Source organism: Buteo buteo, chromosome 10 (genome assembly GCF_964188355.1).
Source record: "Buteo buteo chromosome 10, bButBut1.hap1.1, whole genome shotgun sequence".
NCBI lineage: Eukaryota > Metazoa > Chordata > Aves > Accipitriformes > Accipitridae > Buteo > Buteo buteo.
In genome coordinates this window covers 26,720,523-26,791,943 of record NC_134180.1, presented here as the reverse complement: position 1 = coordinate 26,791,943, position 71,421 = coordinate 26,720,523, and the positions used below count along the sequence as shown (strand labels likewise).

Genomic DNA, 71,421 nt, shown 5'->3' with positions numbered 1-71,421 from the left:
ACTTCCACAGAGATCGTGAAAGTCTTGCTGTTGACTTACATCTTGCCGTTGATAATATCCTGCTTCACCTCCAGTTGTTATTCCAGCAGAAGAGAGGTCTCTCGTGCTCCTGTGTCACATCTGTAGGCCCTTCTGGCTGTTCACGCATGTCCCTTGTGAAGCTGTCCCAGGCACTGATTTATCAGAGGTGCAGTAAAATGCTTCATCTTACCTTAAAATTCCTAAAGACAGAAAACAAATTCATAAGCTTTTGTTTGCAGGTGTCAACATGCAAACCTGCCTGTGCAGGTGGGAGATCTCAGTCCTCTCCATTGGCTGCAATCAGGGTTTTCAAAGTCCTGCATCAGCATTTTTCAAGCCTGTACACACTTGAATCAGAACAGGAAGAAAACATCCATACAACCCAAGTGAATGGACTGGGAAAAAAATCTTGAAAGAGCAAAGTGGAGATCCAGCAAATGTGTGCATCTGATCCATTCTGGCTTTTCCATGCACTACAGACACTGTCTTGGAGTAGTTCTAAAAATGTTTGCACCACATTGAGCAAAGACACATCTGTGGTGTCCGAACCAGGTGACTTCTGGCAACCTGGCATCCCGAGGTCCATGTACTACTGCACTGGGATACACGCAGCACTACAGTGGCAGATTTTGGATTAGCTTTGAGACAAACTGCAAACTATAATCCAGCCACGGACTTGCTCCTGAGAACACGACAAGTTTGTCCATGGGTATGGTGACTTGTAGCTCTTTTTCAAATGATCCAGCTGTGGGAAAGGAAAATGTAAGGGTCTCACACTGACGTGAGCTCAATGATTTAGGGGTTTTGCTGTACTTAATGGCTCTGCTAATTGGGTTGAGTGGAAAGACCATGTCCCCTCAGCTTCTGCTCCTCCTGTTCTCTCCAGGCCTAAAAGGAGGAGGTGAGGGCATAGCCCACCTCTGGTGTGAAGGCAAGTAAAAAGGGGAGGAGAGCTCTCTCTTGCTTGTGTCTCCCCTGGCCCTGGCACCAGCAGGTGTGGAGCTTGCCTTGTCCTTCCCCCTCCCCAAACCCAGCAAACCAGCCAGTAGTTCTGAGACACATTCTGCTTGCCCAGATTTAGGAATTCCACACAGGAATAGGTAACACAAAAAGAGTGTAACAGGGCTGAGTTTAAGGGTTCTTCAGCTTCCCCCCACTGCCTTCAGTGTCTCAGATTGGGACTTCATCCCAGATCATTACATGCTCAGCCAGGCATAGCAGAGATCAGCTCTTCCTTCCTGTTCATGCAGCCCTGGGCAAACTGGTTGTACTTTGTTCCGAAGAATAAATGGCAACCAGCATCACGGTCAGCTCATTTCCATCGTCATTGCTGATCTCGACCTGTCAGCCGCTTTTGCCGCTTCTTATTTGTTGGCAAAGACACTCAAGCCAAAGGTCCTTTGGGAGACGCAAAGACAATAGAAGGAAACATTTGCCTGGTGTCTGATGTTACCACAAAGGGCTGGCCAGTGCACGTAAAAATATTGGACTTATGATGGAAAATTTAATGGGAAAATTGCAGGGATGAGACCTGTGCTTCTAAGGACCTATCTGCTCCCTGATGCATGCTCCAATTTTGGCTGGAAACAGCCTTTCTCAGCAAACTCCCACCCCTAAAGCTGAAAGGCTTTTGGGCTCAGGTAGGGCAGGGTACTAGTCGCAGCAGCTTCCCAAGTCATTCCCTGTTTTCTATTCCCACTCCCATCGTGTCATCCAGATTTCCGAAAAGGGACAGCTGTTCCCATCTGACTAGTCCTGATGTGGAGTACAACTTAAACTCAAGACACCAACTATCCAATCCCAATCCTTCCTGGAGTTCTTTCTTGGTGCATTTTGGCTCTCCCCTCTCGTACCAGAAAACACCCTAGTTCAGGCACAAGCTGTGACTGTTCTGTGCAGCTGCTGCTTGTTATCGCGTCAGACCCTTTTGTATCAAAAGAGATCCTGTCTATATGTGAAATGAAACCTAGTTATAAAAGAAGAGAAAAATCTGGATTCCCTGGGGTTGTGGTTGAGGCTGTGGGACTCTCTTAAACCCTGGGAGATTAATTTCTAGTTCTGCAAACAAGTTCTGAGTGGGAAATGTTGCCTGCTGGAGCCAGCTCCTCCCACTGCAACTAATGTGTTGAGACTCAGTGTGTGTGAAGGTTGCATCTCTGGAAAGTATTGTGATGGACCACTGACAGCGCAGGAAACCAACAAAACACCGCATGGTCAGCAGGTATACATTGGAGAAGTCAGACTGTCTTCAGTGGATTTACTGTTGATTTAGTAACATTTCATTGTTATTTTATATCTATTCAGGTTTACTGATCCAGGCAAAGGGGTTTGCAATGGAAGGAACTGCAGATCAGGAGGACAATGTATGTGAGTACCAGCAGAGCTCATGTCACAGCAGCACCACACACAGGGTTACATAGTTTGGAAGTGTGGGTACCTGTCTCTCACTCTCTTGCACTAACTTGAATTTGTTTTGCAGAGGAGCACATACAGGAAAGGTCTGCATGGCTGTTTTTGAAGAGGAAAGAGAGAAGAACATGTTGATAGCAGAAGGACAAAGGCACAAATACACTAGAAAAGGTATGCAAGGAGAATTTAAAGATGGGTTCAACAACAGATATTCAGATGTGAAGAAGAAATTCTGCAGTAAGCACAGGTAAGACAAGCTGTTCTACGTAGGGAAAATCTAAGAAAAAAATGGGAGTTGAGAGTAACAGCAGAGGAAGAGACAGGTTTTCTTCCAGAGATTTGGAACTAAAGCAAGGAAAAACCCATGGATATAGAGCTGTCAGTCTCCTCCAGGCCAGCAGCACCACAAAATGGCATTTGGAAACTAGACAGATACCAGAAGCTTTCTCAAATACTGGGAATCAGGAAAGAGATGGTCACAAAGCTAATTTCAAATGTATCCAGGATGCTGTTCAAATGGACAGTGAGGATACAGAGCTGGAAATTTGGAGTGCAAATATATGGATAACAGGACAACACAGTGTGCAAAAAGCACCTAAAAGAACACTGCAAACAGGCTTAAAAAAGATGTGGTAATGTACTGATCTCAGGGTCCAGAGGTGTCACTACAAAATAATGAAGTGCTGTCGCACTTTTGCTGACTCGAGAACACACATGCAAATTATTCCAGGCTGTATTAACAAGCATGTGTGGACCTGGGACTACAGCAATGCATAACACATGCCAAGCTAGCAGCCAAATGTGGGGTCAAGAGTGGCAGGGGGTGCAGGCACAATAAGCTATGAGACCTTCTTGCTGTAAAAAGATGAGCAAAATTGGGAAGCACAAGAAAAACTGTTAGCATTTTGCTGAGTTCTCAGATCTGAGCCTGCTAAATTAATGTTTTAAGTAAAATAACAAGATTTTATAATATGTTTCCAACTAGTCATTTGACAGCTTTCCACAGATGGTCTGAAGTATGTATGAAAATATAATACAAGTGGAAAATTCCTTGTCTAACTTTACAGCATCCTTATGTGCTCTCTCACGTGCACACCTTTTACGTGTCCTGCAGCAACAGTCTAAATGTAATAACTTCATGACCACTAGCGGTGTTGAGGTGATGAGACTAGCCTGGAGAAGTTGAAGAAGAAAGCCAGCAAGAAAGAGTGATGTTCCCAGTAGGAGATCAGAGTGTGGAAATGCAAGGGACTTGCAAGGAAAAGTGAGGGGATCAGTGAAGGTGGTGTTAGCAGCATTCAGTTTATCTAGGAGAAGGTAGAGGTTGGCTGAGATGCAAGATGGAGAGACACCCATCAGGAGTGGGGGCCAGCACAGCTGTAGGTGCTAGCTGAAGCCCTCTAGGCAGATGAGATGGTCTCCAGAAGGTGCCCCAGGAGACATCTGCATCCTTCACGTGGGAGGAAGGAGAGGGCAGGGGTGCTGGAGACTCCCAGGTGGGGAGGGCATGGTACAGATGGTAGCAAGGAAGGATGAATGGAGTGCTTGGGGTGAGGATGGAGGGAGGACACTGGGGTCCTGGTCCAAGGTGCTGTGTGGAAGGGGAGAAGGTGGCAGAGAGGAAAAGCGATTCTGAGAGACAGGAGGGAATCTATGACTTCAAAGGGAATTTGCAGTCAATGGCATCAAAAGCAGCTAGACAGCCAGGGGGATGGGGATGGAGGAGCGAGAAGCTGTGAAAAATGATGGTGCAAGCACTGGAATAAAGGTATAGACCAGGGTTGTTAGGCTGACGGTAGCTGTGGTGCTGGCTGGAATTTCCCATTCAGAGGACAAGGAAGGAAGGTGGGTCAGGGTGGGATTTGGGGACAGTGAGAGATTATAACATGCTTACCTTGTAGGGCTTGATGAAGGAGCCTGGAGGAAAGTGAGGATTCGGAGAGGTAAAGGATGGAATAAGGCTTAGAGGTACAAGCTATTAGGAGGTGGGAGGAGTTTCTGTGGTATTTGGATAGACCAGAGCTGAGAATGAGAAATGCTGTTGACTGTATAAGAGCCAGGGAGAGTGCAGGAGAGAGGAAAACCTGGCTCAGACCTGGGAGAATCAGGCACTGCCCTGCACCGGGGTAGAATAAAGAGAAGGACTGTGTGAAGGAGTAGCCTGAGGTGGTGGGCAGGGGTTGTAAGGGGAAGGAAACTTCTTCCTACTAGTGAGTAGTAGGGAGGCGAAGAGGAAGAAAAGGGTACAGCAGTGCAACAAGGCTTTCTGTGGCTGAGGAGTGCAAGAGAAAAGGGGATGGGAGTCGGAGAGCAGAGCTGGTGTGAAGGTGGAAAGGATGGAGAGATGGAAATGTTCCAAGGTGGGAGGGAGAGGGAGAGACAAATGAATAGGCAAATTATAACTAATGCAATAATTGGCTGCTACAGCAGTAATCTGATTGTCCCCCCCAAAAAAGAGGATGAGGCAGGGAGTTCGTGGGCGAGGGGGAGGCATGATCAGGCTGGCAGAGCAGGCAGGCGGAGGAGCAGAGGTGAGCCGAGCCCCCGCCTGGGTGCAGAGGCAGCGCAGCGGGGAGCAGCAGGCAGCAGATGCTGGGGCTGCAGTTCCTATGGCAACATACGCAGGCGAATGCAACAAGTGTGCAAACGTGGCAGCCTTAGCAGGGGACAGCTCGGCGCGTTTCCATGTCACGCTCCTCAGGGTGGGAGCAGAGCCGTGCACCCTCCCTGGGTACCAGGGCTGCAGGCTGCTGCCCCTGCGAAAACTGGCACAAGTTACTGGCACGTTTTGAGGCCGGGCCCCCTCACTGCTGACAAATGCATTTCTTGGGCTCTTTCTCCTCTATCCTAGGCATCCCGAAGCCCAGCAGAGCGAGAGCTGCTGAGCATCTTGGCAGCAGTGAGGGGCACGTGTGCCGCATGGCGAGGAGGCAGCTCTGCAGTGCGTGGCCTCTGGAGGGGATGATGGCAGAGTGAGCATCCCTCCCTCCGGTCCCTCATGCCCATGCACCACGGGGCCGGGCGCTGGCATCTCCAGTGCCCGGGCTCAGCCTGGCCTGCTGCAGCTGGCACGTACCTCCCGGCACCTATGTTGTGGAGGTGCCTTCCAACGAGGCTGTCATAGCACGGGGCCGGTCTGCTTACAGCAGGCAGAAATAGTACACGTTTTTCACAGGCTGCGGCCTTATTCCTCACTCCTCAGTAATTTTGGGCAGAATTTTCCCTTCCTGTCCTATTGTATCCCCTGTAATTAACCAGTGCTTTGGGTGTGCAGCTACTCCGCAGCGTTATGCTAATGTCCTACGCTAAACAGCTGCAGCCAGAGCACAGAGACAGGTTTTTCTGTCCGAAGAAGCAGTGTTTCTTAAAGCACTGGCGCTCCCAACGGAAAGGACGTCATCCCTGGGGGTGCTGAGAAGGGATGCTGCTCCTTTTGCCTTCAAGAGGCGTGCTGGCAGAGGAGATGGCTGGCAGGAGGAGGCCAGCCCAGCCAGGCCATGTTGTCCAGGCTGCTCCCCACCACCCCAGAGCAGCCTTGCTCCTGCCCGAGTTGCGTCCCCCCTCCAAAGCAATGCTGGGGGTTTCGGCTGGTTTACAGCCGTATTTCGAAGTGCAGCTGCATCCAACAGTAGAGGGAGCTCTGGGAGAGGAAGAAGAGCAGGCGAAGCCCGGCAGGAGCAGCTCTGGGGAAGGAGAGAGGCAGGCAGGGGTTTGGCAGAGGGAACTGCAGGCAGCTCTGCTGCATCAGGTAGAGAGCTTTTAAACAGCATGAGGGGATGAGGAGAAAAGGGGCCTGAGAGAGGGAGAAGCGGTTGGAAAGCAACCACCATGGAAACGAAATGCCAGAAGAACTTTAGGTATAAAAAGACATGAGAGAGGCAAGCAGAAGTGTCTGGGTGCTCTTTCTCTTGTAAGATTTAAGACCTAGGCTAACTTCAGGGTTTCTGGTGCTAAATGGAGGGTATCTTAGTTACTCAGGGAGTGTTTTCTGTGTATTTAAATGTTAAAAACGTCTGGCTACATTTTTTTTCCCCCAAGGAGAATGCTCCTTGTTGAGCCTTGTTCTCAAGTCTAATTAATTTCAGAAAGTTTCAGCGACATTTTGAGAAACTCTAGTGCCATAAATTCACACCAGGATCAAAGCAAAGCAGTGAATATGCCTTCGTAGCTGCGTAAATGCATCCGTTGTTGGAAGGTGATGGCCATTTCTGCCACACATGGGATGACAGCAATACCAACCAGCCACATCACAGCACCTGCAAAGCCAGAGCCTGGATATGGCTCGCCACAGAGATCTGAACAGGAAAATAAATATCCTGGTCTTTCCATCCCTCGTTCCCTGTGGTCCCGCGTGCAGCACAAGAGCAGGCATGATTCATTCTACAGTCTCTGGGCAACTCAAGGGAAAACCACCTGCTAATTTCAGTTTCTGTTAGAACGTATAATTAACCTGACAAAGCAAAACGTTATTTTGGGTTAAGGCGTGACCAGACCTTCCTTCTCCCACTACCCGTTTCTGTATGGTGATAAAAGAAGTCAGAGGTGTTTGGGGCTGGGGGACATATACATTCAGTTGTTTTGTGGTGACTATACAGTGTTGGCAGTGAATTCACTGCTGTGTAATACATAGAAATATCGCCAGTGCTTTCTCCAATTAATTTACATTCAAGGTAAACACAGAGAAGACAGAATGATTTGGAGGTAACAGTACCCTGCTTCCCTGCCACTGCACATATGTGCAATACTCCTCCCTTGTATATATGTCTTTGGAGCAGGAGATAAAGCAGGTTTTAAATATACATACATAGCGGCTGTGGATAGGAATCACAGGAATACTTGGGATCTTCAAAGTCCGTCATGTTGGAGTGGATAGTGTGATGCTAAACTGACAGTGGATATCTAATTGTAGAACTAGAATACTTTTGTTTATTGTCATTGTGTTTGAAAAAGCTTTGGGAAGAGGATTACAGAGGTGGAGTTGTATCATGTTGTTGCTATGTTTTCCCTTGGGTAGAGTCTCTAGAATGGAGCAATTGATTTTGTTTGATCTATAATATGTACCCATAACCAGCAGAAGCTGTTGCAGTTAAAGAGAAAAGATTAATCTAGCCATTTCAAGCAAAATCAACTTCTCTTAGGCAAGCCTGGGTTCTGCAGGCTCCCATGCACAAACACAGCAGCTCTGTTGTAGTTGTTGAGGTGGGAAAAGAGCTCCAAGTCCCTCTAGGTCCCTAATTAAGGATCCCCATTTTAAAATAAGCTTTCTCTACTCTCCTTCTACAGAATGACTAGTGGTTTCTTTGCTCCATAGGAAAATAGGAAGACAGAGAGAAGATGCAGCATGTAAGAAATAAATGGTATATTATTCCCTTACCCCCTTTTTTCTGCTGTTTTTGGCTGGTCTTCCTCCACTATTTTTTTAATGGTCCAGCTGGGCGAGCCCTTCACTTCAGCCATTTGAATGACTGGAGATCAGTCATTTGCAGGCTCTGAGCATTTTGTACCCACATATGTTCTTTCTTTTTCCTCCTGCTGCTCAGAAAGCTCTGCCCAGCTGTGCACCTCGTTATGCCCTTGTGGCTAGGCTATTTTAAGAAAACTTATTCTAAAGGAATAACAAAATCAGCAAGCTCTAACTATTGTAACTGTGGGATTGGGGAAGTAAAGGTTAAGTGCTAGCACAAGGATAGCTAAGCACTCTGAAGATAACTGGCTTGGCATTTCTTTAAAGACCACCATTTTCCTAGATCCAGGTAGGGCACTTAGGTTTGTGTCATGCCAGTTGCACACAGAGCCACAGCCATTTCACTGAGAAAGCCAATTGAGATCTGAAGAGGGAAGAAGGGTTTTCAGACATGATTTGAAGAAAGAAATAACAGACTGAAATGTCCCAGTGGGAGGCAAGGAAATCATTCCGGCGAGCTGGGCTGGACAAGCTGTGACAGCTGAAAGCTTCTTATGGTCTTACCCTGCTAATTCTGGTTATGACAGGTTTTTAATTTTTATTTCCTATTCAGCCTCCACGCTTAATATTTAGTATTTGTGGAAACCAGAGTGAGCAGAAGAGGTAGAGATCATAGAAGCAGTAAAGTGCAAAATTAAGAAAATAGGAAGAGCTAAGTACATGAAATGGACTAATTCAGTCACAGACTAACACCCCCCCCCCCAGCCCTCTGCCTCTAAAGGTCTGAAGGTACTCAACACCTCAGTGGTGGTACCTCGCCTGCTGCTGAGTTGGGATCTGAGTATGAAGATGCCATGTTACCAGGCACTACATTTGACTGACACAGGCTCTATCTCAGGCTGACCAAGCAATGCACAACCTTATTCCTGCTTCTGCCAAACTAAAGCCCTGCTCTGGTGAGCAGCCAGGGTGAAGGGCAGGTGAAGCAGCACAGCTTCCTGCTGTGCCTCCCTCCCACCACAGATGATGCTGTGTGTTTTGTGAATTTAGAGTCCTTTATTGATAAGCACAGAATAAAACAGATTGGCCATCTGTTGGTATATCCACTGGATGAAAAGTGAAAACTAGATCTTCTGTGTAATCAGAAGGAGCCAGCAGAAGTTGTGACATCGTTCCTGCCATCACGAAATACTTTGCTGAGCTGCAGTGTGACAACGCGCTGCTTACCATGCACACGCCATCATGGCTGCTCCTCTTGTTGTTTCAAAATACAGAATGCTCTCTCATGAACACATTGTGGAGTTCTGGATGTAATTAGAAGGGGGAAGAAACTGCTTTTTATCTAAAACAGTCGTTCTGACGTTGTAAGATAGAGAGACTCCTCCTCTTTTCAGCACAAAGACAAGATAAGGAGAGAGTGACTTTTTCCAACCAGGAAGTTCAGAAGCTGGGAAAGAGTCACAGCTCTGGAGCAGAATAGGCTGGCTTGCAAGGCCTCCAAAGGTCTCCGTGCTTTTAACATAGAGGCTGCTGTGCCAGGTGTTTGAAGACAAGCACAATAGTGAAGTATCTTCAGAAAAAGTGGTAACATGGGTCTGAATAATTACTTGAGATGGAGTTATAAAGTAGCAAGGAAAATTGGTTGGCAGGAATTAAAAAAAAAAGATGGAATTAAAAATGAACCTAGCATGGTAGGGACAAAGTTTTCCAATGCTTTTTATAGTGGGAAAACATGCTGCTTTGGTTCTCTTAGGTATCTTTGGGATTGTCAGTAAAGCTGCAGCTAAAGGAGAATTGTCTGACATAATTTAGTTAGACTTTCCGAAAGCTTTGACATTGTGTCCCAGTCACAGGGCACACTGAGCTGCAGCAGCCTTGCAGTGCAGAAGCGCAGCCCTCGGGTGACAGGCTTCCCTCTCCTCTCTGGAAGAGCAGAGCCCCTGAGCCCCTCACCCCTGGGCTGGCTCTCCACACAACAGCCTCTCCGCAGACAGCTGCGGGCACAAGCAAAGCAGGCCACTGCCAACATCATCTGACTGCAGGGCAATGAAACAGCTGCCAACACATTGCCTAATTTTGCCTGGAAAGTCAGCCTCACGGCCGCTGCGGGAGGCCACGGGGAGCAGAGGTGGCACTAATGGCTGGGTGGGTGGCAAGCGGCAGATTGGGGCTGATAAGCATCACTGCATCTCCAACCCCATCTTCCTGCCCGCATGTCCTGGATGAGCACCACAGGCTGAACCATTCAGCACTTAGAAACCTTTTTCCTTGGGAATAGGTGGCCAGTATCCAAGTGGAGTGACTCATATGCATCCTCCTCCTTATTTAAACTGGAGTCTTCCCCTTCAAGCTTTGCCTGTGGCTTGAAGCCAAATTGCCATGTTTCTGGAGAGGGGAAAGCCAGTTCACTGCCCGTATCTCTCTTCTATGTTGCCACCTGCACTTCTTCCCAAGTAACTACCTAATCTACCTCTTAATATTCCCCTTTATCTTAAATTTGCTCGGGAGAAAAAGTTGTCAGCCCACTCAAAACCAGGACTGAAATATCTCCCAGTATGTATTTTCCTCACTGTTCTCCGAGGAACTGCTGGCACTTGCTCTTTTTGGCACCACCTCTCCCATATGTTCACCTTCTGCTGATGTCCCTCCTGCACCTGGCTCCCTTGGACTGAGCTTGGACACCCGCTGGACAATGTCAAGCAGGCATATCTGAGATGCGCAGGATGGCCATTTGAGTGAAAGAAGGAAAGAACTGGAAAACATCTCAGAATAAATCGTCAGCTTTTCAACCTCACCAAAACCATAACTCTATATTGGAGGACTGATATTTTCTAAAAATTTGTAATGGTATGAGAATGGGGATAATACTAAGGTGGAAGAATCTGACATTTTTAGGCTAGTCAAGGTTAGGGAATTTGAAAAATTTAAACTAAAATGCATTTGTAAAAACAAACAGGATTAATTTATCCTGTGAGGCATATGGCTGCATCGCTACTGCCTGTTAATGTAATCACCAATTCAGTCCTCTGAGCCACAGATCAAAATAACAATATTAGTTTATTTTAATTGTAAAGGGCCAATGTCAAAACTGTGCAAGTGGAAGGAAGCCATTTTTCCTCCACTGTCTCTGTTTTTCTGGCATCTCTTTTATCACATGAAGTGACTTGGAGCTGGCCAATTTGTGCTTCAGCTGAAACAATCCTATAAACTATAGCAGGATAACAGAAGAGCTCAGATGTGTATTTGCTCCAAACCAAGCCCTTTCAGGTTTTTAACTCCCATCCTTTCCCTTCCATCCTACCTCAGCATGTCCCAGGTGGCCAGAGCCAGAAACAGCAATCTAGAAAGAGCTGCCCAAAAGCCCTGAGACTTGAGCCCACAGAAGACCAAACCTGAGACAGTGGGAGAGGTCTCTGCTAGAGAAGCTTGAAAGGAAGGGACGTAAAGAGTTTTAACTTAAAGAAAATTTGAGTTACCTTTAAATACATATCACAACAAAGGGAAAAAAACCAAACCGAGCAACTCAGCATATGTTCTGTAGGAGGTAAGTCTTTCACACTTGCGTTTGCCCCATCAGAAAGGGACTCTAATTGGATCTGGATCTACCCAGTTCCAGGTGTCTTCTGCCTTGGGTCCCCAGAGCTATTCGCTTGTTTTGCTGGTGCACCTCAGCTTGGCACGGTGTCTTGATTACCAAGTGAATGTGGATTCAGCTAGCTCTGACCAGCTCTGGCATTTGAAAAAAATCCTTTTTCTTCCGCTTGAATTTCTCTGCCAGCTGCCTGCAAGTCAGGATTTCCCAGCCAGCAGCTCTTGTTATTATGTTTTCACTTGCCTTGATGTTTACCAGATTGGACTGTGTTTATCTCTATTAACCTTCTATCACTGCAGAGCCCCAGAATTACACACCCTATGTGGCTTGCGCACTGGGTCAGAACAAAAATAAATAAAGAGATAATAAATTCACCTTACTGAGGAAACAGTGAGGTCTAAAATGATGGCCAAAATAACACGTGTTGATGATATCAGGGAAGAAAATAACTAAAAGGCCAAATGAAGGTATTAAAAATCAAAGCTTAAAATAATTGACAGCTCATTAGACTAAATCTGAACTCTGCTAAAATTCTCCACCAGATGAAAACTGGTACGAAAATAGTGCTGAACAGCTGAGAGCAGGACAAGCTGGCCTGATTTCCTCTGGTCTCAGAAGCTGAATTGCTGCGAAGAAGTGCTTTCATTTGTAACCTCAGATACATCTTGCAGTCATTTAGACCAGAAGGTCTGATTAAAAATGCATCTAAAAATATAAAGGGGAGATTCTCAATTTTTAAAGGGCCATAAAGCTATTCTGAACAAGCACCTAAGGATCATTTCCCATCTCTTCCAGTTCCTAGAAATCATGGGGATGAAGCAAATTTGGAAGACGATGAGCCAGTTGTTTTTTTTTTCAATTCCATTCTTGATCAAGTTTAATATAGTTTCAAAAGTAATAGGTGTTACATCCAGTTCTAGTTTAAAAAGAAACCACAGGTCTGGTCACTTGTCAGATCAGGGTTCAACAAAGACTTGAGGATATTGGTGCCGTTTCAGTTAAAGGAGGAAAAAAAAGTCTGTAATGGATTTTGGGGTGAGGATCAGGTCCAGTTCGGCTCCTTCCTCAACGTGCTGCGTCCAGTCTCTGGAGGGATCAGTCCCTGCGGTCCAAACGGCTGCCACCCCCCACCCGAGCTAAAGCTGCCTTTGACTTTCTGGTTCCCTCAAGGGCTCGACAGATGCAAGAAAACTAACTCCCTCCCCCTTTCCCCGATAACATTTTAATAACTAAAACACGTCGTTGGAACTTGTCGCTATTTTATTTACCTGACGTACTACCTGCACAACGAGAACAAACCACTGGCTCCGCTACCAGACGTTTCGCTTTTATTGCTGCCGCTGGGACGAGCACCCCGGTGCAGTCTTTGCTGCGCCCTGCAGACACCCCTCGGCGCCCCAGCCCCCCGCGGGGGGATTTGCTGGAGTCACGCTTAACAGTCCCCCCGCCCCCGGCCGCTGCCGCTGCGCCCCAAAGCCGGAGGCCGGCGGGCGGGCACGCTGCGCGGCGGCCCGCAGGCACCTGAGCGCGGCGGCGGCTGCGCGGGGGGCGAGCGAGCTGGCGGGCGGGCGGGACCGCCCCGGCCCGGCCCGGCCCGGCCCTCACATGCGCGGCGCCGCGGGAGCCATTGGCCGCCGCCGGGCCGCGGGCGGCGCTCTCGGCCGCGGGGCCGGCCCTCGCCGCCGCCGCCGGCAGCCGGTGCTGTCCGTGCGCTGAGCCATGCGGGTGTGCGCCGCATGCGGAGAGCGCGCTGCAGGGCGCTGCTAGGAGCCGAGCCCGCCCGCCCGGCCGGTCGGGCCTCCCTCTTCCCCGCCCGCCGCCCGCATGGCAGCGCCGCGGGAGTGACCGTCCCGGAGAAGGTCTGCGTCCTCCGCGGCACGCTCGGCTCGGCCCGGCCCGGCCCGGCTCGGCTCGGCTCGGCCCGGCCCGGCCCGGCCGGGCGGTTCTCGGGGTCCCCCCAGCCCGCGGGGCCGTCCCTGAGGTGAGGCGAGCGCGCGGCCGGCGGGAGGCGGTTGGGCAGGCGGCGGAGGGGCCGCGGGGGAGGGGGCGGCACCGGCACCCCCCGCCTCTCCCTCCCTGCGCTTTCCGTCGGCTTGCCTTCGCCCCCCCCTTTTTTTTTTTTTCTTTTTTTCCTGCCTTCAAAACGGCCTGGATTGGCTTGCCGGTATCGCTGCCGGCGCCGGTGCGGCGCGGGGGCACCTCAAGCCCCCGGCAGAGCTGCCGGTGGGACCCCCTCGCCGCCCTGTTTTCGCCGGGGGGTGCGCGTCCCGGCGGGACGTGCCCGCGAGCGGCGGCGACAGCGGGGCCGGCCCCGGCTGCGGGTCTGGGAGTATAACGTGCTACTGGGAAATGCGGCTGGAAAAAGCGAGCCCCCTTCCGAGGTCGGTGGTATTAAATCCATGTGGGGACCGCCAGCTGTGCGTCTTTTGTATGGGGTCAACTGTGCCTGGTGGTGCACCGCACGCAGATTAAAGGGGCCCAAACCAGTCAATAAAACACATCTCCAGGACAAAACCAGCCCTTGTCAGAGAATCATCTGTGGCTTCTGGAGGCACGTCTCCTCCCTTCCCCCAGCTCCCCGGTACGTGGCAATACCGACTCCTGCTCGAGGATCCCTGAGCCTGGCACAGCAGCTCCTCTGTCTTGCAACCTCCATTTCCCCCCTCCCCGTCGCCGTCCCCGTTACAAGTGCTGCCACTGCTGTTAAACAAACACGAATTCAGGCGCAGAAAGCTTGTGACTTGCCCAGCATCCTTCAGGGAAGCTGGCCTGCGGTCACTGGGGGGATGCAGGCTGTGCATTTACAACACACCAGCAGCCCGTGGCAGTTTCTCCTCTGGATGCTCCCAGTGTGTAAGAGCCATGAGGTAGGTTACTCAGACTTGAAAATGGAGGACGGTAGTGGTAACCAGCCTGTCGTTTGGTGGAATAAGTCTCAGCAGTACTTCCTGTAATGGTGGTGCTGAAAGTGATGTTTTACTTGGCTTAGTCGCTGGTGCAGAGAGCGAAACATCTTCAATGCTAGCTTTGGAGTACCTTCTACTCATAAGCATTATCAGTTACAGCTTTTGGTTGTGTTTTTTTTTTTTAGGTAGTGAAGTATTTTGGTTTTTTTCAGCATTATCGCTGTCAGCCGTAATAGGAAAGGTTCATCTTTTATGCCTCTAAAACTGAAGGTGGGGAATGGCTGTCCCCCCTTGTATGGGAAAGAGGGCTTTAGGGTACGACAAATTTGCAGGAACAGCAGGGAGATTTTGATCCCACTGGTCTGAGCTATCAAAAAAGCACTCTCATCCCAGATGGGGTAGCTAAGTCCCTTTCTCTGTGTCTTGTTTTCTTTTTTTTTTTTCTTTTCCCTCCCCTCTTCCTGGTGGCAGAGGAAACCCCCTTTCTTCAAACTTAGGGTAAGGATCGGTAGTATAGAAGGTTAGTGTTATGTTATTTGCTCTTGATTGCCATCTTAAATTAATTCACGAAGCCTTGCTCAGAGTCTAGGATCCTGTTCGTTCTTTGTGATTTACAAATCCCCTATAAACCTTTTATTGTTAGTTGAAACTGATTTATGAGGTCCTGACCTAGGAATATGCTACTGTGGCTATATTTTCTGTGCTGTACACTATTTTCTCCTATGTTTCTGAGCAAGCATTGCCTTTATAGTAAACTCATTTGGTGCTTTGCCTGTATCGTGCTTAGTGTGAAAAACACTTGTCTGTTAGGTCTGCTATATCTGTTTCCTTGCACATAATAAGCAAGGAATACTTAAATAGATACTGTTATTTGCAGTCAAGATTACTTTGATAAAGATCCGAAGTTTACAAAGGCTACATGAGGTAATGTGGGGAAGGGAGCAGCATTAAGCAGTAATTTATTTTGTAAGATCCAGATATGCACAATAGATATCTGTACCAGTCCTGACATCCTTGGGGGGATGGTAGTCTGTCCAGTGTGCTCAGACCTGGAGGAGGAATTCTAAAGCAGCAGCACCGGCAACGGAGAAAGTATGCGTGCTGCTGTCATGGGAAGGTAATTATTAATGGGAACAAACCTGTGTAATAACAATGCAAAAAGAGTGAAAGCACTTAGGTGCTTGCTGTGGAAAGACTAACTAGTGTATGTTGCATTAACATATAGCTGCACGTGTGAAATACGGTTCTTGTATTCCGGTTCTTTCCTAGCCCTGTATTCCTGTCACCTCAGACAAGCCCCTTTCTCTTCTGTAGCAGTAGGCAGGTGGAGGTATGGAGATATCACAACTGTACATCCTGTGTATGGACAGCTTTCTTGACTGCATGCCTGGAGAGTAAGAAAAAAGCTGATGCTGTTAGGGATATGCTTGCAATAGGTCCTGCCAGTGAGAGGAGGATAAGAAAATAAATGCTAGTCGATAAAAGGGTATGTACATCCCTGTGGTCAGAAGTGCTTGTGACCATGTGTGTTGTGGCTTGGTGCGGTTTTATGAGAAGTGACTATACTCAAATTTCCTGCCTTTGAGTTCTTTTAATTTCTCCAGGTCTTCCCCTTCCTTCTGTATATTGAGGTCCCATTCAAAGTCTGTTGAAGCCAGTGGCAGTAAGTGGATTTTTCAGTCAGGTCCTGTACTACTGGCTGATTTTCGTTCCCCCCTTGTGTTCTCAGATGGCACCAGCTGCTGTGTCAGTTCCTCCTTTTGCTGCGTACTTGTGGGCTGGCTTGGGATGTCTTGCAGGCAGAGTGCTGACTCAGCTCCTCGGCCCAGCCTCCCTTTGCTTTCTCCTGCACCTCTAAGAGCCAGAGGAGAGTTTTGATACAGGTACATGGACACTGATCGCTGAGGATGAATTAGTGTCCTGAGGCTTAAACATTTACTCAGTGTGGCGCTGGGGATGGCTGTTTTACTGAGAAGTAGCTTGAGTCACAAATGATGTCACGGGGGAACCCAGTAAACTAGTTTCTCAACTAGATGCAAACAAAAGGGAGTTTCAGAGTTAGTCTTCTACCAAATAATGAACTCTGAAGGTTTATCATTTCTTTTCAAAAAAGCAATCTGTATCTTCCAATTAATGAATAAAATTGCTGTATATACCTAAATAGTCATAAACCACAATTAGCAGTATTTACATTATACTCAAATGTTACTTTATAAAGTGGAAAGAACAAAACATGTTATTTCAGTTTCTGCTGTTTAAATTTCTCCGTTCCTTGCTAGCATTGAAACCAGACTACACAATTCTTCTTTTGGGTTTGTTTTTTTTTTTCCCCCTTTCTTTCTATTTTGTTTGTTTATTTATTTATTGTCTGTTGGTGGTTGGAAGATTGTATCCTGGCAAAAAAGAAAAAGCTATTGATGTATTAAGAAAAATGGAAATAATTTTCCTCAGAAACCTTACATTTAGATAAAATCTTGTCTGTGCTTTTGCATAACTGACATTTTAAACATTTTTTCATAACAAGCAGTGAAAAGTCTGTGGACTTCACCATGCAAAGACTTGTGCACATGACTAATTTTCCACACATGTATAGTCTCATGATCACGCATGCATGCATAAGGCTCTCTGGGGTCACAGTAAAGGTGCTTGATCTTGGAAGTGTTTGCTCTCAGCTGTGATGTTGAGGTGCTGTGGATCTACACTTGTATGATTTCCCAGACAAGGGCTGAAGGATGGGCAAGGACGTTTGTGAAATACAGTTTCCACCAGCTACCAGCATTATATTTGTAAAAGCGATTGTAATTACTGTTCCAAAGCTATTCTGTACCTGTTACCTTGAGAATACTTTGAGCCATGTTTTTTCAAAGTTTGACTTGCTTGTGTTGGGGATGGGTTTGGCTCGAGATCTTTTGGTCTAAGCAAATTGAGTGCAATTTTCTTTTAACCATATAACAAAGAATAGGTACTTATTGCTTGCCAAACAATTTTTCCCCTCAGAGATTCCAAACAAATTTCGGAAAGAGCAAAGCCAGTATTTCTAGTGTTTAACTTCTTGAGAATCATCTTGGGTTTTGGCACGTTAAAAAGGAAAGTGCGTCACAAGTCAAGTTGGCTCTTTCTAATACCATCAGTAATGTTCATTTCCACATCATTAATTTTAACTGACACTGCTTCAATCTTTCTCTCACCACAAATTTCTTCAATTAAAAGAATTGAAGCTCTTTGCACTTAATTCTATATTCTCTTCAGCTGTATTCTTCTAGTCTTGCAAGAGCAGGTTCCTGTCCCCCTTCAGGAAATGGATAGGGAGAGAAGCTCAAAGACCTTCACGTAGCAGCTGCCAGAGCGTTCAGGGAGATATCCTTGGAAGGAGGAAACTTGTTTTCTTGGAAACAAGCCAGCAAAATGCCACTTTTGCCCAACGCTTGGAGGCAAGCAGTAGTGTGAGAAGAGAGTATGGCTGCACCAAGGACCCGTTTGTTGGCACTGTTTTAAAAGAAATACCTTCCCTTTTCTTCTTCCTCCTCTTTAAGTATAAATCAGGATACGAAAACACATTGTTCATGTAGTCTCAAAACTGTTGCTACCTATAATCTTCCTTCTTTCCACCTGAGCTCTTTCCTCAGAAGTGATTTGTTCTAAGACTAAAGTAGTTGTGATTTTCAAGACTTCAGAAAGAATCATGGTGTAAAATACAGCCACCCTTAGGGAGGAGGAAAGTTATTTGTTGCTCAGATTTTTTCCTTTCAGAGATCCTTTTCTTGGTGGAGGTAACTCTGATGAAGCAGCCAAAAAAATAACCAGGCTGAAAGCACATGGCAGCCAGCAGCAGGTGAGGATAGCAATCACCTTTATTCACCATGGTCCTGTATTTTGTATTGTGTGATCAATAGAAAAAGAAATGGTCCGGTTCTTGTGACCTGCCTTGTTCTTTGTTAGTGTTAAAAAAAGAACCCTCTCTGTATATGGTCTATTTGTTAAAAGTTAGGCATTTCAGGTATTCTGTCTTATGAACGTCTCCTTTGAAGACCAGGAAAATGCAATGGAAGATTTCTCAGACCCAAGGTGTGGGCATAACAGATAATTAAATGCTGTTGCTACCTTTTTGTATCAAACATCTCTTCGAACTGTTTGCTGTGCATTTAAATTTGAAAAAATTGCACAATTCCCAGACTGGAGTTTTAAAATCCTTCTCTATTCACTCGCTCAGGATTTTTCTGAGTCATCTCTCTTGATGATTTCCTCTGTATGTCGAGACCATAGGTGGGGCTGCCGAAATACAGGTGTCTGTTGCTGTTCTAGATGTCTTATCTGTGACACTCACATGGAGCTGGTAAATATGATGAGACCTACAGCAAACACTGTCCTGGAGCACCTGCTGGAGTCTGGTGGTGCTCTAGATGGACCCCTTCCATAGATTCATTATGTAAAGGTACACACAGAAAGGAAAAAAACAAACACAAAGGCTCTTTATAGCCCTTGCAATGAAGCAGCGAGGCAGGCTCCTACCTGCCCCCATTCAACCTAATGGCTACAAAGCCACAGCCAAGATGCAGGTTTGTTTTTTTCCCCTTGGACTTTATTCTTTACAAGTCAGCACTGAGATAAGTTTCTCTATAAAAGGTGTTCCTGATTGCCCTTGGGTTCTACAGAAGCCAGGGCTGCCGCACCTCTAGTGTTTTCAAGTCTGGCCAATGCCACAGATACCAACATGCCTGCTAAAAGCAGCATTCTTTGTTTTGGGTAGACTTTGTTTGAAGCACTTTATTCTTGCTGTAATGATTTTCCAACTTGGGATTATAGCTCTAAGGACAAAACAAGTGCATAGGATGTATATGTGAATATGATGTCTGAATATCTATCTGTTCTTCAGCCTTAGGATAGGAAGGAAAGGAAACTTACATACTTTTAGCTGGTGTGAGAACTTGTATAAAGAATACCCATGCCTGGAAGAACCCTAGTGCAGGCTTGCTGAAGCTGTGTGTGCTAGAGATGGAGGCAGTTCTATAATTTTGCAGTACCTTTAAGGTTGGAAGAGAAGCTGGTAACCCCAGGGAGATCTTTTATGTGCGTTGATGTGTGCACATACAAAGTTGATTTTGTCGTATTTTGTCAACAAAAAGTATAGTTGGTTGTCTATCTCAAATACACTGGTGAAAAAACCAAGCTTATACAACACTGATTTGCTAATCATTGAAAATAACCTTTCAGTTCAAAAGCTTCCTCTGTGAATATTAATATTTTATACAGAAGTATTATGTAATAGACATTTTGTTGCCTTTGCAGTCCAGCACAGAGGAACACATTGTTAAGCTGATGTCATCTGGATTGTTCAGTATAAATTTGTCCACTAAACCAATGCAAATGTCAGTGAATGATTAAAAAAAGTCCATCTTGCATATCTGTACATTGTGCTTTGTGTACAGATTGTGGAAAGGGAGAGTAGGAATTATTTTGGTCTGACAGTCTCTGCATTAAAACTTGAGTAAGAAGTGTAGTGCACTATCTTGCTTTGTTTTCAAGCACCGCTATGGTTACAAACACTTTCCACATGCATTAGCAATTGCCTTCATCAAAGATGCACGGAGGAACCAGACTTCACGCTTAATCTGACTGGTGTTTAAAAATACAAACTGAGAAGTCCACATACAGGGTTCCTCTCAATGGCTGCCATCCAGAAACTTTCATGTACTTGCTTTCTGTCTAATTACATTAACAAATAAAGCCTAAACTACCTAACTTAGAAGAGGAACTGACAAAAGGGAAATGAAACTTATCATGCATTTGAATTTTTTAAAGGAACATTTGCTGTTTTATAACCCATACTACATTTCTTTGCTTTTTACCTTGTTGGCATTGTTCACAGACAGAAAGGGAAGACTGGCTTGATAGTTTTGCTCTTCTCCTTTCCTATCCCTCTGACAACAAATCTGTCAGCTCTTGAAACAAGGAAGTGGAGGAATGCAGATACACAAACGCTCGTTGGTGTTGCAGAAATTGTGAGTTTGGTCAGTGCTAGATGGAAGTGGGTAGGAAAGTGTCTAATGAGGATAATGGGAAAAGAGTCGTTCTTGGAAAAAAAGAGTGGACTGAGAATGAGACAGGACTGTACTAATAATAAACCAGGAAAATGAAAAATACAGTGGTTTGGACAAGACTCTATTTCCAGTGGTTAAAATTTGTGGTTATGCTTTGTTTATTTTTAGTGTAATTTGATTTAGGATGTACCTAAGTTGAAAGGTAAATTTAAGAGTGTCCTTGTTAGCATCAATCAGTTGAATCGAAACAGATTTTAAACAAACAAACCGCTGGGGCCAGAGTTACAGGAGAAGAAAAATAGTGAAGCATGTAGTAAAGCCAGAAAATAAGAATGAGAGGCATGCAAAAATAGAAAAGAAAATAGTGACAGTGTGGCAAAGGAAAGGAGATAAAATTGTTGAGATAAGTGTGAGTAAATATCAAAGAAAATCTTAAAGCATGAAGTTGTATGTACTGTTCTGCACTTGAAAAGTCTATGACTTTTGTTCATCTGACTGTGGGAGTCTCATCTCTGGAGGGCTTTCATGCTCACAGCTGAATGGCCAAGTTCTCGCAGTTTGCAATCAGCTTGAAAGCAAAGTTACACAGATTCCTGTGTAGACATACGTATTAATTCCAGCAAATTTAATGGGCACCTCTAAACTTACAGGTTGAATTGGTACAAGCCTAGTTTCAGCTGAATAGTTTTGCACCTGCCTAATTTGTGTTGTAAAATCACAGTCTGTCCATGTGCACAGCAGCCCAGAGCAGCCCGGTCACAACCAGTATGCAGCTGGTCAGCGTGAGGAGCGCTCTCTGCTCCAGTTCTGCTGTTTCTTTTGTGAATGAAGAGAGAATGGCGGCCCTCCACACTGATAGCTGCCGATTTCTGTCACCTCGTCCATGTCCTCAGTGTCTGATTATTTTTACCTTCTTGCTGTCTGAACTTGAAAGATCTTAGATCTGGCTTGCTATCTGCTACTGAATGTAATACCAGAGCTACCAGCAGCAGTCACCTCTCTTACGGCCTGGGGATCAAACAACAGGTTACCTACAGCTCTGGGAAATTTTGCCTGCTTGCTCAGCAAGGTTTGATTTGTTAATGTCTTGGTTATATTCCTGCCTTCCGTGACAAGAGAGGAAGCAGGAGGAAGTTTTGCACACAGGCCCTGGCTCATGGAGAAGGGAAGAGGTGGCCACAAAGAGAAGGAGAGAATTACAAGATGCTCCTGAAATAAAGGGGTGGTTGGGTGGTATGTGAAAAGCCGCAGCGAAGCCCTAGTATGGACAATGAACTCTGCAGGGAGCAGCAGTAGGATTCTCTAGGCTCCCATGGAGTAGGAGCAATGCCTAAGGTGCTTTCCAAAGGGAGTGTGGTTTCAAGACCAGCTGGAGCAAATTTGAGCTCATGCTGCTGTTGAAAGGGGAAGTCCTGTTGTCCTGCCCACCCACCTCTGCCTTGGTGTGGCAGGATGCTTCTCCCAGGCACACACCAGGGGAGAGAGTGGGAGTGTTAAGCAGCAGGGTGGCCACAGATCAGCTTAAGCTGATTGCGAAACCTCACTCAGAGATAGCAACAAAATCTGGTATTTATCTGTTTAGGTTACATGCTGCTTTTGACAGTGCTTCTACAGTAGGTTTCTGTACTGGTTTGGGGTTTTTCTTCTCTTGGTGGCATGACATTTTTCCTGTGTGGTGGTTTGTTGTTATTCTTATGCAGCAACAAGGGAGGAAGATGGTGTTTTCACCAAAGTGATTGTCAAATGTCTGCTGTTGGCTGGGTACTTGGAGATACATGTAGAACTGAGAATTACTCAGTTGTCCTGAAATTAAACCTGTCATGACTGGAACTGCTTTACATATTTTATTAGCTGAGGGTTTTTTCCAAGATCTCTACTTTTTCCCCAAAATACTGTGATTTCCCTCCTCCTTTCTTTACAGAATTCATAATAATTTGCTCTGTAAGTGCATCATCTGATTTTTTTTCACTCTGTTAGCAATGATTGTTTGTTTCCATGTTAAATGCAACCCCTGTTAAGCGCAACAGAAGTATTGTTTTCCTTAGTGGAAAAGATACTTGATCAAGTGACTGTACAAATGAAGGCAACCACATGTAGGCTACAGTATATAGGACATGGCGTTTGGAGGTTGCATGTGTTATGCCTGAAGTGCCAAGTGCCTGGCTGTGATTCAGATAAAGTTGGCACTGGGTGATGCCAACACCCCAGTGTAAATGGGGTGTAAGTCTTTTCCTGTGTTGAAGAGCCCTGAAAGAAAACAGAAGGATTAAAAGGAATGAGTGCCGGAGGGGACTAGGTTATAAGAGAAGTGGTACATGTGCTCCTTATTTAATCTTCTTTGTACCCACTGTTGCATATGCCAACTCTGTAACAGTGGGTGTGTATTCTTGTATCAGAGCAGATGATTCTGTAAGAAAGATGTTGCTTTGTTTTAATAAATTGAGGTTGTCTCTTAAAAAATGGGAGGGGGAGGTGAAGGAAGAAGCATAAAGAGAGAATTCTTCAAATGGATGTAGAACAAAATCCAGGAGGATTTCTGTGTCAAGAACTGCGGGGACGATTCCTTCGCTGGTCTTGGCTCTGCCCAAGCATCTAGTTATGCACTGGTATGATTCATATGAGAATTTCTGCTTTAGGTTGGGTTTTGGTGTTTGGGGTTTTGGTTTGCTTTGGTTTGGGGTTTTTTTTTGTTTGTTGTTTGGGGTTTTTGTTTGTTTGCTGGTTTTTTTTTAAACCAAAATCTTATGAGTGTGTTTTGTCATTTGTTTCCCTCCACCTCTCCTCTAGGTATGATCCAACTCATGTGCTCAGCCTGTTCTGGGAAGGGGAGGGTGGTGAACCTCAGCAGTCTTTCACATTGTGATACAGGTCCTGAAGACAAGCTGTCCTGTTCTTCCATGCCTTACCAAGTGTCGTGGTGGTGCTGTTTGGCCTCTCCTGATACCTTTCCTTAAATGCTGATGCATGTTCAAAAAACGCAGCCCTCCTACTTTGGAGGTGGGAACTGCCTTTGCCTTCTGTTTTCAGAAACAGTTTGTTGCCTTTGGTGTGGCTGCTGAGGAGGGGTTGGAGGGCATGGCGATCTCTGCTTAGGCCCTTCTTCTTATATGGGTCTCTGAACTCGTGAGAAAAGGTTACAGAAACAACCAAGGTGAATGGCCCAGTGGCTAAGAGAGCGTTTGCTGTCAGAGCTCGAGTACAATGCAAAGGTCTGTTCTGAAACCTGCTTGCAATAGGCCTTTGTAAAGTATCTAGTCAGAGCTTTTTTCCCCGTGTATTTAAAAAACAACAGTCTCTGAAAACTCCAGTTCTGGTGACGTATGCTGCAAGAAGGGATTTAGTTCTCCTGAGACCACTTGACCACCCCGAGCCCTTTGAAGGAGGGAATTCTTTAAGATGCATATTTACTTGTGCATTTGGCAGTGTCTTCCCCATCTCCTTATCCTGGGTCTCTACCACTAGGAAGAAACCTGGAACAGCAGGCTCCTGCTGACCTTTAAAAAGCTCTCAGTGGAAAGCATGACACAGGGCTTGTTCCTGTGGGCTTCTGAGTGCCAGCGGGTGCCAACCCTGAAAAGGCCTCAGAAAATAAATTAAGAGGGAAGTGTGTCTGTGTTGGTTTGGGGTTTTTTTGCTGCAGTGGCTTGGGAGCCGCTCAGGTGGGTGAGTGCACTGTGCTCAGCACTGGGCATGGACCCTAACAGCAGAGCAGCTCCCCGCTGCAGCTGCCACCAGTGTGGAAGCAACGGGCTGGTGGCTGAAGCAGGGGATGCAGCCAGTTGTCCCTGCCTTTGAGCCCTGGCTGCAGGGCGTTCGTTCCCTGTGCTAGGGGGTTGCCTCTGTTCCTGTCGAGGAGCTGCTGCCAGCTGGGCTGGGACTTGCCAGCCTTGCAGCCAGTGCCCTGCTGTGCTGGCGTTTGCAGCCTGGCAGCAGCGTGCAGCGGTTGGCAGTGCTGGGGAAGGGCTTGGGCACGCAGCAGCGCTGCTTGGGGCGCAGCCAGGGCAGGAGAGGCACAAGAAGGGCAGCGAGGCAGTGGCGGCCGGCCTGCTGCGCATGGAGAGTGGTGTAGAGCCCTGCCTGTTGCTAGGGGACTCTTTTCACTTATGAAGCAGCATTGGTCTACGTAGCAGCTTTCTCAGTGTTTGTTGATTGGAGGCAATTACTGTAAAATACTTGATTTATAACGAGGCATACTTAATAAACAGCAAACTAAAATAAATACTCATGAATTACCTGCTGGAGTCTGGCTGTTCGTTTTGCTGAGTTGTTGCTTTCCATCTGTGGGTTCTTCTCCGCGCTGCAGCCTCTGAGTCCCTGGAGGTAAAGGCAGCCATGCTGGGGTCTTGGCTGGTGGAAGTGTTGGGCTAAAGGAGGAAGAGAGGGAATCCTGTTTCTTCTCTATTTTGTGTATCCCAGGGATAGGGGCGTTTTCCAGAGGTTTTCCAGGCAGCTCATTGACTCAAGGTGGGCTGCTTGCCTGGTATACTGCTGTAATGCAGCACTTCAGATGTGATCAAAGCAGTTGTGTGGAGCACATGTGTTGTGCAGCTACCGTGTCATTGGGGTCTGGTCTGGCTTTTATGGCGGTGTAGGGAAGTGGTGGCACAGAAGTAACAATGCCCTTTGTTAAGTTTGGATGAACCAGTATGTTTAAGAAAAGATGTGGGAAATGGCAAATTGCTTATTTGAGGGATCTCTGCTCTTCAAGAATAGGACAACTCATTAGAGTATTTCTGAAATTATTAAAATAAGGGTGTGCTCAGCCTTCCCCAGAGATCAGGCACTGGTGGCAAAAGGATGACTTGACATTCTGCTTCCATGTCACAGAGTGGCATTTCTCTGACACTCGGCTAGCGTCAACACTTTATTTGGCGACTTTGATTCACAGCAGTTTGTTTTTATACAGGAAGAGTCTGTGGCGCTTGTCAAAATGAGAAAGTGACCGTCAGTGACCTAGCTTGGTACTCCTGTCACCAGAGTCTCCTGGAGCCAGTGGTCAGCCCAGCTGAAGCCAGAGGAGGAAGGAGGAGAAGCACAGCCTGATCAGGTACTGAGCCAGGAATGGGAAACGTTGTCTGATGCTGACTTGAATCAAGTTGTGGATGATCATTATTTATAAAAATAGAGTTCTGTTCCTTAAAAAGTCTTGCTAACATGTGTGATACAATGGTGGCCCAGTAACGACAACCACATCATCTATAGGCCTGGCATGGGTGCATGTTATATGCTTGAGTTCTGTAACAGATTTGAGGTAAACATAAACAAATGGCAACTTTCTGTTTTCCGGGGTATTTGATTGACACATCTAATGTGCAGTACCACGCAGTATGTGTTTGCCAATACCTGTATCCAGGCTCCATGTGAGTTGGAGGGAATGGACTAGGAATACTCTTAACAAATGTTTGAATGTTGAAGAGCAATTTGATGTCTTGAGGAAAGAGTTTTTCCTCAGGTTTATTCTTTCTTCTAATAGGGAGATAAAAGTGCCAGCTTTCGAGGAGCACAATGTTATGCAGCAACCACAGAGCCCAAAAAGGTAGCAGACTGATGGGTTTTAAGACAAAACAAACTGTCAGCTTGCTAGCTGTGTTTTTATTTGCTGAGATTCCCATAACCATTCCTGGAAACTGGTATTTATTCTTGCATTCACATCTTTCAGGTTATCATACTTAAGAAGACTTAGTTAGGTTCATCTTGTTGTATGAAGACTGTCAGAGAAGATCAAGGGTTTGGTGTATTGTATTAGATTTATTTTTTCTTACATGACTGCTTTCCAGTTTATGTGGAACTCCTGCTCCAAGGACCATGTTCTAGAAAGACTTTGCGTATTTTCACGCACCTTTAGAGATTCCTTAAGAACAGGGCTACTACTTATGTGTGCTTGTACAATGCTTGGGATGGCAGTGGCCCGCAATTCACTTCTAGAGGGAACCATTCTTTGAAGAGGCACAGTGTTTTTCACCTTGAGTTGATGCTTTCTCTCCAGAAATACCAGCATCTGTCCCTTAGACTGTCTGAATTTATTAGTCACATTTTGATGTTATTTTTTTTATTTATTGACCCAGCAGGCGTTTGTTTAAATGATCTGTTAAGAAAATTATTCCTAATGTTCTAGAGGTAATTTTCAGCTCTGATTATTTCTTTCCTTGTGTGGTTAAAAAAGGGAAGTCCTTTTCTAGCATGCGTTGGGAATCCTTCACTTTTTTTTGTCTTGGGAAATAAGAATCGGCGTTTATTTGATTCAACAACCAGCTTCCTGCTTCTCAAGGAAGAGGCAGTGGCTCATTCGCCTGCAAACATCCCTCCTGTGGAGACTCTTTGTTGGAGTTAGAGGAAAGCTAGCAACTACTAGTAAAATAGCTGCATAGCAGGATGAAGAGGGATTATTGAAGCATTACTAGGAAATTCATGGCTGTGTGCAAGACCTTATGTACTCCACAGACAAGCTGACCTAAATTCTGCAGCCAGGCCTTACTGGCTTCTGTGTTGATGTGATATGGCAGGCTGGATAACCTGCAGCAGATCTGGGTTTAAAAAAAAAAAAAGAAGGGGACAGAGAAGACTTATATTTGAGTAGAAACGCAGGCAGGGCAGTCTTTATAACTGTACTGAATCTGTCTTAAACTTTGTTGTTTTCTAACCCACACCTCTCTATTCTTAATATTGAGTACTTTTCACGTAGTCAAGATGAGACTGCATTATAAGGATGCTCATTAGGAAGAGTGGAGAAGTTGTTTACTCCTGGATGGGGAAATGGGTGGTTTCACTCATAACAGGCTTTTACGAATGGTTTGGAGTTGAGATAAGTTTTAGCAAAGAAATGGTGATATGTGTCTTATCAGTGAAACTGTTAACCCAACTGACATGTAGTCATCTCGGGGGGGGGGGGGGGGGAATAGGATTAGTATCTACTTGATATAAATGGAATGGTTTGCACTTATGTTTTCAGGCAGTCTGTTTGTTTCTCAAGATTATACATCACACACAAAACATGACACAAAAATCCAAATAGGAAATGAAATGCCACATCTCTCAAAGTGAAGTTGGTCAGTCTGACGTGTGTGCAGAATTTTACTGCTGTTACTTCTTGCAGTAGGATTGTGACTTTGCAGTTTAGTTTCTGCTGGCACAGACCTGGTGTGATGGCAGTTACTGCTTCCTCCCTTTTTCTGTAGACATAAGCTAGACTGATGCAATGCTCTCCTTTGCATTCACGCCTCCTGCTTGCACGCTTTCATTACCCGGTCTTGCTACTTCCTTCTGAGGTAGCCCTGTGACTATGAGAGGAATTTTTCTGCTGGTGCTGCTTAAACTGGGTCCTATGAAAGGAACAGTTTATGCAGGCAGAAAAATTTCACAGCCACTAGAAGGGCTTTTGCAGTAAGGTTTTTGCTGGCATAGTTGGGAAGCAAGAAAAAAAAAAAATCTTGGCTGATACAGCTAAATCAGCAAAATGTTAAAGTGTGGCTAGGGGCTTTCCAGTGCAAGTGTTATGGTCTGGTTACTGTGATGGAGTGTGTATGTGTATATATAATATACTTGTGTCTGGAAACCTCTTCCATGGGAGCATAAGCTTTAAGTTCTTTTGAATTTTTTTAGAGGAATTTCTGCAGCTGCAGAATCCTGAAGTGCCAGGGGAAATATTGATATCCTCAAACATAGCTGGTTTATTTTAGATCACGTTTCACCGATGTGCTTTTGATTTAAGAACAACTTGTCTGTATAAGCTATTTGTTTGCTATATGCACGTAAGAAGTGGCAATGCTGACCTTCTTCTGGAAGTAGGAATGAAGGGACCCAAGGAAGGGTGGATTTGCTTGGTTATTTTCTTTCATTTCTTGTGTCCTGCTTTACTAGCATCTTGGAATGTAGCTTCTCTGTGCGGTGTAAGACTGTTTGTTCTGCAGAGGTAGGCAAATCTGACGGATTTACTTGCTATGCATCAGCTCCCCCCATGAGTTAATTACAAAAATGTATTAATACCAAACTTAAAGTTAGGAGGTACCCGGTCAGCTTGCTCTAATCTGTCCGTGGAGCGAGTGCCAGGTGTAGCTTGTGCTGATGGTCCTTTGTATTTCTTGCATTTGAGCTGTGAGCTTGTGGTAGTCGGAGGGTGAGACTGGGAGTAGCTCGCTTATGAAAATAAAATCAATTTTTGACAAAATCAAAATCAATTTTTGACAACAGCAAACAAGGGGCAGACAAAAGGTGGATGTCCTGAAGAGCTGTGTGTGTTGAAGTGTCCCCCAGCCTCAGGAGGAGGGTGTGGAGGTTCCAGATGTGTTGCAAACGGCAGACTTTCCTGGACGTTCACCTGCAGTTCAACTTCTAGCTTAATACTGAGGCATGTTGTAGGGGCTCCCTGCAGGTCTGCCTGCTCACATACCGAGTTATACGGATGTTGGTATCAGCCACGGTTGGCGCGGTGTTGGCAGCGAGGGCTGAGGGAGGAGGGCAGGGCTGCCCTGCACCGGTCATGGCTGGTTCCAGCCGGCTCCCCAACCGACCCCAGGGACCGGCTGTGTGCCAGAGGGGAGCCAGAAGACCCTGCAGGGACCGTGACCAGCGCAGGAAGCACCACGTGCTGGCCCTGTCGCCTCCCTGCCGGGACCAGGTACGGCAAGGGGATTGGAGAGCAAGGGCGCTGTTTCCCCTCTGTGTGTGTGTGTTTCAATACCAGAAGCAGTAATTAGAAGTTTATTAATTGACAGATAAAGTAAATTGATTTAAATTCCCCCCCAAACTGATAAACTGTTTTCTGCTTGCGACAATGTTATTGCCAAGGCTGCCTCAAGGCAGAAGTAAATTTTTCCTTAGGTGTAGATACAGATGTCATTTTGACTGCTTCTTTGCAATGAAAAGGACTTCTGTGTACTTCGTTCCAATGTTACAATTTTCATGTCAGGTTATCTTTTCTTCCTGTGGTCCCAGCAGAATTTTCAATGTTAACATTAGATACAGAAACTGGAAAATAGCTCTACTTTGGTGGGTTTTCCACTGTTTTTGCTGCCATATTTCTTTGCCTAGACAGGAGACTTGCCTGTTACTGGTAGCAAAAGCCAGTCCCAACAGCCACAAGTCTGTGGGCTGAGCTGCTTCCAGCCAGCTTGTCGTCCTGCGAGCCTGAGCCCAGCCTGGCCATGGGTGGTGATACCAACTGCAGCACAGAGCGAGGAAGAAGACGGTGCTCATGGGTGTTTGTCAGCAAACTTGCTATGGCAGAGAAAAATGTGAGCAGGGTCAAAATGCAGCAGTGCTCTCTAAACCTTCAGCAGAGTAATGTTGTGTTGCATGTTTTCATGTGTATAGACCTGTTTCCTACTGGATGTGTACAAAATTCAGTAGGCTTCAGTAATGTTAGTTATGTGTTTGACACAATATGATGTTGTTTTGAAATGTTTACCTGTTCTAAGTTCTCAACTGGAATCTCAGGAGGTGTGTTTGGATAGAAGGGAAGAGATTCCGAACATGTGGTCGCTCCCTCAAGCTTCGTCCCGTCCCTTGTCTTCAGTAGGTGATACTCCCTTGAATAAGGGAGCACCATCACAGTGTGCTTGTTCTTTTGTACTCTTAGAGGCTGGCTGTGAACACTGGGGCACCAAAGCAGCATAGTGAGGTTCAGCATCAAAGGGTAAAGTATGTCCATCCTTGTCCATACCTGATTTAGTTTCATGGGGGGTAAAACACTTACAGCAATTCAGAAACTATGGAAGGGATTGGGCTGGGATGGGGAAAAGTTGGCCTTTCCAAGACCTGGTTTTCCTTCTGTAGATGGGCCTAATGTTGTCTAGTACTGCTGTATTTACACCTCTTGTGGTGAACAGGACATACCCTTAGAAGTTGGTGACGTTATTGCCTGGCATCTCAGACTGTAAAGATGGGAGGAGAAAGAGAGATTTGCAAGGGAGAAAGACAAACAGTTCTGTTGCCCAAATATTTTAGTGCTGCTGTGGGTTAGCGGTAATATTGTGTTTCTCTGTAGACAGCTTTTTATTGGCCTCTTTTAGAAAAGTTTTAAATTTAAATAAATAATATATTTCTCTAGTTTTATTTATTATTTCAAGTGCTAGAGTTTGCTTGCAATTATAACATTCCACTGCCTCCAGTGATTGGATATATAAAATCCTGGCCTTTGTTGCTGAGCAATAAACTCCCAAACTTTCCACTTACCTGACTTTGCATTTCATGAGGTAGCTCTTGCTCAGTGTATTACTGGAAGCTGTGGAAAAGTTTTCTATGCATAATTAGAATTGATTTGATCAATAAGGCATCAATCTCTTTCCCGTTCCCTTAACTCTTACATTCTGCAGGAGCTGGGCAAAAAAAATGTGATTTTTCTGCTCATAAACTGAATCTGCTACCTTTTGAAATAAAATGTTTTTCCAGGCAGGCTGCAAAACAATTTTTATGGGTAGTTCAAGTAATTATGTAAGGAACTAAATGATTGTTAACATTACTGATGTTTGAAACATTAGGGGGAAAAAAAAAATTCCATGAAAAGAAATTTTGTAAAAAAGGAAAACCCCAGACAGCTGCTGGCTGCCCCACCCCCACCTCCCTGCCTTGTGTTGTTTTGAAGTCCTGTGGTAGTTAAGGAGAGCACTGACCAGTGGGGGTTTTTTTTGATCTTTTCTACGGAGGGAGCATGGTGGTTTGGGGCTTTAGAGGCAAAGTTCAACCACCACTACCCCCAAAAAACCCAGATTGTTGCTTGCACCAGAGCTATAGGCTGGGGTACAGCTGTAGTTTGCAACTGGATCTGGCAGTCCTGCATGCCTTGCCTTTTTGGCAGGTTGTGCTGCGTGGTGCCTCGCTGCCTCCCGTGACACTGGGCTGGGATGTTGCTACTGCTGCTGGAGGTTGGGGGCAGCGGACATTCCTGTGGCATGGGGGAGATGGGGAGGGCTGTGGAAATAGGGGTATTGCATGGGGTTTTGTTTAGATGCAAGAAGCAATGGGCTGTGATAGAGCTAGACAGTCCCATGTCAAGTTACCACCTTTTGGTTGATGAGTAATGGCTGTTTTTTCCAGAGTCTGGGTACGCCCTAGTCCCTGAGCAGCAGCTAATTGGTGGTAACTTGTAGTCAAGATCCACAGCAGTGCCAGTATTTCCTTTTCAGCTGAGGGAACTGGATGGGGAGCTGTGGGGAAGCTCTGCAGGATGTGGATGAGTGTTTGGGAAGGTGGAGGTGGGTGGTGGTGGAGCAGGGAGATATCAGAAGGGTCAGCAGCATGGAGCACAAAGCATGGGTAGTGTTATGGGAATGTATTGGTCCACTCCTCCTCTGGATTGTGCTGTCCTGGTATGTGTATTTAGACTGAGACAATCTGGGATGACTGGCTGTCAGCTTGGTAAAATAATCAGGTTGCCAAGAACTCCATCATCTTGTTAAGCATCATTTCAGATTTATGGCATATTTGTCCATCTTTAATCCAGCTAATTTAAGATATGCAAATGTGCTTTTTAGTACTCTTTAGTTTCTTTTCCTACAGCTCATGTAAACTTTTTTGTTTGTTTTGGTTTTGCATCCCTGCTCTGTCTCAACCAGGGTTCAATCTGAAGGCAAAAACTGAGAAACTCTTTTCTTTCACTAAAAGGGTATGTCTAGGTTGTAGGGCATGGGAAAATGAGAACTGGAGCTCTCATCCATAAACATTTACCAAATCTTATTTCAACAGCCACTTTTGTCTTTCTTATAATAACAGGAGTTATGCCAACCTAAAAAGCCCCAGACCTGCTTTGCTTTGACATTTAGCTAGATCCTTACATGTAATATCCCAATGAGGGGTAGACTTACTTCTGTTTTCCTTATATGTTGGATAGCACTTACATACATAGTTGGTAGAACTTGGGTGGTTTTTTTGCAGTGTCATTGAGTTTCTTTTTCTTGCGTGGGTTGCTCGCAGAGCTGTGTTAGTGGGAAGACAAACACTAGAAATAGAAAAATATGATGAGACAAGGGCTGTCAAGTATTATGCATATATTCTGTACCGTGCATACTGAGGCCCTGACCTACTTGAGGCCTCTAGGTACTTCTGCAATATAAGTGTTTAGCAATGATAAACTGCAGTGTCTGGCAGAGGGATTCAGTGTGCAAGAACAACACCTGAAAAAACAACCTTTAATCCTTTCCCTGAAATGAGCCAGTTTCAAGGTTTCTGTTCTTTTGGGAGGGGTCGCACAGGATGCTTCCATTCAGTGAGTGTATGCTGGCATGATATTCAGTGGTCAGCACCTTGTTTTAATACTTCTCAGCAAAGTAATATTGATAGAGCTGACTTATTTGACTTATTTTTTTCCTACATGTGTGCTGCAGTAATTCTTTGAGTGGTTTGGGGTTTTTTGGAGGGTTTTTGGTTTTTTTGTTTGTTTTGTTTTGTTGTGGGGTTTTGTTTTTTGTTTTTTTTGGTTTTTTGTTTGTTTGTTTTCAGAAATAGTCAATATACCAGGAAAAGCCCCAGTCACCAATAACATCTGAAAACAACAAAAAGAGCAGAAGATCAGAAAGCCCACAGATAGTCCCTAAACAACAACAAAATGAGCTATAATGTGGTCAAGGAGAGAGCTGCTTGCAACCAAGGGCACTTGCTAAGGGGAAGATGGGTTATGAAAACCTGACAGCTATCTTTGATTTTTGAATGAGGACAAATGTAGTTGTGTTCTCCAAATAAATGCTCGGAGTAGCTATGTTACTTAGTGTTCCTTATAATATAAAATGGCTGAGTTTCACGGCTTGTCACAAAAGGCCTTGGAGCTTATTCTTGGCATTCTGGATAGTCTGATCACAGATGATGGAACTAGGCAGACTAAAGGGTCATGGCATTTTAGAAAGAGATTCTCTTAAAAATAACTCAGTGACCTTTTAGAGTTGGAGGTATCCCCAAGATAAGCTGTTTCTGATTGATCTGAGGCCAGGGATATGAGTATTTCTTGCTTATTAAATGCACCAAACATGGATAGATGTGTATAGGGTTAAAAGGCTATGTGAATCAGCACTGGTTGAAAATGTTTTCTGAAGTTTGAATGGGTTAAACGGTGTTACTGATGTTTCTTGACACCTTTTTTGGAATATCATCTACCATATTAAAAGTATTTAGGGGATGGACTTGTTTTCATTCTGTACAACCAGAGGGCACGTAAGGAATGTGTATCTTGTTTTCAGAACAGTCATAGACCAGTCCTCAGGAGCTGACTCACCGCTATTTTGTAAGCAGGGTTTGCCTTCCTTTCATGCGGTTCTGCATTATTCCATTCCCTAGTCCATGGTAATTTAGGTTTTAAGTGTGCTGGTGTCAGAAAGCCTGCTTCCTAGAGTAGTATCTTATCCCCATGTGTGGTATGTACTCAGCCTGATCTGCTACTGGCAAACGTAATTTTTGATTGTTTTATTTATTTCTGGTTGCATCTTCATCAAATTATGGTACAAAGGCACTTTCCCTGCAGCTGTCCAATGTGATCATTAATAAACAATTATTAATCATTTTGAGGGTATTGTATTTAGTCTGTTATAGTTATACTGTCTCACTTGTATGGGCTTGTTTTCAATTTTTCCTACACAATATTTGAGACTTTCTTGAGTTTCACATTAATTGACTTGTTCTACTTGCATTTTAACTGAGCTTTGCTATTGGGATGCTGTGGTAGGGTGGGACTGGGAAAAATGGGCTGCTGGAAAGAATTAGAGGAAAGGCAATGGCTCCGTGCAACTTAAGCATTCAAGTTACAATTTCTAGTATGTAACACACCTTGAGTTATGGCACTATTGACTTTCAAAATCACTTAAACTTACTCTCACACCTTAATAACACTTTATTCATGGCAGGTCAGGTATTTTCCTGTGATTGATAGTAACTTTTTATTACATTCTTTTACTTGGATCTATTTATTTATTTATTTTACTCCAGCTTAGGAGGACATAAGGTGCCAGAAATCTTCAGCACTGTCATAATCTTTATTTTTTAACTAAAAGCTTTTCTGAAAATAACTGTACACCAGTGTGTAAATCAAACTCTTCCAAGAGGTCTGCTACCTGTGATTTTTTTTTTATAGTTTTGCTAGGTGAAAGTTGGAAGATCTGGTTGTTTTAATTGATGTTTTTGCAAAACTTGTGTGGCTGGAAAACTGACAGGAGTCATGTGAATTTCATGTTACTTATGCATGATTAAAATTAAGGGCAGTAGTGTGGGCTGCCACTAAAAATATTCCCAAGAAAACCATATAGGAGAGACTACGGGAGAGAGAACCCAGCAGAGACTTCTTTTTCCTGTTCTTCCTATTCCACTGTAGCTCCAAGGCTGAACATAGTAAAAGGGAAAAATGGAAACCATTCTCATGGGAAAAGGGTGGAGTGATATCACTTTTCCTGATAGTAGCCAGGAGGCTGTGGAGATGGGAGAAACAATAGGAAGCTTTTTGTTTCCTGGGTGGAGTTTCACATTTGACACTGATAAGTGGAAGCCTGATACGAAGGCATCAGGCTGGTAGAAAGGCTGCACCTTCCCTGATTGCTGCTGGACTTCAGTCTGGGTGTTCCTGCAGGAAACTCCACCCTCTTGTTCTATCTCTGTCTGGTATGTTTTCTAAGCCTTGATGGCGTCCTCTTGTTACTGCTGGCAAAAAGTTGCATGTGTGGGAGATATGCAAATGTGTTGTAATGTTCTGATATAATTTTAGCGCAAGAAAAGAGCAAGCTCTGTATGTAGGTATCGTCAACTGAGCTCCAGTCTTGCAGCTTAGTTTATTTAATAGAGCTGTTAACTCTGAAAAGACATTTACATAGAAGTGGGGTAGAGGATCAAGTTATTAATTTTCTAAGCTTAAAAAGCAGCTCCTATCAAGCCATGCTTCCATAAAACTAAATTCCTTTACAGACAGTAGGAACTGTCTGCATGAGTGTGAAAGAATTGGATCATTTAATGGCATGATTATTGAGGATTTCTGATTATGTGAATTCTCTCATTGCTTGCAGTGCATACTGGTCACTGGAAGAATACTGGCTTTGCTATAACTGACGTGGACTTTACCTTGTCTTGTTTCTCTCAATGTAAAAATTCTAAATACTGTTTTGCCTTACTGGTTTTCTTTGTGATTTTCTTTTCAGGTTCAATGAGAACATGATCTTTTGTGGGAGAGAGGAATGAACCTACTAAAATCCTTTCTCATATGCAGGGTTAAGTATTGCACTCAGGAGGGTAATGTTCCAGTGGAATTGCAGTCTTTTCATAACAATTTAGACTTTGGTAAAGAAAGTGGATGAGTCATTGCAGGGGTTTGATGGCTGAAAAGATTGATATTATTAAAAAAACCATTAAAATTAAAAAATAAAATATTAAAACCAAGAAGCCCTTTCCTCTGTGTCCCAGCTTTCAGCCATTCGAAAGATCATCAGATTCCCAGATGTAGTTTAACATTTGAGTACTATGGACATGTTTGTTTTGATGTCTTTCCCTGAACTGCAAATGGTGCTTTTTCTGTGCTTTCACTTACACGTTATTTATAGTGATATAAATGTCAAATTTGGTTCGAGCATTTTGATGAGGTTACAGCACTTTGAAAGAGCCAGATGTTCCCATTATTTTGGTGTGATTGTTAGGGTTAATTATACTTGCTTCATAACCTTTTTGAGTTGCACTGGTATACTAGGTGCTTCATGGCTAAAAGTATTCCAGTTGTTCAGTGTTTGTATGCTCTTGCATACAGGTTCATTTGCTTTTCCTTAATAGGTGCTTGTTAGTCAAGGCCTTATGTTTCTACAGGTTTGTGTTTGAGCTGGGTTTTTAACGGCAAACCCTAGGTCCATGGTGCCTTTTTGCCTTTATGCTGGGGTAGTGGTAAGAGTGGAGAATGTTGCAGACTGCAATGTGACCCTGAAGGGACGACTCCAAACTGGCCCTTTGAATTCAGTTAAATTAGCATAAATAGTCTCTATTTGAGGAGTTTTTCAACTGCAGTAGACCACGGGGGGTGGGGTGGGGGGTGGGGGGTGGGGTGTTGGGTGTCAATCAAAACCAATTCATGAAAGGTATGGAAGCTTCAGCAACCTTTTGAAGTCCTTTAAGATGTAAATTGATACCCTCTGAGTGCTCCTGTCTGGGGCAGATCTTTGATACAAGGTAGGTCTTATGGCTCTGATCCTAGAAGAGGTAATAAACTGGGTTTTGTCTTTTTATTAATTAAAACCATGCTATGTGCAGTCCTGGGCATTTTTGGTACTGAATCTTGAATGTTTAGTGCATGATGAATATACACCAAGGCATTTGTTTGCTGACAGTGTACAAAAAGCCACTCTCCAACTTTTCTTTCATTTTTATTTATTTATTAGCATGAAAGGTGAATGAAAATGTGTAATAATTTTAACTTCAGCTGTCACTATCATTCATAATTTAAACCTGAAATGCCTCACGTTTTCAGTTCAATGGTCCCCTTAGTCATTAAATCCTGAATTATAGCTTGGCTGTACTCTTCTGATCAGGCTCCTCTAAAAAGGAGATGGCTGTCAGATATTTGGCTCTGAGATGTAGCTACAACCTTCTGGTGTTGGTGTTCGTGACATTGCATTTTGTCAGATATGTAGGGTGCAGCAGCTGAACCTTGCACTTTTCAAGGCCCGAGTCTGTGAAGAGCTGTCTGAATTTTCCAGCTTGCAGATAGCGATACACTTTGGCCTACTTTAACCGTGAACTTTAATTTACCTTAGTCCGAAGTTAAGATTTAGTTGCACTGATGTATAAATTCTTTATAACATTTATCATGTGGTGCAGAGTTACCATGAGTAGGGTTTTTAGAGGGGAAAAATAATATGCAGGACTGTTTTGCAAGGATAGCATTGGAGTTAGACTCCAGTTAGTTTTGTAAAAAGAGGTTGTTTGACCTTTGTAATGAAACAACCATTTGCCTTGGCACAAAATACGGAAGGGGAAGGCTTTTTTTATTTAATTTGTGTTAAAAGGATTGGAAGTGGGAAATGCGGGGATGATGAAGAAATTTTAGCTGCAGGGAAGGATATATAATTTTATTTATGAAACTAGACATACTTGAATGCTTGTTTTACTCCAGTAAAACCTCCTTGCGTAAATGTCATGTGCAGGATTCAGTGGGTGTTCACCTGCTGGGTTGTAGAGAGAAGAGGAGAGGAAAGCAGTTTGCTCTTGAGGGATGCTGGAAAGAAGTGGGTGATTTCATGGCTTCAAGTAGATAAAACTTGCTCTGGTGGCAGTATGGGCAGTGGAATTTGACAAGAAGTGCAAGGCAAGAAGGATGTGTGTGACTAGGGTGATACTTCCGTGGAAAGAAGCAGCAGAGTCTGGAATTCATAGCCTGACATTTTTGAATGTGTGAAGTAAGCCAAAGGAAGTTAGTGGGTGTTGGGACATGACTGATTTGCTCCAGTTTGTAGAGTAGGTGTGGACAGAAGGACAGCAAGAAATCACTGGGGTCTGTTTTAACCTAAGAGGCAAAAAATTGTGCAACCGCACTGGTCAGAAGGAAATGTCCCAAGGCACCCTGGCCTGCTCTAGGTCATGCTGTTTGAGCCTGGTAGCGCAGCTGTATTCAGTTCACAACTCCAGAGCTGCTTCACTCTGGATTCCTACCATTGGAAACCTCCTAATGCAGGGAAGGCCCTAAACAGAAGTAGTTGCAATTACATTTGCTTTTCCTGTGGGATCACTGCAGAAGCCCTGGACGGATGAGATAGGGGTCAGACATGACCTGTGTTTCCTCCAGACCTTAGTTTTTCCTACTCGCAGACTTGCCTGCAGAGAGAGATTTGTGGGTTGAGCAATGGTGCTGTAAGGAGATTCTGTGGCAGAGCGGGTAGATTTGGCTGTCGAAACTTGCCCCGAAGAGCAGGGCTCACCAGGGTAGCTTGCCCCATACGCTTGGTCCAGAGCCTGTAAAGCAAGAGTTAACATACACTGGTAGAAAAGTTACCAAAGTTTAATGCAAAAGCATTGCCTAGCCACATATTTTGTGTATCTCCTGCTAATTACTTCACTGCTGAATAGGTGAGAAGTGAGATTTTTTTTTTCTTTTTTGTTTTTTAAGCTGAACTGGAAATAGTCCCTATAGATTTTCAGGCTTGGCCACATGAACATTACTTGTCATGTGGTGTGCCATGAACTAAGAAATCCTCAGACAGTAACCCCGCGTGGATTTTCTGACACGTGCCTTTCCTCCTATTCTTGTCACAATTCTTCCATCATTCAGACTGACTTCTTTTGTATGTTTGGGTTATGGGAGGTAACAAAGCCTGTGAAACATGACTATCCGTGAAAAATAATACTCTGTAATATTCTTTCAGCCTTTCTAATGGGATAATTTTTCACGTGTACATTTGCATTAATAGCGGTTGGCTTCTAGTTAATAAATACAGGGCCCTGTGAAAATAATAGGTTATTAGGATTGGATGGGTTCCTATGGTGCCCTTAGTGCTGCAGCTTTCACTAGCTAGCTGTGCCTTTGCTTGTGTGCACAGCAGAGTTGTTTACATGTTAGGAATATGCTAGAGGCAAGGAGAAAGGAACAGCTTTAATGTGATGCAGCTTAGATGCTCTGTGGGGGAGGCCTCAGAATTGTTCATAACAGGATCAAATGTCGATCAATGTTTCAGGAAGAATAAAGTTACTGTTTATGAGAAAATTGAAGAATAGTATATTACATGCTTTCCAGCCATCTTAAAGCCATCTATTTTTGATCCTGTCTAGGAAAATGTCCCTCTCCTGTGGTTCTTTTGAACCCTGTTAGAGTATCAGTGGTGCCTAGTAGAAGCATCTATCTGGACCACTCCTGTTTGGCTCCAGCTGCTTCTCTGGGCTGCCTTCGGTAATGAAACAAGTAAGATGCTAGCTTCTTTCAGCTCTTCCATGAAAAGCCTGGTGATCACGTTGTTGAGGGTGCTGCTGGAACATTGTGGCTACCGTTAAATTTGTTTTAAAGGCAGATCTGGGGATTTACTGGCTCCATAGCATAAGGAAACAGTTATTCTGACATCAAGCCATGAACATGAGAAAATGGCTTCTCCCTTATTGCAAGGTATAAAAGCTGGAAGGAGAGGATAAAGACAGAGGAAATGGCTAGAGAGGGCTGGAGAAGAAAACAGCTGAAAACCTCCTCCTGTACCTCCAGAGCTATTTTTTGTCAGTGACAGAGAACTGTGGGATGAGCAAAGCTGATCTGTATCTGCAGCAGGCAGTGGCTCTGATCTGAAAATGTATCCCCAGGAAAAAACAATGAGAGCCTAGCTGCGGGGGAAGGAGCATCCGAAGTCAAGACACCTCTCTGCTGGATCTGAACCTGCAATTCCTGTTCCAGGCTGCTTTGTGTTTTATTCAGGTGATGCTTGAAATCTTACAACAAGGGGCTGTCACGTTTTGTGTTAGATTGTGCCCTGTCAGGGCAGCAGGCTGGGGTTTGGGAAAAAGCAGCTGGGGGATGCAGCTTGCGGAGAAAGGGCAGGGACGAGGAGGGAGGGAATGGAGAGGAGTTGTGGAAAATTATGTCAGAATAAGAGGCTTTTCACACTAAGGCTAGGTGCCTGCTGGAAATGCTTCTCTAAAACAAATGTGGCAACTACAGAGTCATGAATTTATTTACCAGAATTCAAGTTTTTCTGATTGTGTGGTTTCTTGCATTCTTCTTAAAATGGTTTGGTGTTGAACCAGCATCCTGATGTGTTGTGTTGTCTGGGCCTGTCTCCCAAGGGAGATATTTCGGACAGTTACTCCCGAGTAAATCCCATGTGTGGTTCTGGAGTTAAGGGCTTGTCTTCACATGCCATTGAGAAATTATTCAAGTCAGCTGAAGGTGTGAATTTAAAGTGAATTGCTTCAACTGCCCTACATCTCTGAGGCAGAGTAGTTGAGAGTCACTTTCATTCTGGAAAAGAGTGTCTGAAGAGGGTCTCAAGCAGTTTAATCAATCAATTTTTTTAATTTGTATGGTTTTTGTCTCTTAAGAAGTAATCCAAAGTGCCTTATGCAGACAAAGCCTCAAAGTGGATTAGGTTATATAGGAAGGCTGTTCTTAAGGATTTGGGAGGGTTTATGTGGATGCAGATGTATTACTAGTCAGGAGTAGCACTTGTATTTTAATGTCACTCTGTCCTTTCATCTGAATTTAATATTCAAGTAAGTCCTTCAGACTCTTCTAACCTTAAGCAGAAATTATGAGAGGAATGTGAGCTCACTTTAGTCTTTGCAATAGACTTTTGAAACACTGTTACAGCATCTTACAGCTGTCATTAACTGTGTGATGACTGAGAGTTTCAGTAGAAACTTCTAGTTCACATGTTTAATTTTCTATAGTGAATGGAATGCACTTCTTAGGTGGGTGAAGCTGCTGATTTCTTGTGAGATTTTCTAAGCTGATGGGGAGGAGGATGAAGAAAGTTAAAGAGGAGTATGAGCCCGCCCAGCAAATCTTGGACTTTGAGCCCAAACTGAGATTCTTCCCATCCCCTACAAAGCTTTTGTTGTATATGTGTATGAAGCAGAGAACTTTGGCAAAATCTGGATAGTAGAAAAAGGCTGAATGTTTTAGTATTTGAGGCTTTTGTGGCAACCTGCATAGCTATGTTTACCTCAAGCCTAAGAGGAGGGGACAGAGGAATCCAGCACAGGGAGTGTACATTTCAGACTGAACTGTCTGTGCAGATTAATGGCTTTGAATATTTGCTGCCTAATTTAGGGGGAATTTGTTGCAGAAGGTATGGGTAGGGCTCTCCATTTTGCTTTTTAATGTACTGCTACAGTCTTTTTCCCCCTCCTTCACCTTCCTTCCTATTTTGCTGTTTTAATAAGAGGAGGAATGACTGAACTACTGTATGTGTTTTTCCTTAGTCATTTTTGGCTGTGCAAAATAAGTTGCAGTGGCTTGCAGTACAGCAAGAAGCCACGTTATTTCCTTTTCAGCTACTGAATTTAGATTCTTGCTAAACATCATAAAGAATTTCTGCTCTAACTAAATGCATGCAAATATGTGCTTCAGGAGCCGTGTGGGACTCCTGATTATGCAGAAAAGTCCATCATATGTGTTGAACTGCAGAATTGCATCTGTAGACTGCTACCACCACGCTTCTAGGATACTTAACAGATCACTGTGTATGAACAGTTAGCATATTTATTTAAATAAAGTTGTGAAACCGGAAGGTTCTGAATGTTTTTCCTACTATTGTGGCAATTACAAAACCAAATGTTGTGGTTCTCTTGCTGAATACATTAAGTTTTATTGCCCTGTGAAAGACTTGGTCCTAGAGGCAAAGGCCTGATTCTGTACTAAAGCTTAGTTGACTGCATGTGCAAATCCAGGTAGAGCATAGATGCTTCCACCTTGGGCAGATAAGGAATGTTGTTTCTAAACTCAGAGTGCATGTGCTTTGCACTGCCTTTCTTCTCTGCTGAGACTGCTGAGGAGCACTGCAGTTTCTGTAGTAGTGCCATCCTGGGACAGGATGGAGGTCAGTTTGTTTTGCCTTGTTCATCAAACAAACAGCAGATGGCTGGTAGTATGCAGAAGCTATTAACCTGGGTGAGGGTCAGGCTGATGAGGAGGAGCCTGAGTGTATTTGTTGTCCAGTCTGGTTGACTCACCAAATTGGGTGACTTGGTAAATGCCTTGCCTTTATAGTCAAGGAATAGGAGAAATTAATACAGATCTTTTTAAAAGTGCTTTTTGGAGGTATCTGAAATCACTAATCAGTAAACATACAGGTTTGTTTCCCTTCATGCACTGTTTTGTTTTGTTGCTTCTGAGGTACTGAACATCCTGTTGGCATCATGGGAGGGTGTTCAGTACCTTAGAAATTCAGCCCATTGCAGGTCAGCTCTTGTTGCAGCTCTTCAGCTGAGACAGCTACTGTGGACTTTGGTATCACACAACTGGAAGCTGGTGGTTGCCATGGGACCATTGAGTGTGACCCAGTTACGTACAGGATGGACAAACAGAGAGCAGCCCCAAAGAAATTACACTTGATGCTTCAAAAGAGCGTATGTGTCATCATGGAGAACTTGATGCTATTGTAGGAAGAAAGATGTGAATGGAAAACGGAGATCTCTATAAGCAGATACTAAATAGCCCAAAAGCTGAAATTCTGGTTTAAAGAAAAAAGACAACTACTACACTAACAGCCCTATGGCTTCAGGACACATCTAGAAATTTCAAAGCAAAATACAGTAATTAACGGGACAATGGATACATGAGAATTAGCACACATTAGAAGTTAGGAAGTAAGTTAGAGAATTAACTCTGCATATTTTCTACAGCTGAATTATGTTAGGAAACAAATAATTCCAGTTACTAGATGGAGATAATAAAGTAGCTCGTGCAAGAAAAGTACAAATATTTGTAAATACTGTTCCATATTTGGGAAGGTGCAGAATGTGATACCACGAATGCCAATCCAACAAAGAATTAAATTCATCTTAATAAAGGTTTATTACCTTCTATGGATAGATATATGTAAATCAGCAGTGCTATGACTTGATTGTTTTAAAGAGCTTGCTGAAAAGTCTGCAGGCCTACAGACAATTTTTAATAACTGTTGGTATTGAGGGTTTTAAATTAACTGTGCTGGAGTAGACAAGGGAAGGATGGGTGACCGATTTAACCATATTCCAGCTAGCTTGACATTAATCCTCATCAAAATACTGGAAAAGTTAATGCGGTATTCAATTGATAAAACATTAGACAGATTACTATCAGTCTGTATCACTTCAAGAGAAATATGTCCTAGCAAACATGGTGACATGCTGGAAACACTTAAGTTTTACTTGAGAGAGGGGCCTGCATGGGATGTAGTAAAGCTATGTCTTCAAAAGGCACCTGATGCAGGGGCAGGGAGACAATCCAACTCTTGCAGTCCCCTACTACTCCCTAGCTCCTCTCAAGTGCTACCTATAGTTCCCTTTCTTGGCAACAGCAGAGGTAGTCAGTTAGGACTTTGACATACCTTTGGGACTCCGGTCCTGACATGTTAGTGCTATGTGGTATTGCAAAAGTAAACGAATTAAGAACTGACTAACTGATGTTTAAAAGTTAGTCATTGGTGGTGAATCATTATCAAATGGGAATGCTTCTAGAAATCTGTTTTAAATATTGAGGTGAGGCCAGATTCCATTGAACCTTTTCATCAAGTACCTGGAGACAAGGACAGGATCTGTACTGATACAATTGGTAGGCCATATCATGTGGTAAGTGAGGACAAGGCAGCTTGTACACAGTAATTTGAGTATCCTGGTGAGCTGTATCAATCAAAAGTGCATTTTAATATAGTCTGATGCAAGCTCATGGGGCCTGCAGGTGTTGTACTTCAACGTAGTGACAGAATAGCAGCTTGGGGAGAAGATTACTTGGGGGTACAGTGAGTAAACAACTGGACATGACTGCCCTCTTGCAGGGCAGCAGATGTATGTAAGTTTGGGTGTGTAAGCAGGAGGGGCAACAGGCAAAATAAGGTGAATTGTCTATGATTCTGGGGTGGTGAGCAGCCTGTTGAAAACAGGAGTGAGTTCAGGAAAGAGTCAGAGGAGATATCTGAAGGCTGGGTGGTGTTCAGGTACCACAAGGAGAGCCTGAAAAGCTCAATCTGTTGCTGGATCTGTTGTTTCTTGATAGATAGATGGGGTGACTTGATAATTGCTCTCCCCATCTTCTGAGGGAGAGCACGCTGGAGGCTAAAAGGCTCACAGAAACAGGTGTAACATGGAGCTGATGGCTGGGGGCTGAAATCGGGCAATTGGAAAGAAGACGTGCATTTGTAATGGTGAGACAGTGTAAGCGCTGGAACAAGCAAATGACAAAGGAAAGTGGTGGATTCCACCCAAAATGTTCCCAGGGCTCAAAGCTTTTCTGGAAGTGTTCTGTTAGGCAAACAAAGGTTTGGCTTACAGTTACATGTAGCCCTCTGGTCTAAATACAGGAATAAGTGAGTATAGTGGTCTGCAGTATCCCTTTGGCTTCAGTAATTCATAGATGATACTATACAAACCTGCAAAACAAAATGTTCCTCATATGCTGAATAATTGAGCAGCAGCTGGCCTTTCTCATATACATACATACACACACAATATATATTTTCTATGTATATACATACATACATGTGAGGCACATACATGGATGGTGCCTCTTTGCCTGAGATATGTAGTTCCTCTGTTACATATTTTGAGAGCAACAGAAGAAATTGGAGTCCACAAGTGGTTGCCAAGAGTTTCCTAGCCGTGTGTGTGGTTCTTCATGGACTCAAACCAGGAAACATGGGTGCATTTCCACTCTGCTTATGCTAGGAAGCAATTCCTCTCTGCAGGGTGGATTAGCTTGTGTGTAGCACTGGCTGAACTCTGCTTTCCTCTATCTGGAACTGATCTTTCTTGCATATAACCAGTTTTGGAATCTTTGTGCCGCTCTTCTCTTGCAAGGTAGTAGCTCATGTCTTTCTGTTCCTCTTCTTGAAGGTGCATCTGAAGAAGTGACAAGGAAAAGTAGAATGGAATGAAGTAAGTGCAGCAGGAGGCTCTCAAGCAGTGAGTTTATAAGCAACATTTTTGAGTTTGGGTTTGTTTTTTTTTCCTAGTGGACAATTAACCTCTGGAACTCACTGCTGCATTATACCATTATGGGTAAGAATTAATGTGATTCTAGGAAGGATTAGGCACCTCAGGGAATGAAATTATTTAGTTTCATATAAATTTATAAAACCTCTTGTTCTAGGGTTTAAAAACGTTTTGTAACAATGGGGTCTAATGTAGTGGGCAGATTATAATTGTTTACTAGGAAACTTCTTTTGCTGTAACATCTGTTTCTAGCTACTTTCAGCAACAGGAACTGGTGATTCAGAAGTCTGTTTCTAAATTTGAGAAGGAGCGTAGTGCTGGCTGAAGGAACACTGAGGGTGTGTGTATGAAGGGGAGGTGGTGATAAAGGGAGAACGTAACGTGCATGCTAAAATGTGTCATTGTGCCTCTGATTACAGGGTGTACATGCTGATCTACAAACAGAATATACATGGATCAGAGTAACAAACTGGTTTTGAGCATTCAGCTTTTCAGTGATCATACTTGTACTGTGTCCCTCAGTTGTATTTAAAGTAATTGACCTGCAGAGAAAATGCACGGTTTTATTTGAGGATTGATGTCTTCAGAAGTGGAGAGAGGAATGGAATGGAGCGAAGAGATTTAAGATGTGGAAGGAAGAAGGTCTAGCTGCTGTTTTTTGTCAAGCAGAAGTCTCCAATTTCCTTTATTAACTACCTTCTGATACTTGTTTTGGAGAAAGCTTCTCTCTGTTGAGAGTTACAACTGTTTCAACCTTCATTACTTTTCCTTTTTTTCCTCCCAAGGTTACATGCAGGCACACACAGGCACACCCACAACTTTATTTGTGTATGACAATTGCATCTGGTAGATACTAATGGACAGAAATCATTGACGAGGAGGTATAGGTACAAGCATAATGACTGTGAGGGTTGTTTCACTGCTTCTTCCCTTTCATTGTTTCCAAGGACTGGGAGTAGCTGCTCAGCCTTGTTGTCAGTGTCTACCTGAGTATGCTCCTGAGATGTCACTTGAAGAGCAGAGAGCTCTTCTCTGTGTGTCACTGTTTGTGTCCACACAGAAACACATGTACGTACTCAAAGAAGACCACTCGGCTCCTGGATGTGTCTTGTGACCCATGTCTTTGCACTGTCCAAGAGTCTTGGAAAGGAATCTGCAGAATTGCAAAGAGGAGGAGGGAAGTCTTAAAACAAGAACATCAGAAGAATGGTAATGCAATGAAAGTTTTAAAACTTGAGCAAATGCAAAAGATCAAGCATTTTAGCATCTCTGTCCTTGTAGGTGGGAATGGTTATTTTGTGGTCATGCCATTCATGGTCCAAAGATGGGACCAGTGAGTGGACTTCCTTTGAAGCTCTGTGGAAGGATAAAAGTAACAGTTCAGTCCTACATCCCTGGGCTGCCTGTCTAGCTTAATATAGCACTAATCTGGCAAATCATCAAGCAGGGATGCCAGACCTTTCAACAGAGGAAAAATACAATGTTAAAGTCATAGATGCTATGAATTAGCTCTTAAGAGCTGCATCAAGAAGCACGGTTAGTAAGTGTGGTATTTTGCGGCTCTTGTGTGAATGCCATATTTTTCCCTGTGTGCAGTCATTCCAACACAAGTTAAATTCTTTGTTGTAGAAAAAGCTAAATATTTTGGAATGCTGAGTCTGAAACACAGATGATATACTGCAGCAAAAGACTCCTGTGGGATTTTTTTACAAGATGGATTTTATTTGTTAAATGAGTTTTCAGTAGTTCTTCAGTACATGCTATTGTATTGCTTGCGTGATGTCTTACAATGTCACTGGTCTGATCTGGACTGTGATGACTGAATAAATTGCATCATTTGCTAACTGTGGAAAGATGGCTTGATCCGTAAGACACATTTCTGTATATGTGTTTTGTAATGTAATTGTAAATCGTAAATTAAAGATGATCAGTTAATGCCAAATACGAGCTGTATTCGTAGCTCTTGGAGTTCTTGTCTGCCCACAGGAGTTTCAAGAGTCAAAGGGGATCATAGAGGAAACTAAGCTGCTTTTGTACTTTGAGGGGGGGACAGTAATGAAATAAGTTATGTAGTCTAAGACATCTTGAAAATGGGGACTTTTAAGTGGTCTTTGGGCTTCTACCAAAGAACATGCTGCTGGCATTTTGGTTTTGTGCATTAGAGGAAAGAAAACACTAGAAATCCCTCGGCTTTCATCTATAGACAAATAACTGCACTTTGCTGCTATGTTTTGGCCGTATTGGTTTTTGGCATGGTTGTGATAATTTATAGTTTTATATCCTGTGGGTTTTCAATGACTTAAATTACTAAGAAGAAATAGTTTGTCCTGTGGTCATTGGTGAGATGGTGTTACAGTTGGCAGGGAGACCTTGTCTAGGAGTTGGAGGATCAGACCTGTAGTCTTTTTTTGGCTTTGACAGTGACAGCTGTCTCGGAGGAGGACTGGAGAAGACTATAGTAGCTGGCTGGGGTGACATTACCTGCTTGATTGTGCCTTGCTGACCTTTGCCTTGGACTATAGAGGTGTAGAGCTCCTAATTCAAAAGCTTAAATGCAAGTCTCACCTGGAAAGTTTGAGTATTTCATGTTAATCTGCTTATGCTTTTGCTTATTGCTAATAAACTTTGATTTTGAGTCTGTGTTACAGTGAGGGGGTAGAAGGATCTTTATTCAGATCTCTTCAAATTGCAGCTATTCACAAACAGCAACTCAGAAGCAAGAAATCATTTTATGTAACTGGATAATTTCAAGTGTGCCATCATCACACAATTTTTTTTTTTTGTTAACTGAAGGCAGTAAAGATTCCCTAATAAATGAGTCACAACAGCATTACTGCTCTTATTTATATAACTTGAGATCTTGTAGTCTAAGCTTGTTGGCCTTTACCTCCATGAGTGTTTTAATTTTTGGTGGGGGTTTTGTTTTAAAGCCACTTCATGATTACTCATTTTGTTTGTTACTTGTACATATACAGCCAGTTGTATCTTCTCCCTTTATGGGTGGAAGTAAAGCTTTATTACAACTCACTTCTCTTAATTTGACAAAGCAAGTATCAGTGAATATGGCCAGCTTCAGCAAGAAAGTCTATGCAGAGCACTGAGAAGCATTATCCCCAGATTAACTGTATGTAGAAACCTTAGGTACACTCCCAGAGGAAGATTTGCAATAACTGGAAAGAAATAGTTTTATTTGTGAATTGTACACCCACGTGGAAATAGCAACATTTCCTGCTAACTTACATCCTTCAATGATATCTTAGTTAAATCACTTTTCAGAATAGAGTCACATATTAAGGAATAATTCCAACACACTGCTTACACTAGCAAACTTTTTTTAGGATGTCTTTACTTTGTGACTTTTCCTGTGGTCAAAGTGTTGCTAATGTAGAAGATAAAAGGAGATTTATTCCTGTTTCTAGCCCACGCCATAGACTTAAAGGTTCTTCCTTTTATAACTGGTCAAGCTCGAAACTTTGCCTTCCTCAAGCACTCTGCTGTGTTGTAGAGTATGAAATCTGATGCAATTCAACTGAATTTTTGGGCTGTAATCTTTTTCAGACAGGATTACACAATGCATAATGCAGTAAGGCTTTGATATAGAGTAGGAAATTGAACCTTTTATGCAATATAAATATCAAGTGCTAGCATAGCCTAGCTCTTTGTCCAAAAATTGCTTCTTTTTTCTTTTGTTTGAATATGAAGGAACTCTGACCAAGACCCAGGAGCTGAGTGCTACAAAAGGAGCTTAGAGCATACAATGCAAGTATTGTGAAAGGTAGTGGCATCTGATGCATGACATGATGAGACAGAGAGAGGATGCCCCTAGTGAGTCAGGAGCGGGATTACCATTCGTATGTCATATAAAGAATGTTTTAACCCAACAGTAGCTCTGCCACTCGTAACAGAGCAAGCAGCACAATAAGCCATTAGCCCCATTTGGGAACAAGGCTGCAACCTTCTGTTAAGCCTAAAGAGCGATGTCTGACTGCCAGCCAGCTGTTGTACTGGCTCTTCCCTTGCTTGGCTTCAAACCCAGAATAACAGCCATCTCATGTCTGCTTACATGTGGTGAGCAAGGATCCAACTTTGATATTTCTGCAAAGGCCTTGTGATCCAGGACCATTTCAACGTGAACATGGATATGGCTGTGTCCTTGTGCAAGAATTTACAGCCTACAGCAGTAGCACATCACCTGCCTTCTTGAAGTCACCATTTTGGGTCTCTCCTGCAAGGTCAATTGGTGCTGTGTGTGGATATCCCAAACTTTATGACGAGGGCTGGTGAAGGGTCGTTCACTTTGGCTTCCTAAAGCAAGTCTGTTCTTGAGAAACTGAAACCAGTGAAGGCTTAAAAGATTAGTTTAATTTTGTTAATCCAAAGTTTCTTGATGGTGTTATATCTAAGAGAAAGGGTTTTTATTGTTAGCCTTTGAGGAACTTGAAATGGAGATTAGAATTGCTGTTTAGCCTAAAAGGGAACAAAAACTATCATAGAGTTCTGGGCCTTGATAAGCTTTTCCTTATTTAAAATAATGTACCTGAGGCATCATTTGGCAGGCAAAATTCTTGGCCAAAGACAGGCTGTTACAAAACTTTATAATAAATTAAATGGATGGTTTCGTTCATGTTTTGGTCTGGCCATGACAAATCGTAAACTCTTAACTGACGGTTTATGGGAATGTAGTCATATGTATATTATTGCTGTACACCCACATGCACAGGCAGTAGTCCAAGTGTGCAGATGAGATAACAGGAGCATATAAATAAAGCGGTTGGCTAGTTGTCCTAACATTCTTGAGTAGATCCTTGTTAAAATAGTGCCAGTCAAACTTATGAATAGATCTGGTGTATCGAAGATTACTCCCATTCAGCTATGACACGATAGAGGTCACTGTGTATGCAATTTGTGGCCATTTTGTGTTTTTGTTTTGTGTTGAGTCAACGATTTGAAATGCAAGCCGAGAGCTCAAGTAATCCCTGCTGTCCCCTGATAGTTGCAGGTTGCCTCCAGGCTACCCTCTTCCAAGAGAGGGATGTTTGCAGGCCCATAGGGCCATGCAACCTGATCACTGGGGTGTGTGAGGAGGTCTCTGTATGCCTGTGGGAGAGGAACACTGTAGTTCTCTCTCCCACCACCACCGCTGCACTAGAACAGGTGTTTTCTGGCGCTCTTAGAAGATAAAAGCGACATTTGCTCTGTTGTTTGTGTTTCATGTATGTAAGTGATGCGCTATCGCACGTGCCTATAGAAATACTGCTGGAAATGATGGTAAAGAACAATTTGCCTTTAGGACAGGTCCTGAGTCTCCACCTTGTTCTGCACAGGACACCAGGACAGCAAGGGGGGCTGGATTGCACCTCTTTCCCAAAGCCTTGCATTATGCTTGGTGGAAGGCATAATGAGAGCCAGGACTCTGAAATCAGTGGTAATGTACTTGCACAAGCTCAGACTTTCCGTTTCCCCTGTTTTTTGAAATGTTAGCATGCTGGTGGAAGGGCTAGAAGATGATTTAGAAGGAAGGGACCCTTCTTCTCCCCGGTCAGTATGATGCTAGTGCCGTGTTGTGAACTTGCCTTGCTGGTTACCCCTGCTTGCACAGAAACTCGTGGGGACCTGACTGGGGTCTGCTGGAGGGATGTGAAAATTACCTGGCTTGGCTGTGTGTTGAAACAATGGCAACAACAAAACCTAACTCTTTTGTTTTCCTCTAGTCAGAGGGCAACTCTCCTTTTATTTCTGTAGCAGCTGGGAGGTGGCTATTGTGCTGCTTTAAATGATGAGTAACTTGCCAAAACAAGTTCAAATGGCAAGCACCTGGGGTAAGGGAAAGCTGCCTCTGGACCGATTTCCCCATTTGGCAAGCAGATAAGCATGTTGACTGTAAAAGTCAGACAGACAGTGACATGGTACATGACTGCATGTCTGTGAAGGTGGCTGCCAAAAATGTTATTGCGAGCGCATGGGGAAGGCTGTAGCAATCATGGCAAGGTGATAAGGGCTGGAGCAGGAGTGGCATCTGTCCATAGATGAGATTGAATAAAATGTCTCCTTTCTATATTTTTATTTCATTTATTTGAGGTTAAGTGAAGTACATACTCGGAAAGCTTCACTGTCTGTTTTAAAACAGATTTGACTGGACAGGAAAGCTTCATTGTCTGTTTTACTGGAAAGGTAAGTTTCAAGCGCTGTTATGTTTAGTACCTTATTTGTGAGATAGCATCATCCTCAAACCAGTGGGAAGGAGTATAGCTAAGTGTATAGGAATGCTGTAACTGGATTTATCTAGACATAATGTTAAGCCTTTTCAAAGATAGCAGTGCATTAAAATGTTAAGTTTGATTATACTTTTAATTATGCTGCTATCCCACTTTTGGGGTTTTGGTTTTTTTCCTTTGAATTTTACGGCCACAAACATGCTTTTTGTTGCCTAACAAATATGCACTTTTAGATTGTAAGCCTTCAGGGGCAAGGGTTGTCTGTCCCCTCCCTGCTGGAGAGCCCTCAGTGCAGAGGTTACAATTGCAGCTGGAGCATTTGGGTCAAATCATAATATAAATTTAGCAATCGTAAATATTTAAATTGGAGGCTGTATGGATCTGTTGCTGCTGGTGAATGGCTGCAAGCAACACAACTGAGTGTTACTGAACCTTTTTGCAGAGCTGGAAGCTTACTTGTTAGAGCAGGAATGCTGCAATCTCAGGGAAGACAGCAAGTCTTTTGGAACGTTCTTTCTATTCTTAAGGCTACATTTTGAATGGGGTTTTGGGATAAAAAAGCATAAGAAGGAAGGAGGTGATCTGAACTCATCAGCAAAATTTTAAAACAACAGCCTCCAAAATATATGTTGTAGCGTAATTCCCTTTTATGCTTAAGTACTGAGATTGAAGTCCACACCCTGAACCAAACAATTATGGGACTAGATGGACTAAGTAAATAGCTTACCTCTTACAGAAAGCAGCTTAAGTTTAGAAGAGGAAAAAGAAATATAGTAAACTTAAAGAAATCCCTTTGAGGGTAAATGCTTCAGCTGCAGGCATTTTTCCTGGCATGAAACCACTGGAGATTCAGCTATTGGAAGCTTGGCAGGAATGCGTTAACATTAATAAGTCATCCTTCATCTGTTGATCAGAGTTTTATGTGAGAAGTCATCGTTGTTACCCATCTGGCAGGATGTCTGAAGCATAGAAGATCTCTTTGCTTGATAAAGGGCAGGTAGGGTTGGGAGTAAGCTATCTCTTGTGTGGTGTCTACGCAGGGTCGGGGGAGACAGGATGGTGGGAGGGGTGTCAGAGGCTGCTTAGCAGTTATCTTGAGTAGTTTCTGTCTTTACAGCTAGTCCTTGGCTTGAGTGAGGAAGTCTCACCTTCTCCCTGGGGAGAAGAGAAGCTGTGCAACATTTAAGTAGGAACATAGTTTGACAATTGTCCCATAAAGAGTTGGAGAGACTGTGTATTTGAAAACTGAGGGCGCAGCCTATTTATTGAGCTGTAAACTTGCTTTTTTATCAAGGGAGCTTTGTGTTGGCATAGTGGGTAAAAGGAAAGGTGGAATTAAAGCGTGCTTTTTCATATCCTGATTCTTAGCTCCACTTACCTGATGCACCTTCCTACTGCTCTTGCCATGGAAAAGATCTTGGCAGAAATAGAGGAACTCTGGTGTGCAAGTAGGAGGCTGGTGTTTACATGTAGCTTCTTGTGTTGCTGGGTGCTTTTCGGTGTTTGGTTTTTTTTGTGTGTGAGTGTTTGTTTAATTTGCTTTTGTTGTTTTAATTTTTTAATTTAAGTGTGACCTTTCCTAGATTGCTTTTAGCTAATGGATGTAATGGAAGTATCACTGCAGGTCCTTGAGAATACAGTAGTTCATATGTGTGCAAAACTTACACATGAAACTTCTGTTTAATGTGTAACCCAGTGAGAGTCACTGTGTTTGCTGTTCTCTCTGAAGAGATGAACCAACTCAGGTAGGGAACAATGGAGTCTGTTTTTTAGTTAAAGGAACTTTCTGTCAGCTCTTGGCTCTAGATCTCCATGAGGATGCTGTAAATGTTCCAATGCAAGGTTGCTGGCATGTCCATTAAAAATAAGGAGGAGGAAAGTATTCATTGAAAATAACTTTAGTTACTCAGTAAACCTGCTTCCATTCTGATGGGAATACAGTTTAGAAATTAAGTAAACCTAGACTTTACTACCATGAGTTAGGGTGGAGAGGTCATTTTGCCCTTAAGAGGGGCTATTAAAACCTACAGCAACATACTGCCATGAGTTAGGGCGGAGAGGTCATTTTGCCCTTAAGAGGGGCTATTAAAACCTACAGCAACATGAACTTCAGCCACACACTTCTTTTTCTTTGGTAGGCACTCCTTCCTATTCTTTAGGTATGTTTAGGGTGTGTAGTTAAAGATACTAATATCCTGTAATAAGATTTGTATCTTTACATTCTGTGGCTTAAACTCACCAAACTAGCAGCTCTATGCCAAGTTCAATTTCTTACTGCTTTTGAAGTTGCCCCTGTTCCGAGTGAATCCAGAACAAGATGAGACAGAGACTGGCAGCGTGTGTGGTTGTGGATCAGAAAGCAGTATTTTTCAGAGGAATTGCATGAGTCGCTGAGTGCCATCTTTACCTGAGGTCAAGCTATTTCATATAACAAACTTTGTAGCCATGTGGACTTATTTATGTAAAAGCAAATTTAAATAACATCTCAAGGTCTAAACCATTTTTAACTGTTCTATTTTTCAGATTTCTAAACCAAAAAGGAAATACAATTGTGTTGTAATTTTTTTCCTTTTTCTCTTCCAATCCTTTTAATGACTTTTTTAAAAAAAATTGTATTGCTGAGGTTTTTTTAGTGATAAAAAGAAGTCTCAAAGGACTAGAGTTACCAGATGTGCTTTTATTTTCGTGCAGCTTGCTTTTGTATCTTGATAAATTCCTAAAGTGCTCTGGTCAGTGGAAGCACCAGATGTTTACTGTGTGTTCCTGTACTTCTAATAGCAGTCGTGAAAACACTGCAGAAACATCACTGGCTTAAAGATAGGGGAACAGCAGATTTTGAAATGGCAAAGGGATTAAATGTTTAACAGTTGAGTGCAAGCAGCTGTTAGAGTTTATTGGATGGTGTAACTTTTAATTGCATTGTATGTCCATGTCAGCACAGGTTAAATCAACTGCAGTAACTTTCATTTGTTTCTGTATTTGAGTAAAAGTGCTTAAACAAGGGGTCTTGCACATACATGTTAGGCTGTCTTTTCAAGACGACCAGTTTGGGTATGTTTTAGAAATTCTGTGAAATGAGGTACAAAGTGTCCGCTCGCTGTTTTTGCTGTAGTCTGGCTAGGTGAAACAGAAAAAATGCTGTCAGAGATCTGATCATTCAGACTTAGCATCACTGCTTTGATCACCGGTGATGTGCTGCCTTGGATAAAAGAAGAGCGAATTGGTATTGCATAAACAACAGCAGTTGAAACAGCAGTATAAGGTTTGGAGTGCGTGTGCTGGGGTAGCATTGGAGACCATAAAGGGGTGAGAGAAGAGATGGGAGAAGGAAACAAGTGGAGAGGAGCGCCTTGAGCACCCCTCTGCATGGGTCTCTGTAGCTGGTAAAGAGCTCAGTGTTATAACTCTATGTTACAGTTCAAGTCAGTTAACGACATGTGATTTTACAGTTATTAAAAAAAACAAACAAACAAAAAACACCTAGCGAGGCAACATGCAAGAAACCAAGAGTGATGAGGCATGTTCTTTGCCTTCATCTGCAAGGTCTTTGTTACTCTGCTGTAGGATTTCTGTTCAGGCAGTTGTGCTATGCAAGATTCATGTTCTTCCCAAGAGAAATTGCCTCTCAAATACCTGTGTGTTCATGTTACTTACAGATATGAAAAGTGTAAGTTCAGTATTTACCCCTGCTGGGGTCTAGCCTCAGTCATCTCTCTTGGTTTCTTGCATGTTGCCTTGCCAAAAACTGACAAGTCGTATTCTGAAAGATACTGAGCGCCTGCACTGCACTCTGAAGCCTGGGAATAAATGTGAATAAAAACTGAAGCTTGTAGTTTTGGTCAAAGCAGCCCTCTTGTAAGACCATGGCCCAGGAGTACTGCAGTAGGCAAAGTGGGAAGTTGCTCATTTTCTGTGCTGTGTGGACACAGAACTCACATGTGGGGAACGCAGAGTAATTGTGTTAGTAATCTTTGGGTGCTTTGGGGAGCTCATCAGAAGTAGAGCATTGGGCTCCTGTTTTGAAAGTAATCCTTAAACAGACATCTCCAGTCATTTACAGCAAGGCAAGAATGAGGTATGATTCAAGAGTTTATTGTTAGGGAAATCATGGCTGCTAATACTGCTTTTTAAATATCACATTGATTACAAAACCATCTGTGTAGGAGTGGTGTATAGCACTAGACCTTCAAAGAGCTGGTAAACAAGGAAGATGCAGTGTAAACACTTAAATAGCAGGATCCAAAAGTAGGTTAGAGTGTTACACAACCTGAAAAAGCCCAGCTTTGAAGAGCAGAATTTTTGAAGATTTAATTTTTGTAAATGGATACTAATTTGACATTGATTATATAAAGTAAGAATCTTATTTTTGTCTCCAACTTACTGAGGCTAGTATTTCTGTATGCAGTCTCAGAGAAATTAGATTGTGATAATTTTTCATTTACCAAGTTCCTGTCGGTCAGGTTAATGTTGTACATAAAGATGATGATTTCTTGGTTGGGGAATTTATTTACAGTCTATAGTAGAGATTATGTATTCCCTTTAAGGGAAAGCCCAAAATTATAGCTGTGCAATTTGGGCAGTGGGATGGGGAGATGAGTTAGTTGTGGGGCGTTTTGTTTGGTTTTTTTTGTTTCTCAAATAATGAGTGTACAAGTGGTGCTAATTAATCCTCCCTAATCATGTAAGTATGTTATCAAATCACAGCATCATATTTTTCCATACATATTTATATAATGAGATTTAGTTATTAAAAGCTATTGTGGAACTCTTGTACCTTAGTTGAAATGTTTTTCTCTATAGGAAATCTCCTTTCAGCTTTGTGTTCATTGCTTTCTCCTTATTCAGTTATCATCCATTACGCCCACAGAGCATCTTGTGGTACACCTTCAGGATGACATGAAATTAATTTTGAGAAAGTAAAATCATACAGATAAATATCCTATCCCATAGAAGTTTGCTCTAGCCTGGAATATCAGATAGGCCAAACAAATAACAATTTGCTCAGTCAAGGGGTAGCCAAACAAAAATAAACCAACTCAGATCTTGCAGATTGGTCTAAAACTGGTAGATTTGGTTGCTGTCAGATGTTTAGGGAAGAAATAGTGAATGGGAATTCTTGTCATTCTAACTTGGTGGAAAAAAATAACGGAAATCTTTTTCCATGCAGGTTCTTATGTTAAATCTGTTTCTGATCTTCCTAAGACAAAAGCACTCGTCAGGAAGTATCTGATACCGTAAGCCACACTAGTCCTTGTGTTCTGGTGTTAATGTTCTGCAATACCTTCTGTCGCTGAAGAAGTAGCAAAACATTTCATATAGTAGAGAAACACTATAAAAATACCTATATTGTATTTTATTGTGGAATGTTTCCTGAGCTTTTCAGGCAATAGGGGCACTCAATGCGCAAATCCATGCTTAGCTGAATTTGGGCGTTTGATTTCAAGGATGCTTGAGAAGAGAAGCTGTAGTCACAGTTGTACCTAAAACTGTTTTTGTAACTTGAGTTGGGTCAGGTAGAGCAAAGCACAGTAATTTCCTGTGGAATAGAGCAGCAGAGTTAACTCCTCTTTTTCAAATGGGCTGCTGCTTCTCTACAGCTATCCAGAGGCAGTGCCTCAGCCAACATACTAGGAGCTGCAAACCAGGCTAGGAATAGTTGTAATATTCCCAGCTACGGTAGCAGGAACAATTTCCCTCTATTACTAGATCCTAAAGCCTACTGGTGGTTTGATTAAACCTCCTTCTGTTTGTTTTAAACTTTTCTTAATCTTGGAAACTGAATAACCAATGCTGGTGATGAATATGTCTGTATGCTCAGAATGCATAAATTCATTCATAGGCTCTCTTCTGAATGTTTTTAAACATTCTTTTATAAGGGCGCTGGGGCTCTTTACACTTGGTTCTGTGGGAAAGAAAAAAAAAAAAGGATGGTGCCATCTTTTTGATCTTTGCAGATTGTCTGTGGAACAATTGATATTCGCAGTGTCCTGGCTAAGAAGAATCTCATAATCCACTCTTATCACATTAAGGTCTAATTGCCTGCCTTAATAGGATATTGCAGAAGTAGAAAAACAAAGGAAGTAGAAATGGTTGGTGGAAAATATACAGCGGAAATAAATTTAAACCTATGGTCACTTGATCAAAAGCAAGCTAGCAGAGCCTTTTAGTTATGGGAAAACTTTTCTTCTCGTTAATTTCCTGTAGGAAGGGAGAAAGCAATTTTGTTCATGATAGTACTTTTTCTTTTCAACTAGAAAAGTGGGGTTTTTTTGGTTGTGGTTTTGGGGGGGGGGTGGTTTGGGGTCTCTCTCTTTTTTTTTTTTTTTTTTTTTTTTTTTTTAGGAAATTCTTGAGCAGTTGCAGTGATAGTGCTAATTCAAGAATCTTTTTGTTTCCTGAAACAAAGTGGGCTTGTTTGGAGTCTTGGGAACCTGAAACTAAAATGAGAATTTCATGTGCTACAATTCTGGTTTTATTTGTTTGTTCTAACTTTGACTTTGCTTTAACTTTAAATATGCTTTTAAAACAGAAGGGCCAGTGAATTACAGGGGCAGACAGATGAATTTTTTATCAGTAAGTACAGGAAGAAGTAGGATGTAAATAAACATTAGTGACATACCAATCTGCTGCTTCCTTTTCCTCTAACTTCTGTATTTAAGCTAGTTTCTTAGGAAATAAGCCCAATACATTCACTTTGTGTTTCAGCATTTATAGTCTGAAAAATGTCAGAAAAATTCACCAGATTAATCACATTCTGAGCTCTTTCTGTTACAGCTTTTCTGTAAGACTAATGAAAAGATTATAATCAGGTAAGTATGATTTATGAAAGTAGCTGTTATCCTTGCTGATTTAACATGGGCCTGTAACTTAGAACAATTGTATTGTCATTGTCAATTTTCTTCTTTCTGTATTCTGTTTTCACTGTAACTTACATAACTGCAAAATAAACAGTGGTTTTATTTCTAGAACTCCATATCACATTAGCAATGGAGAGGGAGGTAGTACTACACTGCTTTCAGAACTTTCCCCCTAAAATCTGAGAAGGTAGCAAGAAACAGTTGTGTTTAGAACAGTTGCATTTGTTTAGGTTAAAGGTTTTTTTGTTTGTTTTTCTTCCAGGAGAGAATGCACCCAGTAGTTAGCTGGAGGTAGTGGATGGAGCTGGGAGAGGCTAATGTTATCCTAGAGCATTCATCTGAGTTACAGAACTGGAGACAAAGGGTTTGGGAGGAAAAAGGATTGTTTGCCAAAATTAAAGGTCTTCGTTATTTTGTGCAGCCCTAAAGATCATACTGGAATAAGCTTGAATTAAAATCTGTGTTTATTAAAACTAAACTAAAATATTCTATTTTAAAAAGGAGACTCTGTCCTGAAATTCCATATTGGGAATTAAAAATTCCTCTTCAAGAGCCACAGTTTTCTAGTTTGGGTCTAGATCTCAGTGTGTCAAAACCCCATGTTCTGCTGAGGGTCTATTCAGTCCCTTGCAAGCCCTGAAAAGTGCTGAAAGAAATGTATGTTTTTATCATGAGAAATCAGATGTTTTGGCTTTTCAGCTGCATAGTACTTTGTTCTTCAGTTTGAGCCACCTGCTTACAGACTTTCTTTGCATTGGGGTTGTGAATAGAGCATGCACTGGTCTTGAGGGGAGACCACCTATGGCAGGGAGTTGCAGGCTCTGCCTGCTGGACACAGACTGGTATTTACATTTTGGTTTTCTTTTTTTAATCTTTCTTTCTTTTTTTTTTTTTCCTTTTTTCCTTTTCCTTACTACTGTGTCATCACTGCAGTTTATCATGAAACCCCAATCCCAATCTGGCACCCTTAAAAGGAGGTGAAAATTAGTGATGAAGATATTATCTGCCTACTCCAAGGAATATTCTGGACAGTAGGTTTTAAAAACTTTAAATAGTTTAAATTTAACTGTGGAATAAAGAAAACCCAAAATCATTACAATGCTGTAGAGACCTGTTTTTCTGCGTACCTCTTAATAGTTTGATTTCTAAGCATCTGCAAAAATAAAATAAAAGTTAACTTCTATGTTTATTAGTTTAGTAAAATCAAACACCAAGACACGTAATGATGGATTTCAGAGAGAAAATATCAAATATATTTGCAGCCTGTCAGAAAGTGTCTTATACTGTGTGTAGGTTTACAATTTTCATTTTGTTTTTTAAGACTTGGAGCATTTAAATATTTTAGACATCTGAGGACAGAAACCTGTTTTCAGCTCCTGGAATTGATTTTTGCTAGCTAGAAAAAGGTCTGCCTCTCTTTTATGAGACACAGTGTTAGACAGTAATGCCACAGAGGGATTTTTTGTGTTTTATAACTGCTAATCTCTGCCAAAACAGCAGCTCTTCTGTGAGTATCAGTAACTTGAAAGAAAAGACATGTTCAGAGCATTGAATGTGGTACTTTTTGGTGTAAAGCTCCTGTTACACCACGCTGCCTACAGCCTCACAAAGAGGATTACACAGGCCCTGTTGTGTCTCCTTTTTTGAAATAATTTTGCCTGTGTGCAAGACAGAGGTCTGGTAGAGGTGATTTTTAGCTTTAGCTTTTTTTAATTGTTCTTACTAAGTCTAGCTGGAATCACTTTGTGCTCTCTCCTTTCTTTTCCATTATTTCAGTAGCTTAGAGCAGCCACGTCTGCAGTGCTTGGGTTTCAGTGCTTTATCCACGTGTTCTCATGGCAGAAGCAAAAAAATCACATTCATTCTGTGAAAGGAATCCTGCAGGTTGTGCCCCAAACCGCAATGAAGTAACTTCCCATGTAATTAGCTAGTGCAAAGTTGAGGGAAAGGCTAGCCCCAGAGGAACAGGCAGTAGCAGCTACCCATGTTTGTTACAGCAGTCATCTCATTCCTCCTTCCCATCCTGCTTGCCTCCTTCTCCCTGCACATTGCATAGCTCTATGTGCAGAGGCATGGCTGTAGTAAGCGTGCGTGACTTGTCCTTGCGAAGCGTTTGGCTCTCTGCTCTCCTGTTGAACTATTGCACTAGTAACCTAGTGGATGAGAAGTTCTTGTGGCTGCCAGGGTGGGTGAGACCACAGTGAAAACAGCCTGGAGATCTGAGAGCATCCCTTCCAAACAGCTTCCAAGAAAGGTAAAAATCTGCGCAGGGAAAAAAAAAAAAAAATCTCTGCTGCTGTTCTGTGGTTCTCCTGTCCTGGGCAGGTGGCAGTTGTGCCTTAGGAGTAAGGAGGGTCCTTTTATATCTATCTGTTCACATTAGTACAAATGACTAATGCTCTTCTTTTGCACACAGTTGTTATTTAAATGTCAAAGGTAGCAATTCTAGGGCAAGCAGTCATGCTGTGACTCAGTTTAGGTAAGCACCGGGAGACATTAAAGAAAATGGGAGTTTGTAGCCAACTTCAAGTAAAGCGCTGTGGGGTGTGTTACTGGTCTGTGTCCTTCAGCACCTCCTACAGCAACTACAGCCCTGGGGAGGTGTGTGGGGAAAGGCTGAGGAACCATGTTGCTGGGAGGAGGCTCTTGTGGAGCTGGGAGAACTGTAAGGCCCCGACCGACAACGTGTGTTACTGAGGAGGGAGGAGTACTTGACATTCATTTGCCCACTGGAAAATAGAGAGAGAGCTGGAAGTTCCTTCTGACCATTCCCTGAGGAACTGAGCCTTAACTTTTACATTTTGGCAACTGTGCCGAGAGCACTGAGAGGAGCGCTGCAGTGAGATAAAACCCTCTCCTCTCTGGCTGCCTTCACCAAATCCCAGGCTAGGTATGCAAAACTGGTAAAAGCTCCTGGGAGGAGAGCGTGGGAGGCCAGGGGCTGGATCCCTCCCTGTGGTGAAGGACATGCTTTCATCGTGAGCTCCATGCCGGGCTCTGTGACGGCAACCTCTGGCCTTTCCCGCAGACCGAGACCATGGGAGCTGCTTGTGCCGGTGCAGGGAAGGAGAGGGGCTAATGCATGCCTTTGACCATATAGGCAGTAGCAGATATTTGAGTTCTGCATGTACAAATGTCTGTTATCTTCTTCAGAGAAGTGGAGCCTAGAAATAATCAAATGATCATGTTGTATATTCATTGCCTGTGACACTGTCCTTTAGGGTTTGTAAGGTGCAGGTCTGTACAAATTGGTATGCTACAAGTTAAAAATAATGAATCTGATGCATCTTTATACTGCCTGCTTTGATCTCCTTGTGCTCTGCTAAGCTGTTCTTCTCCCAACCAAAAGGAGCCAGACTCTGTGTGATAATGTTCATCCTGTCTCCTTGCCCACTCCATGTGTGCACACAAGCTGCATATTTTACTTTAGAAATGGCAAATTTGGGTCACAAGTTCAGCAGTTAAAATGATGATTTTACCACATCCTGATTGCACAGGAAGCTTATTTTTTAAAAAGCTGATAAGTTGAGTCCTCCAGATTTTGTCAAAACAAAAAGCAAAGCAAGCTATTTAAAGCTGCAAAGAGACTTGGATTCTCACACGATCAGTTTGCCACTTTTGTCTCACAGTGCATATGTTTAATTTAAAGTGAAAGTCTTGCAGCCTGCTCCTGTGCTACCTGGACTAACCTGCTTCCTATGATCACCAGACTGTGATGATAATCTGAAAAAAAATATTTTCCCCATTATGTTAAGAAAAGTTGTGGGGTTTTTTTCTTGGTTAGCTGGGTCAGGTTTTTCTGAGGAAGAATTATTTCTTCATTAATTGGGGAAAAGAATTATACAGTACCATTTTTTTCCAATGAATAGGTGATAACTTTTTCTCATTGTATAACATCCAAACACATTAAAAAAAATTGTGCCAAATATTCATGTAGTAACTGCAAGACTTTCACTTGTGCAGTGGTACTTAAAGGAAAGGAGCCAATCAATTTGGTAAGCAATGTGGATGCTCAATAGCAAGGAGTGGGAGACATTGACTGTTATTGTGTTAGATGAAAAGAAATGAGAGACCTTGTTCATAATGTAACAAGAGACCTAAAATGTGCTGTGCAAGTCATGAGCAAGGTGCAAAGCATTTAACAAATGCTATTTTGTTTAAATGCAAGGTACTACAAAATAATGCTAGTGCTGGATTTCATGTGTTCAGACTCAAGCAGTCATTTTTAGAGTCAGATTTTGTGCAGTGTAATCAGTTGTTGCTATTCATATTATTAATACATATCAGCTACAGCACTTTACCTTTCAGATATTCAGTTGCACAGAGCAGGCCTTGGTGCTTGTACTGTGAAGTGGCAAAGATATGTAAATATCATCTGGCCTGAAGTGAGAAGACTTCTGTTTTGATGCTGAAGTAATGCATCATTTCAGTACATACCCTTTGAGAAAACAATGTTGAGTGGAGTGATGGACAATGTGTGACAGGCAACAAAACATAATGAAAACTGGAACCTTCTGAGGATCTGTATGTCATAGTGTGATTGTTATTAAATGGTAAAATAACCTGCTCAGCAGTCAACAATACTGATTTTGTCTTTTTTCTCTTGTAGGAATGTTTACCCTTGCAGAAGTTGCATCGCTCAATGACATCCAGCCAACTTACCGTATCTTGAAACCATGGTGGGATGTATTTATGGATTATCTAGCTGTTGTTATGTTAATGGTTGCCATTTTTGCTGGAACCATGCAGCTGACCAAAGACCAGGTGGTCTGCTTGCCAGTTTTGCAGTCTACTGTAAATTCAAAAGCACAACCCGGCACGTCAGGGAAGGCTGACTTTACAACTGTTGAAACAACCACTGGTCAAGGAGAAGAAGCATCAGTGAGAACGGTTTCCTTCGGAAGTGTCCCTACTGTAACACCTGACGTACCCCTGAGCAGAGCTACCTCTTCTCAGTATCAACCCACTGAATCAGGCCAGGAGGTGAAGAAGGAGCAGAAAGATTCTTCAGGCCGTAAAACAAATTTGGATTTTCAGCAATACGTATTTATTAACCAGATGTGCTATCATTTGGCTCTTCCTTGGTATTCAAAGTATTTTCCCTATCTTGTTCTCATCCATACTATCATTTTAATAGTCAGTAGCAATTTTTGGTTCAAGTACCCCAAGACTTGCTCAAAGATTGAGCATTTTGTGTCTATATTAGGGAAGTGCTTTGAGTCCCCTTGGACTACAAAAGCATTGTCTGAAACTGCATGTGAGGACTCAGAGGAGAACAAACAGAGGTTAACTGGTGCCCAGTCCCTGCCCAAGTATGTTTCCACTAGCAGTGATGAAGGAAGCCCAAGTGCCAGCACTCCCATGATAACAAAGTCTGGCTTCAAATTTTCAGCTGACAAGCCAATGATCGAGGTTCCCAGCGTCACTATTTTAGATAAGAAAGATGGAGAACAAGCCAAAGCGCTGTTTGAGAAAGTCCGTAAGTTCCGGGCTCATGTGGAGGACAGTGATCTGATTTACAAGCTCTATGTAGGCCAGACTGTCATCAAGACTGTCAAATTCATATTTATTCTCTGCTATACTGCAAACTTTGTCAACACCATTAGTTTTGAACACATCTGCAACCCAAAAGTGGAACACCTGATTGGCTACACACAGTTTGAATGTACACACAACATGGCTTACATGTTGAAGAAGCTGCTTATCAGCTATATTTCCCTCATTTGTGTCTATGGCTTTATCTGCCTCTACACGCTTTTCTGGCTGTTCCGAATACCTTTAAAAGAATATTCTTTTGAAAAGGTCAGAGAAGAGAGTAGCTTCAGTGATATCCCTGATGTCAAAAATGATTTTGCATTTCTCTTGCATATGGTAGATCAGTATGACCAGCTGTATTCTAAGCGATTTGGTGTCTTCTTGTCAGAGGTAAGTGAGAACAAACTACGGGAAATTAGTTTAAACCATGAATGGACTTTTGAAAAGCTGCGGCAACATGTTTCCCGCAATGCCCAGGACAAGCAAGAGTTGCATCTCTTCATGCTATCAGGGGTCCCCGATGCAGTGTTTGATCTGACAGACCTGGATGTGTTGAAACTGGAGCTGATTCCTGAAGCAAAAATCCCTGCAAAAATTTCCCAGATGACAAATCTTCAGGAGCTTCATCTGTGCCACTGCCCTGCGAAGGTCGAGCAGACTGCCTTCAGCTTCCTCCGGGACCACTTGAGATGCCTTCATGTGAAATTCACAGATGTTGCAGAAATTCCTGCGTGGGTGTATTTGCTTAAAAACCTCCGTGAATTGTACTTGATAGGCAATTTGAACTCTGAAAACAATAAAATGATAGGGCTTGAATCTCTCAGAGAGTTGAGACACCTTAAAATTCTCCATGTGAAGAGCAATTTGACCAAAATTCCCCCCAATATCACAGATGTGGCACCACATCTGACAAAACTAGTCATTCATAATGATGGCACTAAGCTTGTGGTACTCAATAGCCTTAAGAAAATGACTAATGTTGCAGAGTTGGAGCTGCAGAACTGTGAACTGGAGAGAATTCCCCATGCCATCTTCAGCCTCTCTAACTTACAGGAACTGGATTTAAAGTCAAATAGCATACGCACAATTGAAGAAATCATCAGTTTCCAGCACTTAAAAAGATTGACTTGTTTAAAGCTGTGGCACAATAAAATAGTCAACATTCCTTCCTCCATTACCCACATAAAGAATTTGGAGTCTCTTTATCTCTCCAATAACAAACTCGAATCCTTACCAGCCGCAGTGTTCAGTTTACAGAAACTTAGGTGTTTAGATGTAAGCTACAACTCAATCGCATTGATTCCAGGGGAAATAGGTTTGCTTCAAAATCTGCAGCATTTTCACATCACAGGAAACAAAGTCGACATTTTGCCAAAACAGTTGTTTAAATGTGTTAAATTGAGGACTTTGAGTCTGGGACAAAACTGTATTACCTCAATCCCAGATAAAGTTAGTCAACTGTTGCAGCTGACTCATCTGGAACTGAAGGGAAACTGCTTGGACCGTCTGCCAGCCACTCTGGGGCAGTGTCAGCTTCTCAGGAAAAGCGGGCTCGTGGTGGAAGATCACCTCTTTGATGCTTTGCCCTCAGAAGTTAAAGAGGTGTTGAATCAAGACACAAGCATTCCCTTTGCTAACGGGATTTAGGCTGAGGTGAAATGATCCGGTAGCTGACTTTCCAAAAGGCAAATGCTAAAAAGTATGGCAAGCGTGAGACCATGCATTTTAGAAAGCAGAATTCCTTGGAAGGCAGGACTACTAACAGGATTAGAAGAGGTGTAACTGAGTGTTCAATGTTTGCAGTGTTTTAAAAGATTATTTCCAAAATTTTGAGAGGATAAAGAACCTTAATAATCTCAATTCTTTTTTCCTTAATTTGTTTGTAACTTGGATGCTGCCGCTTTTGAATGTTTACAAATTCGCTTGCCTGCTTAAAGTAAATGATTAAATTGATGACCTTTTCTTACTATGCAAGTTATTCCTTAAGGTCTGGATTTACTTTAGTGCATTATGGGAGGGGGAAACAAGGACAAGTGTTGTATACGGTATGGTTCTAACAGCACTTGAAACACATGTTGATGTGTGTGGTTAGTGTTTAGCCATCCTCAGCAAGTGAAACCAGTTTGGCTGTGCTTTGAACTGCACCGGAACCACCATTTTCCTGCATTAAGGTATATGGTTTGCATCAGGCCAAGTGTGTTTGCCTTCATTCTTCATCCTCAAGGCCTCATGTTGTTGGGTGAGATTTCTTCTGTGGTCCAGTGTGCTACTCCTTCACACCGGCAAAGACTAGTCACATTCCCACAGCTGGTCTCCCCCTCAGCTTCCATAACGCTCCTCTGTCCCATGCAGCAGTGGGTAGTAAAAGGGAGAATACTGCCACTTGGCTTTCGAGTTGGGGATAGTTTTGATATTTGAACTGTTTTGCAAGGTGACTTTGAAAGCCATTAAACACCAAGTGACTTTACTGCTCATGTTTTGCTCCTCTTCTGAGTTTTCATCTGGGAAACTCAAGGCATTTTATGAGTTGGTGATTATTTCGTTTCACAGCCCTTGCTTAGGAACTGGGGTGTCTGTTCCATTTACGAGACTAATGACTGAGACATAAGAGTTACAATTTACCCAAACATGATTTAGCTTTATCATCTATTGTGGTGTGTCTTTCACATCTGGACTTTAACCATAGGACCACCCTTCTCCCCCACCCCAGCCCAAGTAATTTGATGTTTTTGAACACTTACGCACTGTTAGAAAACCCGGTGTGCCAGATAAAGTCATCAAATAAAGAAAAAAGCAGACAGCAGTGAGCGTGGGATTTTTTTTGGATGGGTTTTTTTGGTGTTGTTTTTTTAACTGAGTTTGCATTGCCAGAACCATTAAAGAAATATAATCCATTAAATCTGCAAAATCATCAGTTGTAAATCTTGGCCATTTACATTCCATTTGTGCAGAAAAGAAGTACTATGCTGGGAGATGATTACATGATTACTCATGGTTTAAACACAATTCCCTATTGTAGTGTGGTCAGGACTGAACTAGTCTGTAGTTCAAGGGACTGTTCTTTTCACACAGAAATCCTCATGCACAGCGATTTCTACTGTAACTTCACCAGAGCTGGCCTGACTTACACCACTATTAATGAGGGGATAGTTTAGGCCTAGGGGCATTGAGCAGTCAGGAACATTTCAAGTACTGCTCTTATGAATCTTGCACATTTTATTGTTAATCATTTACTGTTAGTCATGCTGGGAGGACTGTCCTCAGCTGTAGGTAGCAGTCTCTGAATACATACCTGCACCATATGTTTGTGTATATCAGAAGACCAGCTTATGAATAGTCGTTTTCCCACTCCTTTTGGGGATACAGTCTGTTTTCCACTTGCCAGCTGGTAGTAAACTTGGGATGTTGACAGTTCTGCAACACCAAGTTGCAGGTTTGGCAGAATACTTGCAGTTACTGATCTGTCCTCCACTGGGAAATTTAGTGCTAATCCTCAGTATTTTTTTTAAGTAGACGTTAAGGCTGCAGTGGGGTTTTTTTGTTGTTGTTGTTTTGTTGTTTTTTTAAGAAACTCTTTCATGTGTTTATTTTTTGCACATAGATCACTTTAAAATTGCTGGACTATTGACTCTTCAGAAAAACTGTGGAATATACTGTTGGTGTATGCTTTGTATTTGCTGTTGAGTGTCATTTCAACTTCCAAGAAATTGTGTAGGAGGTAGGAAGAGTTGGAGGATGACAAAGTAATTAAAATATTTAGAAAAGTAGTTCTATTTTTCATCTTTTTTTCTTATTTTAATAGCAGAGTTGCACAGAATGCGGCCGTGGATTGATCCAGCTTTTAAAAGCTTTTTTTGATGTTTCCGATTCTCCTGCTGTCCCTACTGATGTTCAAAAAATAAGTCCATGTCCACTTCCTATGAATATGGTATACGTAATTTAGACCACTGTTTTGACTAGTTATTAGCCACTTGTACTTCTTTAGACAACTTCCTCCAAAATAAGTATACGTTAAAGTTAATTTCAGGCTTGTGATGCTTGCTCAGCATAAACTCCATTCTTGTTTTTAGGAGAGCTTTCTCAGAGTGGGGAGGAACTGCCCGTCATCCCCATGTCACCTCCCCCCAGTCCTTCCTCCTCTTTGTGACTGTTCATAATGTTCCAATTTCCTGCGTGTCAGCTGACACAGTCTTGCTTTAAAGTCTTGGAAGTTCATCTCTTTTCCATGTAAGGCATGTGAAATATATTTTGCATTTCTATTTGATTTAATAAATAAGATGTTTATATCTTCCTCTAATCTATTTTTTTTTAATGGGGGAAAAGTGTGTTTGCGTAGTAAAATCTTGAGTAAAAAATTTCAAGTATCTTATGGTGAACTTGTTCTGTGGTACCTATAATCTAAGAAGGAAGAGGTATGAGTTGCTGCTCTTAGTAAATCCTGTAGGTATGGTTTCTAACTAGAATTCAGTACTTCAGGATAGGGGTGGTTTTTTTTTTTATGTACATAAACTAAATGACCTACCACTGTTTTTATTTGGCTAATGAAGTTTTGCAGAATATATAAATGGCCCCAGAAGAAAAATTAGTGTGTTCATTCAAATGAGAGGAAGTAGGAGTTTCCCATCCTGTTTGCTCCTGCCTCTGTCACCCATTTCTGTGACGATCCATTAGTTTTTCAATAAATTGTCCATTTGGAAGGTGTTTCCTGTGATGCAAACAGAGCTATGGTAGTTCTGAGCAGGCATGAGGCCTCTTGGTGTCAAGAGAGGATGCTGACACTCGTGAAAGGCTCTCTGCTGCTAAATAAATGGCTTTGCAGTCCTGAGCTGCCCTCTCTGGTAGCAAAGGGGGGAGCCCAGACACTTTAACTCATGTCTGGTTATGGGGGATCTGCTTTGTGGACTGTATTTTTAATAAAAAACTTACAGAAATAGCTGTTCTGTATATTGTGTTTCCATGGATGCACACAGAAATTAGTGGTGTACGGTTACGTGAAGGTAATTGGCTAGCTAGACTGTGATTCATTCACTTAAAGTCCAGTTAAACAAATGAGGTGCTCCTACAGCTGTGGTGTTGACCATCATTCTGATTTCCTGCAGTAACAGATTTTTGGTTGTCAGACTTCTTGGTTCTCAAGACAGGGAGCTGTGCAGGAACCTGACAGTCCTGAGTACAATTCTTCTGCAGCTTGTTGTGAACATGAAAAATGAGGCTTCTGTTGGGTCTGTGGGATGTGAACTCGTGAGAGCACTAAAGATGAGAACAAAAGCCTCAAATTTGCTGAGGCATCCCAGTGTTGACGGCACAGTGGCAATGGGCTTGAGGGTAGCTTATCTGGGCTGCTGTCACCCAGTGTGATGGGATTATTGCATGTGCAACAACTGGCCTTGAAGATAACATAAGAGCATGGCACTGCTCTTCAGTCCAAAGCAAGGAGGGAGGCTGAACCTGTGACTTTAGACCTACTTTTGGTTTTGGCACTACCTTCTCCTCACCTGGGGAAAATGACATTAAAAAGATTTAAATTTCCTGTCTATAAGCTGGGGATTCTTTAATGGAGGTAAAATGCATGAATGATTGTGAAAAACAAATCCTGTAGAAATGAGGTCATGTAGAAAGATTCAGGAGGCACAGGCAGTCTCATCATTAGCTGCATGGCAGAGCTCTATCAACGCGTTTCTAATGTGTGATCCCAGAACAATTTGATGTGGGCAGCAAACTATCATAGGCAGGACTAGAAAATACCTCAAGATGTCTTCAAGCCTGCCACCCTGCCTCATGCAGAAATAAGGTTCCTTAACTCATTCCTGCGAGACGTTTGGCAAGATGTAGGAACGGGTTAGACAGTGATGGAGATTCCAGCCTCTCTAGGCAAGCTGTTTCCTTAATCATCTTCCCCATTGAAGAAACACTGCTAGAATCTTAGCCAGACAGCAAATGCTGACGCTCTGTTAAGGCCAAACCAAACGATTAGAAATGTATTAATCTATTTGCTTGCAGAAATACAGACTGAGACAGACTTCTGCGTGGACGCATTGTGTCCCAAGCAGTGTGGGAGGACTGAAGTTTGGGATTCCTTTGAAAAGAGCTCTGAGGAACAGCTAGCATCAGTTTGGTTACAGATACAGTGTAAGAAGCTGCATTCTCCAATGATGGCAAGTCTATCCGCAACTGTGGTGTGATGCATTTATGGCTGGTCTGTGTCATCTTAGGCTGATGGTTGATATCCCTGCCCTTGCAAAGCCTGGGTGGTCTGTTTGTTCAGAAAGACATTTTGTGAAGGCATTTAAATAAAATGTTTCTTGAGCAAGTTTGCTGTAGGAACATGCAAGGTGATCCTTAAGATTACCAGAATTGAAAGAATTGAGACAAATTCTGTAGTGTTTTTAACCTTGGCATTAACCCCTTGCCTCCCACTGTGAATTGATAAAATAGCTGTACAAACTACTGATGAGCTTACAGGGTTCGCAAATGATTGGCAATTTTAGCACTACAGAAGAGTTCCCAGTTCAGGCTGTCCACTTGTTCTTGTACAGTGTGTTCAGCACTTAAACTGAAGGCATCAAACATTGACGTTGCAAAACCCTGCAGGCTTATGCTGTGACCAATTTCCCAGGACTGCAAATCATTCCCCATGCTGCTAAAGGAAGGGAAAGCTGTGTTACTGAGTACAGTTGCTTCTGTAGCAAGATGAAGCTTTAGAATTAAGCTGAGAAACAGATTTTTCCAAGCTGATTACAAACATGCACCCATTCCATGATAAAAGTCATGAGAGATGTCGTTTCTGGCAGAGATGCTGAAAATAGTTCCTGTAACTCAGCCAGGCATGGGTGCAGAAGTGGCAGCTCTTTAATGCTGCACATCAACACAATACAACTCAAATGAGGATCTTTAAAACCACACGCACTGGAGTTTGGCCAGGCTGCATCTCTCCCTTCCCTGAAGAGAACAGCCCCTAAGCCCTTTTGCAATTACTACAGGCAGGACCTTTGTTCTGTCTTGCCTCCAACAGCACGTTGCCCCTTGATGCTGGAGGTAACGTAGGGTTATTGGTTTAATAATGACTGTTTGGGAAGAATGCCATCTTCTAAATTAACACCACAGCCGCTTGCAGGAAGTCTTCCAGCACAGAGCAGGTCTGTTCCCATAAAATGAACATGTTGTGCCCATAAACAACAAAATCTTGAGTTGGGACTGGGTTGTACCGACCATTAGGAATAAATGCATGAACACATTGGCTGTTCTTTTAACCAGTTCTGGGTAGTTTTGCTGCTTCAGGTGGTTTGTAAAAGTGGATTTAAAGACCTTTTCCCTAACACCGTCCAGCAGTCTGGAGCCAACATTCCTGGCCAGAGGGTGTTGCTGGAGCTGCCCTGGCAGAACTGGGGTGGGAAAAGGCCTGGGTGCCGTGGCTGCTGCCAGCACCCTGTGGAGGCTCCCCTCTGCTGGGGCAGCCAGATTTATCTCACTCCTTCTGAGATGTCATCTATGGGAGTTGCCACACAAGATTGTGTCCTTAGCTACAAAATAAAGGGAATGCCGTTGAATGTGACGTATTGCTAAGCAACGTGTCTGAAGGATGGGGATTGTGATAACAGGAGAAAATGCAGAATAAGAAGGGGGAAAAAAAAGGGAATAAATAGTCCTGAGAGGAGGTAGAGCCCCCATCCCCAGCTTGGAATTTCAGAAGTTTTAGACAGTGTAAAATCTGGAGTGCAAGTTACAGCTGCCTTTGCCTAAAGCCAAGCTCAAACCTTCAGGGCACCCTATGACTCTTTGCCTTTTTTTTTTTTTTTTTCCTTTACTTCTGTCTCCCCTGTCTCTGAGACAGGCCCTTAGGGTGCCTGTGCAGCTGCTGCTTGTGTGCTCTCCTTCCCCTCCTGCTCCTGTGCAAGTAA

The 71,421-nt window shown here is 43.0% G+C and overlaps 1 protein-coding gene across 4 annotated transcripts; it reads left to right on the top strand.

Moving 5' to 3' along the window:
- The first annotated feature begins 13,177 nt into the window (after positions 1 to 13,177).
- On the top strand, positions 13,178 to 68,200 carry LRRC8D (leucine rich repeat containing 8 VRAC subunit D). Of its 4 annotated transcripts, none has more exons than XR_012652058.1 (3): positions 13,178 to 13,407; positions 25,277 to 25,417; positions 35,472 to 35,641. XR_012652058.1 is itself a non-coding variant. In XM_075039045.1 (3 exons), the coding sequence occupies exon 3, from the start codon at positions 62,600 to 62,602 to the stop codon at positions 65,168 to 65,170; it is 2,571 nt and encodes an 856-aa protein (XP_074895146.1). In that variant the 5' UTR covers positions 13,178 to 13,407; positions 25,277 to 25,417; positions 62,598 to 62,599; the 3' UTR covers positions 65,171 to 68,199. The 4 variants fall into 4 exon arrangements, 3 of the variants coding, with proteins under 3 accessions (XP_074895146.1, XP_074895147.1, XP_074895148.1); XM_075039045.1 differs by lacking the exon at positions 35,472 to 35,641 and adding an exon at positions 62,598 to 68,199; XM_075039046.1 differs by lacking the exons at positions 25,277 to 25,417; positions 35,472 to 35,641 and adding an exon at positions 62,598 to 68,200.
- The last annotated feature ends 3,221 nt before the right edge of the window (positions 68,201 to 71,421 follow it).

Bases quoted from the DNA above. Each gene is read 5' to 3' on its own strand.
- LRRC8D (XM_075039046.1), top strand. From the start codon at position 62,600: ATGTTTACCCTTGCAGAAGTTGCATCGCTCAATGACATCCAGCCAACT.